This window comes from Oncorhynchus mykiss, chromosome 15 (genome assembly GCF_057628025.1).
Source record: "Oncorhynchus mykiss isolate SJ-2025 chromosome 15, ASM5762802v1, whole genome shotgun sequence".
Classification (NCBI taxonomy): Eukaryota; Metazoa; Chordata; class Actinopteri; order Salmoniformes; family Salmonidae; genus Oncorhynchus; species Oncorhynchus mykiss.
This window is the reverse complement of record NC_143036.1, coordinates 82608866-82680954: the sequence shown is the minus strand read 5'-3', so window position 1 is coordinate 82680954 and position 72089 is coordinate 82608866. Positions and strand designations below refer to the sequence as shown.

Sequence of the window (72089 nt, the reverse complement as noted above, 5' to 3'; positions counted from 1 at the left end):
ACTCAGAACATCCCTGGAACCAGAGTAAGACGTTCTCAGAACCCCAGAACCTCCCTGGAACCATAGTAAGACATTCTCAGAACCTCTCTGGAACCATAGTTAGACGTTCTGAGAACCTCCCTGGAACCATAGTTAGATGTTCTGCGAACCTCCCTGGAACCATAGTAAGATGTTCTCAAGAACCTCCCTGGAACCATAGTAAGATGTACTCAGAACATCCCTGGAACCAGAGTAAGATGTTCTCAGAACCTTCCTGGAACCAGTTAGACGTTCTCAGAACCTCCCTGGAACCACAGTTAGACAATCTCAGAATCTCCCTGGAACCATAGTTAGACGTTCTCAGAACCTCCCTGGAACCATAGTTAGACGTTCTCAGAACCTCCCTGGAACCATAGTAAGACATTCTCAGAACCTCCCTGGAACCATAGTTAGACGTTCTCAGAACCTCCCTGGAACCATAGTTAGACATTCTCAGAACCTCCCTGGAACCATATTAAGACGTTCTCAGAACCTCCCTGGAACCATAGTAAGATGTTCTCAGAACCTCCCTGGAACCAGTTAGATGTTCTCAGAACCTCCCTGGAACCATAGTTAGACGTTCTCAGAATCTCCCTGGAACCATAGTTAGACGTTCTCAGAACCTTCCTGGAACCATAGTTAGACGTTCTCAGAACCTCCCTGGAACCATAGTAAGACATTCTCAGAACCTCCCTAGAACCATAGTTAGATGTTCTCAGAACCTCCCTGGATCCATAGTTAGACGTTCTCAGAACCTCCCTGGAACCATAGTTAGACGTTCTCAGAACCTCCCTGGAACCATAGTTAGACGTTCTCAGAACCTCCCTGGAACCATAGTAAGACATTCTCAGAACCTCCCTGGAACCATAGTTAGACGTTCTCAGAACCTCCCTGGAACCATAGTTAGACGTTCTCAGAACCTCCCTGGAACCATAGTTAGACGTTCTCAGAACCTCCCTGGAACCGTAGTAAGACGTTCTCAGAACCTCCCTGGAACCATAGTAAGATGTTCTCAGAACCTCCCTGGAAACAGTTAGACGTTCTCAGAACCTCCCTGGAACCACAGTTAGACGTTCTCAGAATCTCCCTGGAACCACAGTTAGACGTTCTCAGAACCTCCCTGGAACCATAGTTAGACGTTCTCAGAACCTCCCTGGAACCGTAGTAAGACGTTCTCAGAACCTCCCTGGAACCATAGTAAGATGTTCTCAGAACCTCCCTGGAACCAGTTAGATGTTCTCAGAACCTCCCTGGAACCATAGTTAGACGTTCTCAGAATCTCCCTGGAACCATAGTTAGACGTTCTCAGAACCTTCCTGGAACCATAGTTAGACGTTCTCAGAACCTCCCTGGAACCATAGTAAGACATTCTCAGAACCTCCCTGGAACCATAGTTCGACGTTCTCAGAACCTCCCTGGATCCATAGTTAGACGTTCTCAGAACCTCCCTGGAACCATAGTAATACGTTCTCAGAACCTCCCTGGAACCATAGTAAGACATTCTCAGAACCTCCCTGGAACCATAGTTAGACGTTCTCAGAACCTCCCTGGAACCATAGTTAGACGTTCTCAGAACCTCCCTGCAACCTAAAACTTAACGTTCCCAGAACAGGCTTACTCTTCACTTCCGTTTTCAGAACGTTTAAAAAAGACTCAGTTTTATCAGGCAGTAAAGTTATTGTTTCCTCCCAAGAACCAATGGAAAACCAAAAATGTATGTTCCCACAACTTTCAATAAACCATATGCGCTAGTTGCGATTACACTTCTTGTACTCCATGTCATGTCAAATTATGTTGACAAGGAGTAGAATGTTATCACAATATAGACTGGTGCCTAGGCTAAGAAGATCCCGTAGGGCTCAGAGCCAGTTTTGAGAGGGAGACCTGGCAAGACTTGATTAGCGGGACCAGGCTAACTGTAGAATTAGATATCAGGACAAGGCTAACTGTAGAATTAGATAGCAGGACCAGGCTAATTGTAAACTTGATTAGCAGGACCAGGCTAACTGTAAACTTGATTAGCAGGACCAGGCTAACTGTAAACTTGATTAGCAGGACCAGGCTAACTGTAAACTTGATTAGCAGGACCAGGCTAACTGTAAACTTGATTAGCAGGACCAGGCTAACTGTAAACAAAGATAGCAGGACCATGCTAACAGCATTCGTAAGTTAGGCTAACTGTAGACCTAAGTCAGGCTAACTGTAGAGCTAAGTCAGGCTAACTGTAGACCTAAGTCAGACTAACTGTAGACCTAAGTCAGACTAACTGTAGACCTAAGTCAGGCTAACCGCACCTGGTGGTGAAGAGAGCCTTCTCGTTGATCATCTGGACTCTGAAGATGTTGACAGCCTTGTAGAAGTCTATCACATCCTGGTACTTCTCCAGTAGATGCCTGGAGAGAGAGACAGGATAGAAAAGAGTCACTCCACAATATCACCACATTTGACAAGATTAAAACACAACAATGTGGAGTTCAGACACTATAAACTTCCATTGGCAATCAATGTCATCAATATCAACCAGCATACCTCATATCATCAATATCAATCAGCATACCTCATATCTTCAATATCAATCAGCATACCTCATATCATCAATATCAATCAGCATACCTCATATCATCAATATCAATCAGCATACCTCATATCATCAATATCAACCAGCATATATTATATCATCAATATCAATCAGCATACCTCATATCATCAATATCAATCAGCACATCTCATATCATCAATATAAATCAGCATACATTATATTGTATCAGTTGTATTACATTATAATATCCTTAATATACCTGTAATATGTCCCAGACTCATCCTTCTGGTTCCTCTGGTCTGGCTTCATGTCCTCTCTCCCCCACTGGTAGCAGGGGCAGGGGAAGAGGTTTAGCCAGGGGTAGAGGCAGGGGCTGGGGCCTGGTCTGGTCCTCTCTCCCAGGGGCAGGTTCTGTGCCAGGTAAGGTCTGAGCAGGGCTCTGGGCAGCAGAGACACCAGCCAGTAGATGGGCTCCTCATTCACAATGTCATGGAAGCTCTGGAGGTACTGACGCACAGCTGCAGAGGGCTGGATGGAGGACAGGTTCTGTAGGCAGGAAGAGGAAGAGAAAGAGATGGAGGAAGTGAGATAAAGAGTTTACTATGTGGTTGTGGCTAAGCTTAGCCGAATACATTTCAACTCAGTTTCACAGTTCCTGACATTTAATAAAAAGTTAAAATTCCATGTCTTAGGATCACCACTTTATTTTAAGAATGTGAAGTGTCAGCATAATAGTAGAGAGAATGATTTATTTCAGCTTTTATTTATTTCATCACATTCCCAGTGAGTCAGAAGTGTACATACACTCAATTAGTATTTGGTAGCATTGCCTATAAATTGTTTAACTTGGGTCAAACATTTCGGTTAGCCTTCCACAAGCTTCCCACAAGTAGGTGGGTAAATTTTGGTCCAGTCCTCCTGACAGAGCTGGTGTGACTGAGTCAGGTTTGTAGGCCTCATTGCTCGCACATGCTTTTTCAGTTCTGCCCACATATTTTCTATAGGATTGTGGTCAGCGCTTTGTGATGGCCACTCCAATACCTTGACTTTGTTGTCCTTTAGTCATTTTGCCACAACTTTGGAAGTATTATTGGGGTCATTGTCCATTTGGAAGACCCATTTGCAACCAAGCTTCAGCTTCCTGACTGATGTCTTGAGATATTGCTTCAATATATCCACATAATTGTCCTGACTCATGATGGCATCTATTTTGTGAAGTGCACCAGTCCCTCCTGCATGTCATGAATAAATACGTCACTCAAGCTAACATCAGGTCCAGACTCCACAGACCAGAGGTTCGGTTGGTGCAAAGCACCCCCACAACATGACGATGCCACCCCCATGCTTCAAGGTTGGGATGGTGTCCTTCGGCTTGCAAGCCTCCCCCTTTTTCCTCCATGGTCATTATGGCCAAACAGTTCTATTTTTGTTGCATCATACCAGAGGACATTTCTCCAAGAAGTACAATCTTTGTCCCCATGTGCAGTTGAAAACCGTAGTCTGGCATTTTTTAAAATGTTTTGGAGCAGTGGCTTCTGCCTTATATCCACTCGTTTCACTGTGGATATAGATACTTTTGTACCTGTTTCCTCCAGCATCTCCACAGGGTCCTTTGCTGTTGTTCTGGGGTTGATTTGCACTTTTCTCACCAAAGTACGTTCATCTGAATGGATCTGAATGCATATGGGTTTCTCAAGTATCCTGTAAATTAAAACATTCCCTGTCATGTTGTCCTGCACCAGGTTGGATCTGAATGTATATGGGTTTCTCAAATATCCGGTAAATTAAAACATTCCCTGTCATGTTGTCCTGCACCAGGTTGGATCTGAATGTATATGGGTTTCTCAAATATCCTGTAAATTAAAACCTTCCCTGTCATGTTGTCCTGCACCAGGTTGGATCTGAATGTATATGGGTTTCTCAAATATCCTGTAAATTAAAACCTTCCCTGTCATGTTGTCAGGCACCAAATGTTCTTAAAGGAAACTCTGAAGTGGCTTACTGATTATATGAAGATGTTTTAATATTCCCAGATGACTGGAAACCAGCTATAAACTGTAATGCTAAAAGACCTTGAACTGAATGGAGTCAAAAAGGGAAAAGATAGAAGATATGATTGGTTTACGTTTTGGGGGTGTGTCTAAATACACCAAAACCTGGGTAACCGAAATTGAACTAGAAATTAACCAAAACAAAAAAAGTTAAATATGAGTATTTGAAAATGTTTATGGAAGGTTTTTGGAATTGATAAATCACCTACTACGTTCTAGTTGAATTTTCTTGCTATAAATCCTCTTAAATTATATATTAATATAAATTATCTTAAATTGTATAAATATATATATTATCTTAAATTGTATAACATATATTATCTTAAATTGTATAAGATATATTATCTTAAATTGTATAAGATATATTATCTTAAATTGTATAAATAGATATATTATCTTAAATTGCATATTAAGATATATCTTAAATTGTATATTACGGGTGATTGTTATAACAGCTTCCTACCAGGTGTGGTGGAGTTTGGATCTGGGCCTCCTTCATAGACTCCTGGTAGCGTTGATGTGTTCTCCAGAGAAACATCATGATGTCTGGAGGACCCTGGACTGTTCTGATCAGCACCTGGCCCACACACACATTTACACTGTTATACAGAGCAACTTATCTTAAGATAGCTAGGGACGACAATCACGTATCACAGTCATAATAAGTAAATCTTTATGGTATTGGTTTTATGTAATGTATTTTCTTTTCACCTGCAGCATGGTGGTGACTTTGTCCAGGTATAGCACCTCCTGGTGGCAGAAGTCAGCATAGCAGCGGGCAGGCAGACGTCTGGAATACATCCCCCTGAGGAAGGCTGTGTCGAGGATCTCATCTGCTACTCTCTCACTGGTCTCCCACAGGACGTCATAAATACTCACCTCTTCAACCAGCTCTGGGGGAGGGAGGGGCAGTGTTCACAACTACTACTGTGGTACAGTTTAGCAATGATTAGTACAAAACCCAAAACAGATCATAAAAAAAACCCAGTTGTTTCAACACTCTGAGCACATTGAGCACATTTTGTGGAATTTCTTTCCTTCTTAATGCATTTGAGCCAATCAGTTGTGTTGTGACAAGGTAGGGTGGTATACAGAAGACAACCCTATTTGGTAAAAGACCAAGTCCATATTATGGCAAGAACAGCTCAAATAAGCAAAGAGAAACGACAGTCCATCATTATTTTAACTTTTTAGGGATAGGGGGCAGTATTTGGAAGTTTGGATGACTGTGGTGCCCAAAGTAAACTGCCTTTTACTCAGGCTATTCTAGAAATCCTCTTCCTCTTTAACGGGATATCTTCAACATTCTAAATCTCCCTTTATTTAAATCTCCCATTTTAAATCTGACTTCCAACATTCTATTCACTCTAAACAATCTGACATTTTGAAGAGGACAGCTGATGATGTTGGTACTTGCGAATGCCCTTTCAAGCTTTCAAACATGTTGAACCGATCTGGAATTAAGCTTTTTATGCTCCTAGAAAACCTCATCCTCTTTAATAAGGATCCGCCTCTTTTTTTTTCAATTTCGCCTGTAATGACACACATACATCTAACTGCCTGTAGCTCAGGCCTTGAATCAATGTCCAACTCATCCCAAATCATCCAAATTGGGTTGAGGTCGGGTGATTGTGGAGGCCAGGTCATCTGATGCAGCACTCCATCACTCTCCTTCTTGGTCAAATAGCCCTTACACAGCCCGGAGTTGTGTTGGGTCTTTATAGTCCCACTAAGTGAAAACCAGGGATGGCGTATCACTGCAGAATGATGTGGTAGCCATGCTGGTTGAATGTGCCTTGAATTCAAACTGAATCACTGACAGTGTCACCAGCAAAGCACCATCACACCTCCTCCTCCTTGCTTCACGGTGGGAACCACACATGCAGAGATCATCCATTCACCTACTCTGCGTCTCACAGATACACGGCGGTTGGAACCAATAATCTAAAATCTAATCTAATCTAAAATCGAATGTCAATTGCTCGTGTTTCTTGGCCCAAGCAAGTCTCTTCTTGTTATTGTTGTCCTTTAGTAGTGGTTTCTGGCCCAAGCAAGTCTCTTCTTGTTATTGTTGTCCTTTAGTAGTGGTTTCTTTGCAGCAATTTGACCATGAAGGCCTGATTCCCACAGTCTCTTCTGAACAGTGGATGTTGAGATGTGTCTGTTACTTGAACTCTGTGAAACATTTATTTGGGCTGCAATTTCTGAGGATGGTAACTCGAATGAACTTATCTTCTGCAGCAGAGGTAACTCTGGGTCTTCCATTCCTGTAGCGGTCCTCATGAGAGCCAGTTTCATTATAGCGCTTGATGGTTTTTGCGACTGCACTTGAAGAAACTTTCAGTTCTTGAAATTTTCCACATTGACTTGCTTAATTTCTTAAAAACATTTTCCAAAAAAGCAGATGAATCGATTACCTTTGAAGATCTTCATCTTTTTGCAATCCCAAATGTCCCAGTTACACAAAGTCCTTCTTTATACCCCCCTCCAAAAATATATATTTTTTATTTGGCGCGTTTGATTCAGAAATACACCAGTTTGAACTCACCCAACATGCCTACAAAGGAATGTAAAAAGTAACTTGGTCCAAACATTTCAAACAACGTTTCTAAACCTCAGGTACCCTAATATGTAAATAATCGATCAATTTAAGACGGAATAAACTGTTTTCAATAGTGGAGAAAAACAACGAGTCATTCACGCTCACCAAAATAGTAGAGTCCTTCTGAGTGACACTTAGATAAGAAAACGATCACTTCTTAATTTTTCCCATAAAAAAACATTGAACAATTTCTAAAGACTGTCGGCATCTAGTGGAAACCAGAGGAACTGCAATCCTAATAATTTGGCTTTCCCATAGAAAAGCATTTTGACCTCAAAAAAACAAATTTCCTAGATAGTTTTGCCTACCAAATCAGTTATGTTATACTCAGAGACATTATTTTAACAGCTTTAGAAACTCTCAGAGTGTTTTCTATCAAATACTACCATGCATATGCATATCCTAGCTTCCTAGCTTAGTCTATCCGAGGCAATGGGCCAAGACATTCCTACCTCTCTCGTGTTTTTTCTTCTGACTTGGCAATGATGCTAAACCAGATCTAAAAGAAAATGAAATAAAAAAGACATGAATGTAATTGAGTTTTAATATGGTGCCTGTATAAAACATGTCCAGATACAAGACAGTGTTAGACCTGCTACCTTGTCTCCATAGAACACACATAGAACCTCAGCTCTGCACAGGACACGTCATTCCAGCCCTGCCCACCTGTTGTCAAGACAAATCTCACTTCAGTTATTTCAATGTGCTCAGAGAGTGTGTGTGTGTGTGTGTGTGTGTGTTTGTGTGTACCTCCAGTGTGTAGCTCCATACAGTTCTCCCCCTGTCCAGAGTTACTGGGCTCATCCTCCTCCCAGTAGAAACTGTCAACAGCTGAGCCGTCACTCCACAGCCACATCCCCTCCTTATCACAGAAACACATTGATTGATGGATTGAAACCACTTCATTGTTTTTAAACAGAAAGTACGTTGACCTTTTGCCTCTGTAAACTGTAGACATTTGACAGACTGACTGACTGACTGATTAATTATTGACCCAGTGTACCTGAGCTGCATCGTAGCCTCCTATCCAGACCGGCTGGTCTGTGTGTCTCCTGACCAGATCCTGGACAAACACCTGTTGACCCGGGCTGTGAACCGACACCAGGTTCCCTCTGTGCTGGGAGCAGTACAACTAGAGAGACAGTCAGAGAACACTGTGTTAGCCCGCTGAGCTAAAGCCCTGGCAGTACCTCAGGGAGCGAAGCAATGCAGGCTAGAAATGGAAATTTCCTGAATTAAATGTGTGCTAGTCTTGAAGTATCAATGGTTGTGAAATAGTATTAGTTGTAGGAGTGACAGCAATAGAAGTGGTAGTATTGGTGACAGAAGTAGTACTACTAGTAGTAGTAGTAGTTTTTAATTTAACTAGATTTTAAAGTATACAATTTTATGTGAAAAACGGATTTTAGCTTCATTCTTTTACCATGGAATTGCCCTAAATCAATTCCTAACCAACTCTACTACAGCAACAGAACAAGGTGACCTTTAGTTTCTCAGTCTCTCCCAATTACAAGAGTTACCTCTGCAGTGGCCCAGGTGGCCCAGACGGGGTAGAAGGAGAAGCAGCGATGCTCATTCTGATGCCACCCGGCTGGGCATGGTGACTGGGAGTCCACCCCTTCCACCTCCTCCTCTGTAGTGTTCACCACCCCCGGGGCAGCATCCAGCCCTGGAACAACAACACACACCGACAGTATGTACTGTTCAAGAGCTGTGCTTGACTTAGTTTACCTGGTACATTGGAAGCAATTAATGGAATAATCCCAAAAGTGCAAACTAAGCTAGTTTAAGTTGCACCTCAAATACTTTATAGCATCTAGAGTTGGGTTTGACTAGATACAATGCTATTTTACTGTTAACAAATTGACAACAGACTTTCAGCACGCTTCAACATGCATGATGCTTACACAGATGGTTGATGATTGGCCGAGTGAAATTCATGATCAAAAGATTGTGGGGGCTGTTTTGTTAGACATCAGTGTGGCCTTTGACGTTATCATTCATAGTCTGATGCTGGAAAAACGTAAGTTTTATGGCTTTGTACCTCCTCCTATATTGTGGAAAAAGAGTTACCTGTTTAAATAAATAACAATTTGTATATAAGAATTTGTTCTTAATTACAGACCTGCCTAGTTAAATAAAGGTTAAGAATTTGTTCTTAATTACAGACCTGCCTAGTTAAATAAAGTTTAAGAATTTGTTCTTAATTACAGACCTGCCTATTTATATAAAGGTTAAATAAAAAAGTGTTTTAACAGAACACAGAGGGTGTTTTCTATCAATCATTTTAACTGTTTACACACACCGTCTGTTTTTCAAGTTTCATATTCACCTGTTGAGAGGTGCAGAGCCGTCACTATACAACAAAGCAGCAGAGACATTCTGCCAACCGACCTACAGAGGAAACAATGATATTACTTTACATAACAACTCTACATTTAACAACCTCTAATAGTGTTACAGGGATCCTGGATACCATTTTAATGTCTCCGTGTGCATTAGGAAGGAAGGTAGTGGTTGTTTCACGAGCAAATGCTATTTAGCATTAGCACAATGACTGGAAGTCTACAGGTATGGTAGCATTGCTAATACACCTGTAGACTTCCAGTCATTGAACTAGAATCCTACATTATGCATTTAACATAACTCATTTTAAAATGATATCGCATAACATGACAAAACAAAACACAAATTAACTTTTAAGTGACATCAGTTAACATGACATAACAGAGCAGCTCCATCTGTAACGTAGCACATTACCTGGACATGAATCAGAGAATGTTGACAGTAACACAGTGACAGTAGTAGTAGTAGATTGGTCTTGGTAGAGTAGCTCAGAATCAGAGAATGTTGAGAGTACCTGAGCTGGCTAGTAACACAGTGACAGTAGTAGTAGTAGCTTGGTCTTGGTAGGATAGCTCAGAATCAGAGAATGTTGAGAGTAACACAGTGACAGTAGTAGTAGTAGTTGGGCTTGGTAGAATAGCTCAGAATCAGAGAATGTTGAGAGTACCTGAGCTGGCTAGTAACACAGTGACAGTAGTAGTAGTAGCTTGGTCTTGGTAGTATAGCTCAGAATCAGAGAATGTTGAGAGTACCTGAGCTGGCTAGTAACACAGTGACAGTAGTAGTAGTAGCTTGGTCTTGGTAGTGTAGCTCAGAATCAGAGAATGTTGAGAGTACCTGAGCTGGCTAATGCTTCTGGCTTGGATTAGTCACTGTTGAGGAGGAGGAGTGAAATGAGGTGATGTAAGGAGAAGAGATGAGGAAATAATAAGGTACTGCAGAACAGCAACCAGACCATATCCTCCTCTCTACACTAGTGGGTGTGTCCTAAAAGCCTCAGCCCTGCCCACTCTCATTATCAGTCAGACTAGAATCACATCAACAACCTGCTAGTTCCAACAACACATCTCCTGTTCTGACAGACTAGAATCACATCAATATCCTGCTAGTTCCAACAACACATCTCCTGTTCTGACAGACTAGAATCACATCAATATCCTGCTAGTTCAAACAACACATCTCCTGTTCTGACAGACTAGAATCACATCAATATCCTGCTAGTTCAAACAACACATCTCCTGTTCTGACAGACTGGAATCACATCAATATCCTGCTAGTTCTAACAACACATCTCCTGTTCTGACAGACTAGAATCACATCAACATCCTGCTAGTTCTAACAACACATCTCCTGCTCTGACAGAAGACACAGAGAAAACCGCTCAGACACACACTAACCTTAAGTAAGGTCACTCTCTCTCTCTCTGTTTTACACATAAAAATTATAGTGCATGTAAATGAAGGAAGAAAATTGTTTGCAAAAAAAAAAACGCCCTAAAAGAGCCTTTTCATTTCTCTATTTGGTCGGGGTTGTGATTTGGGTGGGAATTCTAGTTTTCCTATTTCTTTGTTTGGCCTGGTATGATTCCCAATCAGAGGCAGCTGTCTATTGTTGTCTCTGATTGGGGATCATACTTAGGCAGCCTTTTTTCCCACCTTAGTTTGTGGGATGTTGTTTTTGGTACTGTGCTGTTTAGTAGATGTTACATTTCTTTTTTTTCTTCTTTTTCCGGTGTTCATTTAATAAATTAAAATGTACGCCTACCAAGCTGCACCTTGGTCTCATTCCAACAACGGACGTAACAATATTGCAGGAGCAACACTTTTATCTTACAAAAGTGGACCACATTTTACATTCAGAAACCACGTCAATGGCCGTTTTAAAACTACTCGCGCGTTGAGGTTGTTAACCTCTCTGCGCACGGAACCCGGCAGCAGGCTGAAATTCTACAACATATGGTGATCGCTACATAAATAGTCATATTACACATTAATGAAAATAGAAGTGTCTCACATGTTTCGAAAGCCTAGAATCTTGCTAATCCAACTGCGTTGTCAGGTTTAAAAAAGGATTTACTGCGAAAGAATACGATGGGATTATCTGAGGATAGAGCCCCATAAAAAACAATTATTTCAACAAGCACAGGCTAACAAAATCACAAACTGCAATGAAATAAATTGTTTACCTTTGACGATCTTCCTCTGTTTGCAATCCCAATGCTCATTGTTACACAATTAATGTTTTTTTGTTTGATAAAATCAATTTTTATAGCCTAACACAAAACATTTTGTGAACCACTTGTGTCGCGAATTCCGTCTCATTCCATTTTCGACGACATATTCTAGATAAATACACACACAAAACGGGACTTTTCCAGTCATGTTTGGTTTCACTGCAATCAACTGGTTTGTTTTCTAACACAACCAAACCTGATGGGTCATTTCGCGGGACGTATTGACTGAAAGAAACCGATTTGAAGACAACAAGTAATGACATCATTGTGCACCAATGATTTGCTCCGCTGTTTCGTTGATTGACTGTATTTTTTAATTAAGGGGACCTCTATTTTTGAAAACTCATTATGAACGATGTTGACTAAATGTGTTATGAAGATTGTTATGAATGATACTGCAGCCAATTAGGTAACGTGACTGAACAAAGTGTAAACAAATGGTTAAAAAGATCTAAGTTTAGCATTTTCACAGTAGCCAACCCTCTGAGACACTACTTACATAAAAGGCATTCACATTCACAGAGATAGCAGATAGTGACTATGTGCGTTGAGTTTTGTATGTTCCCCTTTTCTGACAACAGTCCTTTGAATTATCATTAATAATCATATTGAATTAAACTTTTTATTTGCTAGTATCCAAGAAAAGGCGAATCAGACAGAGCACCTATCCTAGAGTGAGTTCTTAGGGCATCAATCGTAAATGTTAGGCCAACAGTGTGTTCTCTGCCAAGAAAACATGTGTTCTTAGGGTAGTCTGGACCCAGTTAACATAGTGGGGAAAATATGTGTTCTTAGGGTAGTCTGGACCCAGTTAACATAGTGGGGAAAATATGTGTTCTTAGGGTAGTCTGGACCCAGTTAACATAGTGGGGAAAAGATGTGTTCTTAGGGTAGTCTGGACCCAGTTAACATAGTGGGGAAAAGATGTGTTCTTAGGGTAGTCTAGACCCAGTTAACATAGTGGGGAAAATATGTGTTCTTAGGGTAGTCTGGACCCAGTTAACATAGTGGGGAAAAGATGTGTTCTTAGGGTAGTCTGGACCCAGTTAACATAGTGGGGAAAAGATGTGTTCTTAGGGTAGTCTGGACCCAGTTAACATAGTGGGGAAAAGATGTGTTCTTAGGGTAGTCTGGACCCAGTTAACATAGTGGGGAAAAGATGTGTTCTTAGGGTAGTCTGGACCCAGTTAACATAGTGGGGAAAAGATGTGTTCTTAGGGTAGTCTGGACCCAGTTAACATAGTGGGGAAAAGATGTGTTCTTAGGGTAGTCTGGACCCAGTTAACATAGTGGGGAAAAGATGTGTTCTTAGGGTAGTCTGGACCCAGTTAACATAGTGGGGAAAAGATGTGTTCTTAGGGTAGTCTGGACCCAGTTAACATAGTGGGGAAAAGATGTGTTCTTAGGGTAGTCTGGACCCAGTTAACATAGTGGGGCAAAGATTGTACAACTGACTAGGTATCCCTCTTTTCCTTCTAAATGACTATTGCACCGTAGAACTTACATTTGTATCCATGAACTGGTTTGAAAGGCTGGTCATGGCTCATATCAACACCATCATCCCAGACACCCTGGACCCACTCCAATTCACATACCACCCCAACAGATCCATGGAAGATGCAATCTCTATTGTACTCCACACTGCCCTTTCCCACCTGGACAGAAGGAACACCTACTTGAGAATGCTGTTCAATGACTACAACTAAGTGTTCAACAGCATAGTGCCCTCCAAGCTCCTCACATACCTAAGGACCCTGGGATTAAACACCTTCCTCTGCAATCGGATACTGTTTAAAGGTCTTACTCACATCGGCTGCGGAGAGCTTGATCACACAGTCATCCAGAACAGCTGATGCTCTCATCAATGCTTCAGTGTTACTTGCCTCGAAGTGAGAATAGAAGTTATTTTGCTCATCTGGTAGGTTTGTGTCACTGTAATAGTTTGCAAGCCGTGCCATATCCGACGAGCGTTGGAGCCGGTGTAGTACGATTCGATCTTAGTCCTGTATTGACACTTTCCCTGTTTGATGGTTCGTCAGAGGGCATAAGCTTCCGGGTTAGAGTCCCGCTTCTTGAAAGTGGCAGCTCTACCCTTTAGCTCAGTGCAAATGTTCCCTGTAATCCATGGCTTCTGGTTGGGGAATGTACGTACATTCAATGTGGGGATGACGTCCTCGATGCCCTTAATGATAAAGCCAGTTACTGATGTAGTGTACTTCTCAATGACATCGGAAGAATTCCGGAACATATTCCAGTCTGTGCTAACAAAACAGTCCTGTAGTTTAGCATCTGCTTCATCTGACCACTTTTTTATAGACCAAGTATCTGGTGTTTCCTGCTTAAAATTGTGCATGTAAGCAGGAATCAGGAGGTTGGAGTTATGGTCAGATTTGCCAAACGGAGGGCGAGGGAGAGCTTTTTGCACATCTCTGTGTGTGGAGTAAAAGGTTGTCTAGAACTTTTGCACATTTGACTGAAAGAAATGAGGTAAAACTGATTTAAGTTTCTCTGCATTAAAGTCAATGGCCAATTGGCATATTTATTACTCAAACAAAATGTCCACTTGGGCGAGGATATTGGAAATGGAATCAAAGCCTCTTGGATTGAAACTTGATTTCAACCTGTTCGGGCATGGGACACCTGCCGACAACATCCGGGGAAATTGGGATTGGAATTCAAATAAAAAATTGTAATATTAAACATTCATGAAAATAGAAGTGTTATACATCATTCAAAAGCTTAGATTCCTTTTAATCGATTTACAAAAGGCTTTACGGCAAAAGCATAGCATGCGATTGTCTGAGGACATCGCCACACATCAACATATTTTTCAACCAGCACAGGCATCACAAAAACACAAGTATCGATAAAATAAATCACTTACTTTTGAAGATTTTCCTCTGTTTGCAATCCCAAGGGTCCCAGCTACACAATGAATGGTTGTTTTGTTTGACGCCATTGATTTCAGTAATCCACTCGTTCAACATGCAGACAAAGGAATCCAAAAAGTTATCGGTAAAGTTCGTCCAAACAAGTCAAACGACGTTTCTAATTAATCCTCAGGTACTCTAATATCTAAATAAACGATAATATTTCACATGGGAAAGTAGTATGTTCAATAGGAAAGAAAAGAACGAACTATACAACTTACTTTTTCTAGCTTAACAGCTGTTTGAATGTTTTTGGGTCATTTAGAAAAGTCCTTGTTTTTGAAAGAAACTCACATTTTTATTACCATTAAAATAACATCTAATTGATCAGAAATACAGTGAAGACATTGTTAATGTTGTAAATGACTATTGTAGCTGGAAACGACAGATTTTTTGTGGAATATCTACATAGGCGTACAGAGGCCCATTATCAGCAACCATCACTCCTGTGTTACAATGGCATGTTGTGTTAGCTAATCCAAGTTTATCATTTTAAAAGGCTAATTGATCAATAGAAAACCCTTTTGCAGTTATGTTAGTGAAGGGTTAAAGTTGAAATTGGGGGTCTTCTCAAGGGTCTTTTAGCTGCACATGAAGGGTTTTGACATAGGAGATGGCACCATGAGGTGTGACCTCGGGTATATAAGATCCTGTCTTTCTTTTGTTCGGGGCAGAACTCAGGAGAGACATAAGTTGTATGTTTTGACTTCTGCCTACAACTGTTTTCTAATTAAAATATCTAAATGTTAAATATGCACATTTAGTGTATTCATTATGTGTTAAGTAAATAACGGAGCCCAGAAAAGTGGGACCAACATTAGCACAGCTGAAAACTGTTGTTCTGATTAAAGAAGCATTAAAAATGTATTTCTTTAGACTAGCTGAGTATCTGGAGCATCAGCATTTGTGGGTTCGATTACAGGCTCAAAATGGCCAGAAACAAAGCCCTTTCTTCTGAAACTAGTCAGTCTATTCTTCTTCTGAGAAATGAAGGCTGTTTCATCCAAGAAACTGAAGATCTCATACAACTCCCTTCACAGAACAGCGCAAACTGGCTCTAACCAGAATAGAATGAGGAGTGGGAGGCCCCGGTGCACAACTGAGCAAGAGGACAAGTACATGAGAGTGTCTAGTTGAGAAACAGTCCTCAACTGACAGCTTCATTAAATAGTAACCGCAAAACACCAGTCTCAACGTCAACAGTGAAGAGACGACTCTGGGATGCTGGCCTTCTAGGCAGAGTTGCAAAGAAAACGTTGTATCTCACACTGGCCAATAAAAATAACTAACACAGAGAATTAACTCACAGAACTAACACATAGAATTAACTCACAGAACAAACACAAACAACTAACAAAAAACATAACACTGTAGCTGACACCACCATTGATTTTACAATTATACAATTATTCTCCCCCTAACATACCATTAAAAAGTCCCCGCGAAACACCAGTCTCAACGTCGGTAGTGAAGAGGCGACTCCGGGATGCTGGCCTTCTAGGCAGAGTTCCTCTGTCCAGTCTCAACGTCAACAGTGAAGAGGCGACTCCGGGATGCTGGCCTTCTAGGCAGAGTTCCTCTGTCCAGTCTCAACGTCGGTAGTGAAAAGGGGACTCCGGGATGCTGGCCTTCTAGGCAGAGTTGCAAAGAAAACGTTGTATCTCAGACTGGCCAATAAAAAGAAAAGATGGGCAAAAGAACACAGGCACTGGACAGAGGAACTCTGCCTCGAAAGCATCCCAGAGTTTTCAGTAAGGATCTCTCTGTACCTTGCTGCGTTCATCTTCTCCTCGATGCTGACTAGTCTCCCAGTCTCTTCCTCTGTAAAATATCCCCACAACATGATGCTGCCACCACCATGCTTCACCGTAGGGATGGTGCCAGGTTTCCTCCAGACGTTACGCTTGTCATTCAGGCCAAAGAGTTTAATCTTGGTTTCATCAGAACAGAGAATCTTGTTTCTCATGGTCAGAGTCCTTTAGGTGCCTTGTGGAAATCTCCAAGTGGGCTGTCATGTGCATTTTACTGAGTAGTTGCTTCCGTCTGGCCACTCAACCATAAAGGCCTGATTGGTGGAGTGCTGCAGAGATGGTTGTCCTTCTGAAAGATTCTGCCAACTCCACAGAGGAACTCTGGAGCTCTTTCAGAGTGACCATTGGGTTCTTGGTCACGTCCCTGACCAAGGCCCTTCACCCTTGAATGCTCAGTTTGGCCGGGCGGCCAGCTCTTCAAAGAGTCTTGGTGGTTCCAAATTTCTTCCATTTAAGACTGATGGAGGCCACTGTGTTCTTGCAGAATCTTTGTTGGTGCCCTTCCCCACATCTGTTCCTCGACACAATCCTGTCTCGAAGCTCTACGGACAATTCCTTCCAACTCATGGCTTGGTTTTTGCTCTGACATGCCCTGTCAACTGTGGGACCTTTTCAAGACAGGTGTGTGCCTTTGCAACATTCCAACCTTCCAACTTTCTATGACTTGTTTTAAAAATAGTGATATTTATATATAATAACTGAAAGTGAGAGGTTGTAATCTATATAAAGGGAAAAAGGCCATTCTTGAACATGGGGTGAGACATTCTTACTAATCTGCGAGAGAACCAGTTTGGATTTAAGTATAACTTTGGTGTGACTGAAGCTTTTGTGAGAGGTCTAATGCTTTAATATTTAATAATATCTGCCCTCCGAATTCATATTCGCCCTCTGAATTCATCTCCAAAATATAAATAGGCCCGTTTAATTTTGACTAGCTTGCCGTTCCAAATGAAATGGAAAACACGTTGGTAGGTGTAGGCCATAAGGACATAGGTCAACTGTAGTAGGACAAAAGAGTTAATTAGGGTGCTTTTTCCACAAAGTGTCATGGTAGCAAGCTCTTATTTACAGTGTGTTTGGAAAGTATTCAGACCTTTTTCCACATTTTGTTACATTACAGCCTTATTTTAAAATGGATTGAGTCATTTTTGTCTCATCAATCTACACACAATACCCCATAATCCCATCACAATACCCCATAATGCCATCACAATACCCCATAATGACATCACAATACCCCATAATGACATCACAATACCCCATAATGACATCACAATACGCCATAATGACAAAGGGAAAACCAACATCAATCAGCGACAACCTCTAACTTAGTCTTAAATAACATACCTAAAGCCCACAGCCACTGGAGGACACACCCCTACATAATTACCCACGCCCCCAAATCAATTCTCCACAAACCTCATGTTTACATCCATGGGTGAAACCACGTGGAAAAAAAACACATGGTAATTCCACAAATGTTATTACTCCAACCCAACTTACCCTCATACATTTTTTTTAAAGCAACCTAGATTGACTACAATCCTATTCTTCCACTCTCCACATTGTTTTCCTGCTAGAACAGTCCGCAGCTTAATTTTTTTTATATATAAAGGATGATCCAAAGTGCCAATATGAAAAAGGTTCTCCACAGCCTAAAAAAGGTTCTCCACAGCCTAAAAAAGGTTCTCCACAGCCTAAAAAAGGTTCTCCACAGCCTAAAAAAGGTTTCCCCTGCAGTGAAAAAGTTAAAAACCCTTTTTGGTACTAGCACCTTGTTTTTGAGAGAGCAATAACAACATCAGCCCATATCTTCATTAACTAATGAATTACGTTTTGTTCTCCCAGGCTATTGTACAAGCAGCCCAGTGTCTTGGCGGGGTGAGTAGTGTTGTTACGTTTTGTTAGTTTCCTCTCATTGTTATCTTACACATTAGCGTGTAGCTTAGTATACCACAAGTCTTTTCATGGGACTTTAACTGCAAAAACATTGAGCAGAGAATCAGAGAATCAGAACAACACAGTCCGGCTTGATCTGTATATCTGTAAACATTGAGATCATAATCAGTACAACACAGTCCAGCTTGATCTGTATATCTGTAAACATTGAGATCATAATCAGTACAACACAGTCAGGCTTGATCTTGTTTTGTTTCTTTAGTCGTACTGATGTGGTGGCAGTCACCCCGTGGTTGGCACCCATCGTCTGGGAAGGAACCTTTGACCCTGACCTCGTCGACACAATCTACAAGTCCATGAACATCACCATAGCAACCACAGTGTTTGCCGTTGGAAAGTGAGTAGCCTACAACCTTTCCCAAATATTCAAAAAGGGAAATTAAACTAGCAATATTTTTAAAAACACTGAAACTACACTGAGTGTACAAACATTATGACCACCTGCTTTCTCCATAACAGACTGACCAGGTGAATCCAGGTGAAAGCTATGATCCCTTATTGATGTCACTTGTTAAATCCACTTCAATCAGTGTAGATGAAGAGGAGGAGACGGGTTAAAGAAGGATTGTTAAGCCTCAACACATTTAAGACATGGATTGTGTGCCATTCAGATGGTGAATGGGCAAGACAACAACAACACTGTGTATGAGGCCATCACCAGCTATGGGAAGCATTGGAGTCAACATGGGCCAGAATCCCTATGGAAAGCTTTCAACACCTAGTAGAGTGTATGAGGCCATCACCAGCTATGGGAAGCATTGGAGTCAACATGGGCCAGAATCCCTATGGAAAGCTTTCAACACCTAGTAGAGTGTATGAGGCCATCACCAGCTATGGGAAGCATTGGAGTCAACATGGGCCAGAATCCCTGTGGAAAGCTTTCAGCACCTAGTAGAGTGTATGAGGACATGACCAGCTATGGGAAGCAATGGAGTCAACATGGGCCAGAATCCCTGTGGAACGCTTTCGGTGGTGCAACTCAATATTAAGGTGTTGCTAATGTTTTGTACACTCAGTGTATGAGGACATAACTAGCTCATGTCACATGGCAGGTAATACGATATCATAATTGTCATGATTCACAGTTTGGCTAAGATTTGAATAATTGTACTACTTTGTTTATTTTCTGGTAGACTGTAATTTCTGGTCGGAAACGGTTTAGAATGTCCTATACAGTCCTATGAGAATGACCATACAACAAATAGAACAACTAGAATATTCCATATTTGTGGTACAACAAAGGTCAACTATTCTAGTTCTGGGTCCATGTGTCCATGTTCTGGTTCTCTGGGTCCATGTTCTGGTTATCTGGGTCCATGTTCTGGGTCCCTGGGTCCATGTTCTGGGTCTCTGTGTCTCTGGGTCCATGTTCTGGGTCTCTGGGTCCATGTTCTGGGTCTCTGTGTCTCTGGGTCCAAGTTATGGGTCCATGTTCTACAGAGTGTTTCTGGCATCAGAATCGCAGGTGTCTGATACTGCCGTTGTGCCATTGAGCAAGGCACCTTCAACCCTTATGTTATGTACAGGTAACTGACAAAATAATGGAAAACACTAGTAAATGAGGGATACAAAGTATATTGAATGCAGGTGCTTCCACACAGGTGTGGTTTCTGAGTTCATTAAGCAATTAACATCCCATCATGCTCACTGTCATGTATAAAAAGGCTGGGCTGACCATTATTTCAGTCACTCTTTTTGCTACCATGGCTAATCACCCAGAACAACAATGCCCCCATTTACAGGGCACAAGTGGTCACTAAATGGTTTGATGAGCATGAAAACGATGTAAACCATATGCCAGTCACCAGATCTCAATCCAAATGAGGCCGTACCTGAGATAGAGTTTTCCACGACTATCAACAAAACACCAAATTATCCCTCCGATAGAGTTTCAGACACTCGTAGAATCTTTGCCAAGGTGCATTAGAGCTGTTCTGGTGGCTGGTGGTAGCCCAAGGTTGGTGGTGGTGGCCCAAGGTTGCTGGTGGTGGCTGGTGGTGCCCCAAGGTGGCTGGTGGTGCCCCAAGGTGGCTGGTGGAGGCCCAAGGTGGCTGGTGGAGGCCCAAGGTGGCTGGTGGAGGCCCAAGGTGGCTGGTGGAGAACCAAGGTGGCTGGTGGTGGCCCAAGGTGGCTGGTGGTGGACCAAGGTGGCTGGTGGTGGCCCAAGGTTGCTGGTGGTGGCCCAAGGTTGCTGGTGGTGGCCCAAGGTGGCTGGTGGTGGACCAAGGTGGCTGGTGGAGGACCAAAGGTGGCTGGTGGAGGACCAAAGGTGGCTGGTGGAGGACCAAAGGTGGCTGGTGGAGGCCCAAGGTTGCTGGTGGTGGCCCAAGGTTGCTGGTGGTGGCCCAAGGTGGCTGGTGGTGGACCAAGGTGGCTGGTGGAGGACCAAAGGTGGCTGGTGGAGGACCAAAGGTGGCTGGTGGAGGCCCAACTCTCTATTAAGACACTTTATGTTGATGTTTCCTATATTTTGACAGTTACCCCTTGTGTCTTTAAATTCTGACAGATACGTCCGCTTTCTCAGAGATTTCCTGGCGACAGCAGAGAAGCACTTCCTGGTCGACTTCAACGTGCGCTACTACGTTTTCACAGATCGTCCTGACGATGTTCCGTCAGTGAACCTGTCTCAGGGGAGACATTTGAGTGTGATCCAGGTGCCAGGTTCAAACCGCTGGCAGGAGATATCAGCCCGGAGGATGGAGATCATCCAGACAGCCATCGAACGTCAGATCAGCAGGGAGGCCGACTACATCTTCTGTCTGGACGTGGACAGCAAGTTCCACGCTCGCTGGGGAGCCGAGTCTCTGGGCAGGCTGGTTGCTGTGATTCACCCATGGTTCTACCAGGTGACCCGTGACCACTTCACATACGAACGGCGTCCAGCCTCGACAGCTTACATCCCCATGGATGAGGGAGATTACTACTATGCCGGGGCCGTGTTCGGTGGGTTGTTGGAGGAAGTGTACACACTAACAAAGGTATGTCGGAACCAGCTTGAAGAGGATGCGAGGAATTCCATCGAGGCTGCCTGGCGGAGAGGAGGAGAGTCACCTCAACAGGTACCTGCTTTACAACAAGCCCAGCAAGCTGTTGTCTCCAGAGTACCAGTGGGATGACAAGAAGACCAAAACCAAAGAGGTCAAAGTAATTCGCTTCTCTTCTGTCGTTAAAAACTATGCTGAAATTCGTCCCAATGTATAGGACTAGGAATTGGATATTCGACCGACAGAAGAAAAACTTAATAGATTATGGTTAATGTTAGGTTAAGTTCAGGTATAGCTTCACTGAGGTTAGGGTTAAGGTTAGGTTAGGTTAAGTTCAGGTATAGCTTCACTGAGGTTTGGGTTAATGTTAGGTTAAGTTCAGGTATAGCTTCACTGAGGTTTGGGTTAAGGTTAGGTTAGGTTAAGTTCAGGTATAGCTTCACTGAGGTTTGGGTTAATGTTAGGTTAAGTACAGGTATAGCTTCACTGATGTTTGGGTTAAGGTTAGGTTAAGTTCAGGTATAGCTTCACTGAGGTTTGGGTTAATGTTAGGTTAAGTTCAGGTATAGCTTCACTGAGGTTTGGGTTAAGGTTAGGTTAAGTTCAGGTATAGCTTCACTGAGGTTTGGGTTAAGGTTAGGTTAAGTTCAGGTATAGCTTCACTGAGGTTTGGGTTAAGTTCAGGGAAAGGTATAAAATGTCACATTGGATATACAGCTGTCCGGCCCCATTCATTTTCTGTTGGTGAAATATAGACACTGACATAAAACTACTATTTTAAATATACTGTATATCAGTCACTGTTGTAGTTTATGGATAATAACGTTCTTCATTTATAGGAAATTAAATATTTTGTATTACCTTATTCATCCTGTATTCTGTAGCCTATCTACTGTATGTTGATTACTGGTAAAAACATCAATAAATATAATGTTTAAAAACATATTACGATTATGTGTATTTTTCTTGAAATAAATATTTAACCACTCTCAGAATGTTTGTGTTATTTCACTACTTGTTATATTTTCCACAGCCAAACTAAAAACAACATCTCCCCTGTGACAACGATATGCGGTGTATGAGTAACAAACCAGCGGTTTAGCGGAGAGATGGAGAAATAGGGAATGTTGCATGGATTCCACCTATAGATGTGTCGATCAGACAAGACACCGTGCTGGACTGAATTTACATTAAGGAAAACATTAGCATAATGTCAAAGTGGAGCTGGCATTCCTTTCCAGAAACAACCCCTAACAACTAGACATGTCCTGTAAACTGTATGAAAACAAACACGAAAACAAAGGATAATACCCCTTTAAAATGGTCATATGGAGGATTCACTTCCTTGTGTAAAAACATCCTGCCAATGACAAGGCAAAAGGGGAAATCCTTCAATTCAGATTGTACCATCTAATCCATGTTATGTAAGGGATAATCAACGAGGGGCTCAATGGAAAATAATGACATGGAAGGTGTGTTCTATGACCCGCTAGGGGATTAGATTTGACCATTTAAAACCACAATACAACCACATGTTTATATAATCCATTTAAAAGGATTGAGGATGACAAGTTCAAATTGAAAAAACTTGAAAACGAATTATATACACAAGATTATAATATGAAAAACAAATAGTTATAACTACACTGAACAAACAATATCAACTCAACATGCAACAATTTAAATAGATTTTACTGAGTTACAGTTCTTAAAAGGAAACCAGTCAATGTAAACTCACCAGATACTAATCTGTTGATTTCACATGACTGGAAATACAGATATGTATCTGTTAGTCAAAGATGACTTTAAAAAAGGTATGGGCATGGATCAGACAACTGGTGTATCTGGTGTGACCATTTGCCACAAACATCTCCTTCCCTTCACCTAGAGTTGATCAGGCTGTTGATTGTGGCATGTGGAATGCTGTTTTTCTTCATTTCCCCCCCCCATTTAACCAGGAAACAAGTTCTCATTTACAACTGCCACCTGGCCAAGTTAAAGCAAAGCAGTGCGACAAAAACAAGACAGTTACACATGGGATAAACAAAAGTACTGTCAATAACACAATAGAAAAATCTATATACAAATGGAGTAAGGAGGCAAAACAATAAATAGGCCATAGTAGCAAAGTAATTACAATTGAGCAAATAAACACGAGTGATAGATGTGCAGATGTAAAAGTAGAAATACTGGTGTGCAAAAAAGTAAATCAAAACAATATGGGGATGAGGTAGGTAGGTAGTTAGATGGGCTATGTACAGCTGCAGTGATCGGTAAGCTGATCAGATAGCTGCTGATTAAGGTTAGTGAGGGAGATATAAGTCTCCAACATTTTTTTGGGTGCAATTTGTTCCAGTCATTGGCAGCAGAGAACTGGAAGGAAAGGAGGTCAAAGGAGGTGTTGGCATTGGGGATGACCAATGAGATATACCTGCTGGAGCGCGTGCTACGGGTGGGTGTTATGGTGACCAGTGAGCTGAGATAAGGCAGAGCTTTGCCTAGCAAAGACTACTAGATGACCTGGAGCTAGTGGGTCTGGCAACGAATATGTAGCGAGGGCCAGCCAATGTGAGCATACAGGTCGCAGTTGTGGGTGGAATATGGAACTTTGGTGACAAAACGGGCGGCAATGTGATAGACTGCATCCAGTTTGCTGAGTAGAGTGTTGGAGGCTATTTTGTAAATGACATCGCCAAAGTCGAGGATCGGTAGGATCGTCAGTTTTACGAGGGTATGTTTGACAGCGTGAGTGAAGGAGGCTTTATTGCGAAATAGGAAGCCGGTTCTAGATTTAATTTTGGATTGGAGATGCTTAATATGAGTCTGGAAGAAGAGTTTACAGTGTAACCAGACACCTAGGTATGTATTGTTGTCCACATATTCTAAGTCAGAACCATCCAGAGTAGTGATGCTAGTCGGGTGGGCGGGTGCAGGCAGCGATTGGTTGCTGAGGCCATGGAAGGAGTGTAAGTATGGCATTGAAGCTCATTTGGATATTTGTTAACACAGTGCCCAAAGAAGGGCCAGATGTATACAGAATGGTGTCGTCTGCGTAGAGGTGGATCAAGGAATCACCCACAGCAAGAGCGAGCGACATCATTTATATATATACAGAGAAAAGAGTCGGCCCGAGAATTTAACCCTGTGGTACCCCCATTGAGTCTGCCAGAGGTCCGGACATTAGGCCCTCCGATTTGACACACTGAACTCTATCTAAGAAGTAGTTGGTGAACCATCGAGGCAGTCATTTGAGAAGCTAAGGCTGTTGAGTCTGCCAATAAGAATACGGTGATTGACAGAGTCAAAAGCTTTGGCCAGGTTGATGAAGACGGCTGCAAAGTACTGTCTTTTATCGATGGCGGTTATGATATCGTTTAGTACTTTGAGCGTGGCTGAGCTACACCGGTGACCAGCTCGGAAACCTGACTGCACAGCAGAGAAGGTACGGTGGGATTCGAAATGGTCAGTGATCTGTTTGTTAACTTGGCTTTCGAAGACTTTAGAAAGGCAGGGCAGGGTGGATATAGGCCTGTAACAGTTTGGGTCTAGAGTGTCACCCCCTTTGAAGAGGGGGATGACCACAGCAGCTTTCCAGTCTTTAGGTGACGTTGAACAGATTAGTAATAGGGGTTGCAACAATGGCGACGGATAATTTTAGAAAAGAGAGGGTTCAGATTGTCTAGCCCAGCTGATTTGTACGGGTCCAGGGTGCGAAGTTATTGGCCTAGGTTGGGGTAGCCAGGAGGAAAGCCGTAGAGAAATGCTAATTGAAATTCTCGATTATCGTGGATTTATTGGTGGGGACAACGTTTTCTAGCCTCAGTGCAGTGGGCAGCTGGGAGGAGGTGCTTTTATTCTCCCTGGACTTTACAGTGTCCCAGAGCTTTCTGGAGTTAGAGCTTCAGGATGCAAATTTTTGTTTGAAAAAGCTAGCCTTTGCTTTCCTAACTGAATGTGTGTATTGGTTCCTGACTTCCCTGAAAAGTTGCATATCGCTGGGAGTTTTCGATGCTAGAGCAGTACGCCACAGGATGTTGTGCTGGTCGAGGGCAGTCAGGTCTGGAGTGAACCAAGGGCTATATCTGTTCTTAGTTCTGCATTTTTTGAAAGGGGCATGCATATTTAAAATGCTGAGGAAATTACTTTCAAAGAACAACCAGGCATCCTCTACTCACGTGATGAGGTCAATATCCTTCCAGGATACCCAGGCCTGCTCGCAGAAGTGTTTTAGGGAGCGTTTGACAGTGATGAGTGGAGGTCGTTTGACCGCGGATCCATAATGGATGCAGGCAATGAGTTAGTGATCGCTGAGATCCTGATTGAAAACAGGAAAGGTGAATTCGGAAGGCAAGTTGGTGAGGATAATATCTATGAGGGTGCCCAGGTGCCCATGTTTACGGATTTAGGGTTGTACCTGGTGGGTTCCTTGATAATTTGTGTGAGATTGAGGGCATCAAGCTTAGATTATAGGACGGCCGGGGTGTTAAGCATATCCCGGGTTAAGGTCACCTAACAGAACGAACTGTGAAGATAGATGGGCAATTAATTCACATATGGTGTCCAGGGTACAGCTGGGAGCTCAGGGGAAACTATTACCGGCAGCAACAGTGAGAGACTCATTTCTGGAGAGATTCATTTTTAAAATTAGAAGCTCGGACTGTTTGGGCATAGACCTGGAAAGTATGACAGAACTTTGCAGGCTATCTCTGCAGTAGATTGGGATGGTTGGGATGGTGTTCTTCAGCTTGCAAGTCTCCCCATTTTTCCTCCAAACATAACGATGGTCAATATGGCCTAACAGTCCTATTTTTGTTTCATCAGACTAGAGGACATTTCTCCAAAAAGAACGAACTTTGTCCCCATGTGCATTTGCAAACTATAGTCTGGCTTTTTTATGGCGGTTTTTGGAGCAGTGGCTTCTTCCTTGCTGTGCGGCCTTTCCGGTTATGTCAATACAGGACTCGTTTTAATGTCGATATAGATACTTTTGTTTCTGTTTCCTCCAGTATTTTCACACGGTCCTTTGATGTTGTTCTGGCATTGATTTGCACCAAATTACGTTCATCTCTAGGAGACAGAACGCGTCTCCTTCCTGAGCGGTATGACGGCTGCGTAGTCCCATGGTGTTTATACATGCGTACTATCGTTTGTACAGATGAACGTGGTACCTTCAGGCATTTGGAAATTGCTCCCAAGGATGAACAAGACTTATGGAGGTCTACAATTTTTGTATGGGTCCTGGCTGATTTCTTTTGATTTTCTCATGATGTCAAGCAAAGAGGCACTGAGTTTGAAGGTAGGCCTTGAAATACATCCACAGTTAAACCCCCAATTGACTCATATTATGTCAATTAGCCTATCAGAAGCTTCTAAAGCCATGACATCATTTTCGGGAATTTTCCAAGCTGTTTAAAGGCACAGTCAACATAGTGTATGTAAACTTCTGACCCACTGGAATTGTGATACAGTGAATTATAAGTGAAATAATCTGTCTGTAAACAATTGTTGGAAAATTACTTGTATCATGCACAAAGTCGATGTCCTAACCGACTTACCAAAACTATTGTTTGTTAACAAGAAATTTGTGGAGTGGTTGAAAAACGAGTTTTAATGACTTCAACCTAAGTGTATGTAAACTTCCGACTTCAATTGTATACACTAGAGATAAAAAACTACTATTTTAAATGCACTATTTATCAGTCACTGTTGTAGTTTGGGGATAATAACGTTCTTCACTTCTAAGAAAATATATATTTTTATTACCTTATTCATCCTGTATTCTGTAGAACAATGTCAATGAATATAATGTTTAAAAAAATATTGAAGTCGGAAGTTTACATACACTTAGGTTGGAGTCATTAAAACTCATTTTTCAACCACTCAACCACCGCCATAAAAAAAGCTAGACTACTGTTTGCAACTGTGAAGGTAGGCCTTGACTGGGCCCGGACTGGACCTCAGCATAGAGGAAGGCCCCGGACATGGAGCTGGGTTGAACGCCGCACCCGGACTGGGCACCGGCACCGAGGAAGGCTCCGGCCATGGAGCTGGACTGGACACCGTACCCGGACTGGGTAATGGCGCAGAGGGAGGCTCCTGCCTTGGAGCGGGACTCGACGCCGTGCTTGGACTGGACATCGGCGCCGAAAAAGGCTCCGGTTTTGGAGCTGGACTGGACGCCGTGCCTGGACTGGGCACCGGTGCAGAAGAAGGCTCTGGTTTTGGAGCGGGCCTGGACGCCGTGCCTGGACTGGGCACCGGTGCAGAAGAAGGCTCTGGCCATGGAGCGGGCCTGGACACCGTGCCTGGACTGGGCACCGGCGCAGAAGAAGGCGCCTGCCCTGGAGAAGGACTGGACGCCTTGCCTGGAAGCTCCGGACCCGTTGACCCTCGCTGGAGGTTCCGGACTGTGACAGTCGCCGGGAGCTCCGGACTGTGAACCTTCACCGGAAGCTCAGGACTGTGAACCGTCACCGGAAATTCTGGACTGTGAACCGTCACCGGAAGCTCTGGACTGGGAACTGTCGCCGGAAGCTATGGACTGGGAACTGTCCCCGGAAGCTCTGGACTGGGAACTGTCGCCGGAAGCTCTGGACTGTGAACCGTCACCGGAAGCTCTGGACTGGGAACTGTCGCCGGAAGCTCTGGACTGGGAACTGTCCCCGGAAGCTCTGGACTGGGAACTGTCGCCGGAAGCTCTGGACTGGGGACTGTCGCCGGAAGCTCTGGACTGGGGACTGTCGCCGGAAGCTCTGGACTGGGGACTGTCGCCGGAAGCTCTGGACTGGGGACTGTCGCCGGAAGCTCTGGACTGGGGACTGTCGCCGGAAGCTCTGGACTGGGGACTGTCGCCGGAAGCCATTGGTGCACAATGATGTCATTACACTTCAGCGCGAGTGCGGGAACCTGGCACAGAATGTATTGGGCTGTGGAGGCGCACTGGAGACCTGGTGCGTAGGGCCGGCACAAATTCTACCGGAACGGTGACACACACTTCAGGGCGAGTACGTGGAGGAAACACAGGACGTACTGGACTTGGGAGGCGCACTGAAGGCCAGATGCTTGAAACCGGTGCAGATGACCCCGGACTGGTGTCATGCTCCTCAGCATGCCTACGCTGCAGCACTCTCATCGCCACCACCTCTCTCCGGAATCTTTCATTAGGTTCCTCCTTTGACTCCCTGACGGTCTCTGGCTCATTCCTCGGCTCCGCCGACCACCCTGTGTGCCCCCACCCCAAAAAAGTTTTTTAGGCTGTCTTTTGGGCTTACTCTGTGGCCGTGAACCCCTCCGTCATCAATGTCCTCCCTTCTCTCCTTTGTCTCCCGCCAGGGAAGGCAATCCTGTCCTGCCAGGATCTCCTCCCAAGTCCAGGATACTTTCTCCATCTGGGCACGCTGCTTGGTCCTGTTGTGGTGGGATCTTCTGTCACGATCGTCGTAATGAGCGGACCAAGGCGCAGCGAGAATGGAGTTCAAATCAAATCAAATGTATTTATATAGCCCTTCGTACATCAGCTGATATCTCAAAGTGCTGTACAGAAACCCAGCCTAAAACCCCAAACAGCAAGCAATGCAGGTGTAGAAGCACGGTGGCTAGGAAAAACTCCCTAGAAAGGCCAAAACCTAGGAAGAAACCTAGAGAGGAACCAGGCTATATGGGGTGGCCAGTCCTCTTCTGGCTGTGCCGGGTGGAGATTATAACAAAACATGGTCAAGATGTTTAAATGTTCATAAATTACCAGCATGGTCGAATAATAATAAGGCAGAATAGTTGAAACTGGAGCAGCAGCACAGTCAGGTGGACTGGGGACAGCAAGGAGTCATCATGTCAGGTATTCCTGGGGCATTGTCCTAGGGCTCAGGTCAGTTGAAACTGGAGCAGCAGCACAGCAGCACAGTTAACTTCCACATCTTTATAATGTGAAACCTAAAACAAAAACAAGAAACAAACAGCGAACCATGACTTCAGAGGTGCTACATGCACTAACTCAAAATAAGATCCCACAAAACACAGTGGGGAAATGGCTGCCTAAATATGATCCCCAATCAGAGGCAACGATAAACAGCTGCCTCTGATTAGGGAACCATACAAGGCCAACATAGATATAAACACACTAGATCACCCACCCTAGTCACACCACGACCTAACCAAAATAGAGATTAAAAGCCTTTCTATGGTCAGGGCGTGATAGCTCTGCACCAACCAGAGATCAAATGGAAGCCAGTTCAGTTCCCTGAAATGATTATGATCAGATGATTCTGGGTCGTTGCTGAGTTACCTGTTTAGCCTGTTTTCCATTGTCACTCTAAGAAGTGTATTCCAGTTTGTGGATTTTAAACATGGTTGCCATGTTATTCAAACAATGGCGGCCTCTTGGAAAAACGTAATCCATCTCATTTGGTTCCAGACAGTAATGAAGTGGAGGGTAAATGTACGTTTTTTTTTAACTTTTCATAATTTTGACTTTGCGTTTCCCCACCTTTTTCGAAAAATGAAGTTAAAGTAGAGTCAGCTTTACTTTAGTTGCGAATGGCGATCAGCCTTTCCCCACTATGTTAACTGGGTCCAGACTACCCTAAGAACACATCTTTTCCCCACTATGTTAACTGGGTCCAGACTACCCTAAGAACACATCTTTTCCCCACTATGTTAACTGGGTCCAGACTACCCTAAGAACACATCTTTTCCCCACTATGTTAACTGGGTCCAGACTACCCTAAGAACACATATTTTCCCCACTATGTTAACTGGGTCCAGACTACCCTAAGAACACATCTTTTCCCCACTATGTTAACTGGGTCCAGACTACCCTAAGAACACATATTTTCCCCACTATGTTAACTGGGTCCAGACTACCCTAAGAACACATCTTTTCCCCACTATGTTAACTGGGTCCAGACTACCCTAAGAACACATCTTTTCCCCACTATGTTAACTGGGTCCAGACTACCCTAAGAACACATCTTTTCCCCACTATGTTAACTGGGTCCAGACTACCCTAAGAACACATATTTTCCCCACTATGTTAACTGGGTCCAGACTACCCTAAGAACACATGTTTTCTTGGCAGAGAACACACTGTTGGCCTAACATTTACGATTGATGCCCTAAGAACTCACTCTAGGATAGGTGCTCTGTCTGATTCGCCTTTTCTTGGATACTAGCAAATAAAAAGTTTAATTCAATATGATTATTAATGATAATTCAAAGGACTGTTGTCAGAAAAGGGGAACATACAAAACTCAACGCACATAGTCACTATCTGCTATCTCTGTGAATGTGAATGCCTTTTATGTAAGTAGTGTCTCAGAGCTACTGTGAAAATGCTAAACTTAGATCTTTTTAACCATTTGTTTACACTTTCTTCAGTCACGTTACCTAATTGGCTAGCTGCAGTATCATTCATAACAATATTCATAACACATTTAGGCAACATCTTTCATAATGAGTTTTCAAAAAATAGAGGTCCCCTTAATTAAAAAATACAGTCAATCAACGAAACAGCGGAGCAAATCATTGGTGCACAATGATGTCATTACTTTTTGTCTTCAAATCGGTTTCTTTCAGTCAATACGTCCCGCGAAAATGACCCATCATGTTTGGTTGTGTTACAAACAAACCAGTTGATTGCAGTGAAACCAAACATGACTGGAAAAGTCACGTTTTGTGTGTGTATTTACCTAGAATATGTCGTCGAAAATGGAATGAGACGGAATTTGTGACACAAGTGGTTCACAAAATGTTTTGTGTTAGGCTATAAAATGTATTTTATCAAACAAAAAAACATTAATTGTGTAACAATGAGCATTGGGATTGCAAACAGAGGAAGATCGTCAAAGGTAAACAATTTATTTAATTGCAGTTTGTGATTTTGTTAGCCTGTGCTTGTTGAAATAATTGTTTTTTATGGGGCTCTATCCTCAGATAATCCCATGGTATTATTTCGCAGTAAATCCTTTTTTAAGTCTGACAACGCAGTTGGATTAGCAAGATTCTAGGCTTTCGAAACATGTGAGACACTTCTATTTTCATTAATGTGTAATATGACTATTTATGTAGCGATCACCATATGTTGTAGAATTTCAGCCCGCTACCGGGTTCCGTGCACAGAGAGGTTAACAACCTCAACGCGCGAGTAGTTTTAAAACGGCCATTGACGTGGTTTCTGAATGTAAAATGTGGTCCACTTGTTGCTCCTGCAATATTGTTACGTCCGTTGTTGGAATGAGACCAAGGTGCAGCTTGGTAGGCGTACATTTTAATTTATTAAATGAACACCGAAAAAGAAGAAAAAAAAGAAATGTAACATCTACTAAACAGCACATTACCAAAAACAACATCCCACAAACTAAGGTGGGAAAAAAGGCTGCCTAAGCATGATCCCCAATCAGAGACAACAATAGACAGCTGCCTCTGATTGGGAATCATACCAGGCCAAACAAAGAAATAGGAAAACTAGAATTCCCACCCAAATCACAACCCCGACCAAATAGAGAAATGAAAAGGCTCTTTTAGGGCGTTTTTTTTTTTGCAAACAATTTTCTTCCTTCATTTACATGCACTATAATTTTTACGTGTAAAACAGAGAGAGAGAGAGAGAGAGTGACCTTACTTAAGGTTAGTGTGTGTCTGAGCGGTTTTCTCTGTGTCTTCTGTCAGAGCAGGAGATGTGTTGTTAGAACTAGCAGGTTGTTGATGTGATTCTAGTCTGTCAGAACAGGAGATGTGTTGTTAGAACTAGCAGGTTGTTGATGTGATTCTAGTCTGTCAGAGCAGGAGATGTGTTGTTAGAACTAGCAGGTTGTTGATGTGATTCTAGTCTGTCAGAGCAGGAGATGTGTTGTTAGAACTAGCAGGTTGTTGATGTGATTCTAGTCTGTCAGAGCAGGAGATGTGTTGTTAGAACTAGCAGGTTGTTGATGTAATTCTAGTCTGTCAGAACAGGAGATGTGTTGTTTGAACTAGCAGGTTGTTGATGTGATTCTAGTCTGTCAGAACAGGAGATGTGTTGTTAGAACTAGCAGGTTGTTGATGTGATTCTAGTCTGACTGATAATGAGAGTGGGCAGGGCTGAGGCTTTTAGGACACACCCACTAGTGTAGAGAGGAGGACATGGGCTGGTTGCTGTTCTGCAGTACCTCATCATTTCCTCATCTCTTCTCCTCACATCAACTCATTTCACTCCTCCTCCTTAACAGTGACTAATCCAAGCCAGAAGCAAGAGCAGATGCTCTGAGCTTCACTACCAAGACCAAGCTACTACTACTACTGTCACTGTGTTTCTAGCCAGCTCAGGTACTCTCAACATTCTCTGATTCTGAGCTTCACTACCAAGACCAAGCTACTACTACTACTGTCACTGTGTTTCTAGCCAGCTCAGGTACTCTCAACATTCTCTGATTCTGAGCTTCACTACCAAGACCAAGCTACTACTACTACTGTCACTGTGTTTCTAGCCAGCTCAGGTACTCTCAACATTCTCTGATTCTGAGCTTCACTACCAAGACCAAGCTACTACTACTACTGTCACTGTGTTTCTAGCCAGCTCAGGTACTCTCAACATTCTCTGATTCTGAGCTTCACTACCAAGACCAAGCTACTACTACTACTGTCACTGTGTTTCTAGCCAGCTCAGGTAATCTCAACATTCTCTGATTCTGAGCTATCCTACCAAGACCAAGCTACTACTACTACTGTCACTGTGTTACTCTCAACATTCTCTGATTCTGAGCTACACTACCAAGACCAAGCTACTACTACTACTGTCACTGTGTTACTCTCAACATTCTCTGATTCATGTACAGGTAATGTGCTACGTTACAGATGGAGCTGCTCTGTTATGTCATGTTAACTGATGTCACTTAAAAGTTAATTTGTGTTTTGTTTTGTCATGTTATGCGATATCATTTTAAAATGAGTTATGTTAAATGCATAATGTAGGATTCTAGTTCAATGACTGGAAGTCTACAGGTGTATTAGCAATGCTACCGTACCTGTAGACTTCCAGTCATTGTGCTACTGCTAGATAGCATTTGCTCGTGAAACAACCACTACCTTCCTTCCTAATGCACACGGAGACATTAAAATGGTATCCAGGATCCCTGTAACACTATTAGAGGTTGTTAAATGTAGAGTTGTTATGTAAAGTAATATCATTGTTTCCTCTGTAGGTCGGTTGGCAGAATGTCTCTGTTGCTTTGTTGTATAGTGATGGCTCTGCACCTCGCAACAGGTGAATATGAAACTTGAAAAACAGACGGTGTGTGTAAACAGTTAAAATGATTGATAGAAAACACCCTCTGTGTTCTGTTAAAACACTTTTTTATTTAACCTTTAGTTAACTAGGCAGGTCAGATAAGAACAAATTCTTAACCTTTAGTTAACTAGGCAGGTCAGTTAAGAACAAATTCTTAACCTTTAGTTAACTAGGCAGGTCAGTTAAGAACAAATTCTTAACCTTTAGTTAACTAGGCAGGTCAGTTAAGAACAAATTCTTAACCTTTAGTTAACTAGGCAGGTCAGTTAAGAACAAATTCTTAACCTTTAGTTAACTAGGCAGGTCAGTTAAGAACAAATTCTTAACCTTTAGTTAACTAGGCAGGTCAGTTAAGAACAAATTCTTAACCTTTAGTTAACTAGGCAGGTCAGTTAAGAACAAATTAGTATTCTTTAGTTAACTAGGCAGGTCTGTAATTAAGAACAAATTCTTATATACAAATTGTTATTTATTTAAACAGGTAACTCTTTTTCCACAATATAGGAGGAGGTACAAAGCCATAAAACTTAAGTTTTTCCAGCATCAGACTATGAATGATAACGTCAAAGGCCACACTGATGTCTAACAAAACAGCCCCCAAAATCTTTTTATCATGAATTTCAGTCGGCCAATCATCAACCATCTGTGTAAGCATCGTGCATGTTGAAGCGTGCTGAAAGTCTGTTGTCAATTTGTTAACAGTAAAATAGCATTGTATCTAGTCAAACCCAACTCTAGATGCTATAAAGTATTTGAGGTGCAACTTGATCTAGCTTAGTTTGCACTTTTGGGATTATTCCATTAATTGCTTCCAATGTACCAGGTAAACTAAGTCAAGCACAGCTCTTGAACAGTACATACTGTCGGTGTGTGTTGTTGTTCCAGGGCTGGATGCTGCCCCGGGGGTGGCGAACACTACAGAGGAGGAGGTGGAAGGGGTGGACTCCCAGTCACCATGCCCAGCCGGGTGGCATCAGAATGAGCATCGCTGCTTCTCCTTCTACCCCGTCTGGGCCACCTGGGCCACTGCAGAGGTAACTCTTGTAATTGGGAGAGACTGAGAATCTAAAGGTCAACTTGTTCTGTTGCTGTAGTAGAGTTGGTTAGGCATTGATTTAGGGCAATTCCATGGTAAAAGAATGACGCTAAAATCTGATTTTTCACATAAAATGTTATACTTTAAAATCTAGTTAAATTAAAAACTACTACTACTACTAGTACTACTTCTGTCACCAATACTACCACTTCTACTGCTGTCACTACTACAACTATTACTATTTCACAACCATTGATACTTCAAGACAAACAGACATTTAATTCAGGAAATTTCCATTTCTAGCCTGCATTGATATTTGCTCCCTGAGGTACTGCCAGGGCTTTAGCTCAGTGGGCTAACACAGTGTTCTCTGACTGTCCCTCTAGTTGTACTGCTCCCAGCACAGAGGGAACCTGGTGTCTGTTCACAGCCCGGGTCAACAGGTGTTTGTCCAGGATCTGGTAAGGAGACACACAGACCAGCCGGTCTGGATGGGAGGCTACGATGCAGCTCAGGTACACTGGGTCAATAATTAATCTGTCAGTCTGTCAACCAGTCTGTCAAATGTCTACAGTTTACAGAGGCAAAAGCTCAATGTACTTTCTGTTTAAAAACAATGAAGTGGTTTCAATCCATCAATCAATGTGTTTCTGTGATAAGGAGGGGATGTGGCTGTGGAGTGACGGCTCAGCTGTTGACAGTTTCTACTGGGAGGAGGATGAGCCCAGTAACTCTGGACAGGGGGAGAACTGTATGGAGCTACACACTGGAGGTACACACAAACACACACACACACACACACACACACTCTCTGAGCACATTGAAATAACTGAAGTGAGATTTGTCTTGACAACAGGTGGGCAGGGCTGGAATGACGTGTCCTGTGCAGAGCTGAGGTTCTATGTGTGTTCTATGGAGACAAGGTAGCAGGTCTAACAGTCTTGTATCTGGACATGTTTTATACAGGCACCATATTAAAACTCAATTACATTCATGTCTTTTTTATTTCATTTTCTTTTAGATCTGGTTTAGCATCATTGCCAAGTCAGAAGAAAAAACACGAGAGAGGTAGGAATGTCTTGGCCCATTGCCTCGGATAGACTAAGCTAGGAAGCTAGGATATGCATATGCATGGTAGTATTTGATAGAAAACACTCTGAGAGTTTCTAAAGCTGTTAAAATAATGTCTCTGAGTATAACAGAACTGATTTGGTAGGCAAAACTATCTAGGAAATTTGTTTTTTTGAGGTCAAAATGCTTTTCTATGGGAAAGCCAAATGATTAGGATTGCAGTTCCTATGGTTTCCACTAGATGCCGACAGTCTTTAGAAATTGTTCAATGTTTTTTTTATGGGAAAAATTAAGAAGTGATCGTTTTCTTATCTAAGTGTCACTCAGAAGGACTCTACAATTTTGGTGAGCGTGAATGACTCGTTGTTTTTCTCCAGTATTGAAAACAGTTTATTCCGTCTTAAATTCATCGATTATTTACATATTAGGGTACCTGAGGTTGGATTAGAAACGTTGTCTGAAATGTTTGGACCAAGTTACTTTTTACATTCCTTTGTAGGCATGTTGGGTGAGTTCAAACTGGTGTATTTCTGAATCAAACGCGCCAAATAAAAAATATATATTTTTGGAGGGGGGTATAAAGAAGGACTTTGTGTAACTGGGACATTTGGGATTGCAAAAAGATGAAGATCTTCAAAGGTAATCGATTCATCTGCTTTTTTGGAAAATGTTTTTAAGAAATTAAGCAAGTCAATGTGGAAAATTTCAAGAACTTTGAAAGTTTCTTCAAGTGCAGTCGCAAAAACCATCAAGCGCTATGATGAAACTAGCTCTCATGAGGACCGCAACAGGAATGGAAGACCCAGAGTTACCTCTGCTGCAGAAGATAAGTTCATTCGAGTTACCATCCTCAGAAATTGCAGCCCAAATAAATGTTTCACAGAGTTCAAGTAACAGACACATCTCAACATCCACTGTTCAGAAGAGACTGTGGGAATCAGGCCTTCATGGTCAAATTGCTGCAAAGAAACCACTACTAAAGGACAACAATAACAAGAAGAGACTTGCTTGGGCCAGAAACCACTACTAAAGGACAACAATAACAAGAAGAGACTTGCTTGGGCCAAGAAACACGAGCAATTGACATTCGATTTTAGATTAGATTAGATTTTAGATTATTGGTTCCAACCGCCGTGTATCTGTGAGACGCAGAGTAGGTGAATGGATGATCTCTGCATGTGTGGTTCCCACCGTGAAGCAAGGAGGAGGAGGTGTAATGGTGCTTTGCTGTTGACACTGTCAGTGATTTATTTTGAATTCAAGGCACATTCAACCGGCATGGCTACCACATCATTCTGCAGTGATACGCCATCCCTGGTTTTCACTTAGTGGGACTATAAAGACCCAACACAACTCCGGGCTGTGTAAAGGGCGATTTGACCAAGAAGGAGAATGATGGAGTGCTGCATCGGATGACCTGGCCTCTACAATCACCCTACCTCAAACCAATTTGGATGATTTGGGATGAGTTGGACATTGCTCAAGGCCTGAGCTACAGGCAGTTAGATGTGTGTATGTCATTACAGGCGAAATTGAAAAAAAACAGGTGGATCCTTATTAAAGAGGATGAGGTTTTCTAGGAGGATAAAAAGCTTAATTCCAGATCGGTTCAACATGTTTGAAAGTTTGTAAGGGCATAGCATTCGCAAGTACCAACATCATCAGCTGTCCTCTTCAAAATGTCAGATTGTTTAGAGTGAATAGAATGTTGGAAGTCAGATTTAAAATGGGAGATTTAAATCAAGGGAGATTTAGAATGTTGAAGATATCCCGTTAAAGAGGAAGAGGATTTCTAGAATAGCCTGAGTAAAAGGCAGTTTACTTTGGGCACCACAGTCATCCAAACTTCCAAATACTGCCCCCTATCCCTAAAAAGTTAAAGTAATGAGTGACGGCCATTTCTCTTTGCTTATTTGAGCTGTTCTTGCCATAATATGAACTTGATCTTTTACCAAACAGGGTTATCTTCTGTATACCACCCCCTACCTTGTCACAACACAACTGATTGGCTCAAATGCATTAAGAAGGAAAGAAATTCCACAAAATGTGCTCAAAATGTGCTCAGAGTGTTGAAACAACAGGGTTTTTTTATGATCTGTTTTGGGTTTTGTACTAATCATTGCTAAACTGTACCACAGTAGTGGTTGTGAACACTTCCCCTCCCTCCCTTCCCCAGAGTTGGTTGAAGAGGTGAGTATTTATGACGTCCTGTGGGAGACCAGTGAGAGAGTAGCAGATGAGATCCTCTACTCAGCCTTCCTCAGAGGGATGTATTCCAGACGTCTGCCTGCCCGCTGCTATGCTGACTTCTGCCACCAGGAGGTGCTATACCTGGACAGAGTCATCCCCATGCTGCGGGTGAAAAGAAAATACATCAAATTAAACCAATACCGCAAAGATTTACTTACTATGACTGTGATACGTGGTTGTTGTTCCCAGCCATCTTAAGATAAGTTGCTCTGTATAACAGTGTAAATGTGTGTATGAGCCAGGTGCTGATCAGAACAGTCCAGGGTCCTCCAGACATCATGCTGTTTCTCCAGAGAACACATCAACGCTACCAGGAGTCTCTGAAGGAGGCCCAGAACCAAACTCCACCACACCTGGTAAGAAGCTCTTATAACAATCACCTTTTAAATGTATACTTTAATATACAATTTATTAGGAAAAACAACTAGAACGTAGTAGGTGATTTATCAATTCAGTAAACCTTCCATAAACGTGTTCAATGACCCCTATTTGACCTTTTTTTGTTTTGGTTAAATTCATGTTCAATTTCGGTTACCCAGGTAACCCAGGTTACCCAGGTTACCCAAGTTTTAGTGTATTTAGACACGCCCCCAAAACAGAAATCTCTTATTTCTTTTCTGACTTCCTTTAGTTCGTTCACTTCATAGTATTTTAGTATTACAATAATATTCCCTTTAGCTCAGAGTGACTTAGTAAGTACATATAATTTTCAGACTTCTTTTCATACTATTTCCCTGGGGGAATTGAACCCACAAGCCTGGCGGGTTTTTAGATAATTATATATATTTTGACCGTGTAGCTCAGTTGGTAGAGTGTGGCGCTTGCAACGCCAGGGTTGTGGGTTCGATTCCCACAGGGGGACCAGTCTGAAAACGTATGCGATTAAGTCACTCTAGATCAGAGCGCCTGAAAAAATATATAACGTTCTTCTTCTATATGATTGAGAAAAATGTGTTGGTAGGACAAGCCTATGTCTGTTTCTCCTGTTGGGAAGAGAATAGTTATGGATAAAAATCTGCCGGAAGGACAATTATGTCAGTGTTTAATACAAATGTGATGTGACTGAAAAGGGTATTTAGTTGCCTAAAAGGCGCCAACCTTTTTCGGCATTTTGACAATTCGTCTAATTCATTATTCGAATGACAATTTTTTTTTTCAATTTAAAGTTTTATTGTTTTTCAATCAACCAACAGAACACATCCACATTCACAGATGCGACAGGCTTTAAAAAAATAAAAAATAAAAAAATAATAATACTTTTGAAAAAATAAAAATACAATTAAAATGAATGATAAAGTCAAATAAAAGCATTTATTTTTCTTAATCTATATATTTTCCTTGGTACATACATTCATACACACATACGTACGTACATACATACGCACATATACATACACACACACACACCTACGCACACACAAAAACTAAATTAAAATAAAAACACACAAAAAAATAACAAAAAAAAACATATAACACTTGCAGGTTCTTATCAGCTATTTCAAGCATTCGCTGAGACGACGGGCCAATAATTCGTTTTTAGGTTTTAGAGTACCTTACACAACATGTATCTGCGCATTTCCCTAGTCACCCCGTTCACTCTGTCCAGTTTGAAATATAGTTGAATAGTGGAGACCAGAGTCTATCAAACTTGGGCTGTCTCTTGTGGAGGTCATAAGTGAGCTTTTCAAGAGGAAGAAAGTCAACAATCTGGTCGATCCACATTTTAAATGTAGGAGGGGTATTAGAGGCCCACAATAGAATAATACATTTCTTAGCAAAGTATGTAATAGTCATAAGCAAATTTTCTCTGTCAGGATCAAGAACAAAGTCCTGCTGGGCATTAAGAAGATAGATACACGGGGTCATATCAAACTGTACATCTAGTATTTTGTGTGCAGCAGTATGTACAGATCTCCCTACAGCTCCAAAATACATGCATATAGGTTCCACTTTCAGAGGTACATCTTTTACAGTTAGGAGACATATCTGTTTTCATTCTATGGAGTCTCAAAGGAGTATAATAAAATTTGTACAAAAATTTGTAATTAGATTCTTTCATTTTTACACTGGTAGAGGAGCAGTATACCCTGTCGCAAACCTCCGCCCATAACTCATCACTGATAGTCAGACCAAGGTCCTTTTCCCAGATTATTTTCAAAGGAGTAAAGGAGGAGCTTCCTTTCTCAGAAAGGAGTCTATAGATGTAAGATATTTTGCCTTTAATGGATTGTGCTGTGACAAGAAGGGTTTCAACTTCATTCAACTGAGTTCTAAACCTCCTCTTGGAGGTAAATGAGGAAATTACATGTCTAATTTGAAGATATTTAAAAAAATGGGATCTTGGCACATCGAATTCACTGCAGAGCTCTTGAAAGGATTTCAGTGTAGTGGTTTTCTGATGAAATAGGTCTGAAAAGGTCCTGATTCCTAGAGTATGCCAAAGATTAAAGTTGGCATCCCTCAGGGCTTTTGGCAAGTCTGGGTTGCCTACTATAGGCGAGTGAGAACATATTTGGGAGGAAATGCCCAGGTATTTCTTACAGTCCCTCCACGCTAGTAGGGTGCTGTAAATCGCAAAGGTTTTGGCTATGTTGCCCACTTCACTAAAGTTATTAATGAATATAATTGAGCTTAAGGGCAATGAACCACAGGATTGGGCTTCTATCTGAATCCACGTTGACTCTTGTCTGTTTGTGATCCATGTTAGCATGTTGCGGATTTGGGCAGACCAGTAGTACAGTTGAAGGGATTCTCTGCCTCTAACCCTATTACAGGGGCTGAGTCACTGGCTTTACTGGGGCTCTCTCATGCCGTCCCTGGAGGAGGTGCGTCACCTGAGTGGGTTGAGTCACTGATGTGGTCATCCTGTCTGGGTTGGCGCCCCCCCCCCCCCCTTAAGTTGTGCCGTGGCGGAGGTCTTTGTGGGCTATACTCAGCCTTGTCTCAGGATGGTAAGTTGGTGGTTGAAGATATCCCTCTAGTGGTGTGGGGGCTGTGCTTTGGCAAAGTGGGTGGGGTTATATCCTTCCTGTTTGGCCCTGTCCGGGGGTGTCCTCGGAGTGGGCCACAGTGTCTCCTGACCCCTCCTGTCTCAGCCTCCAGTATTTATGCTGCAGTAGTTTATGTGTCGGGGGGCTAGGGTCAGTTTGTTATATCTGGAGTACTTCTCCTGTCCTATTCGGTGTCCTGTGTGAATCTAAGTGTGCGTTCTCTAATTCTCTCCTTCTCTCTTTCTCTCTCTCGGAGGACCTGAGCCCTAGGACCATGCCCCAGGACTACCTGACATGATGACTCCTTGCTGTCCCCAGTCCACCTGGCTGTGCTGCTGCTCCAGTTTCAACTGTTCTGCCTTATTATTATTCGACCATGCTGATCATTTATGAACATTTGAACATCTTGGCCATGTTCTGTTATAATCTCCACCCGGCACAGCCAGAAGAGGACTGGCCATCCCACATATGCTCTCTCTAATTCTCTCTTTCTTTCTCTCTCTCGGAGGACCTGAGCCCTAGGACCATGCCCCAGGAATACCTGACATGATGACTCCTTGCTGTCCCCAGTCCACCTGACTGTGCTGCTGCTCCAGTTTCAACTATTCTGCCTTATTATTATTCGACCATGCTGGTCATTTATGAACATTTGAACATCTTGACCATGTTTTGTTATAATCTCCACCCGGCACAGCCAGAAGAGGACTGGCCACCCCACATAGCCTGGTTCCTCTCTAGGTTTCTTCCTAGGTTTTGGCCTTTCTAGGGAGTTTTTCCTAGCCACCGTGCTTCTTCACCTGCATTGCTTGCTGTTTGGGGTTTTAGGCTGGGTTTCTGTACAGCACTTTGAGATATCAGCTGATGTACGAAGGGCTATATAAAATAAATTTGATTGAAGGGCAAGACCACCTTTAGATTCAGGTTTTGATAAAGTGGAAAACTTGATCCTAGGTTTTTTATTGCCCCATATAAATTTGGTGATGCTTTGGTTAGTTGTTTTGAAGAAGGAAACTGGGAGATAGCATGGGAGCATCTGAAATAAGTAGTTTAGTCTAGGGAGGACGTTCATACGGATTACATTAATTCTTCCTACTAAGCTAATTGGGAGGGAGATCCAGGTTTGGAGATCGTTCTTGATTCGATCCAGGAGTGGAAGATAATTTTCCTTAAAAAGGCTATTCAGATCTGGTGTTATGAAGATCCCGAGGTATTGAAACCCGTGTGTTTTCCATTGGAAAGGACAAAGTGTCTTCATAGAGCTGGTGAGTGTAATATTGAGAGGGCAGACAGTGGATTTGTTAAAATTAATCTTATAACCTGAAAACTTGCCATACTGAGCAATTGTGTCTAAAATGAGAGGGAGGGATTTCTCAGGGTTGGATATGTAGAGCAAGACATCATCCGCGTAAAGCGAAATCTTGTGCTGCAGGCCACCTGCAGAAACACCCATAATACTTGGATTGCTCCTTATCAGCTCTGCCAGAGGCTCCGCCCCCAACAAGTAGAGCAGCGGGGACAGCGAGCACCCTTGTCTTGTGCCCCGTTCCAGAGGGAATCTGTCAGAGTTCAGTCCATTAGTAGTCACCATGGCATTTGGATGAGAGTATAGTGATTTGATCCATTTGATAAAATTTGGGCCCATATTGAACTTTTCTAAGACTGAAAACAGAAAGCTCCACTCCATCCTGTCAAACGCCTTCTCAGCATCCAGTGAAGCCAGCAGGACAGGGGTCTTTTGTGCGTTTACTTGATCAATAATATCAAAAAGACGGCGAATGTTATCAGAAGAGTATCTGTCTCTAATAAATCCAGTTTGGTCCGCTTTTATTATTTTGGGAAGAAGAGTGTTTAGTCTTTTGGCGAGCAATTTGGTAATTATTTTATAGTCAAAATCCAACAAGCTTATGGGCCGGAAGGACGAGCAGGATAGGGGGTCCTTGTCCTTTTTTAGCAACACTGTAATGCGAGCTGTGTGCATTGAGTCTGGGAGAACTCAGTTTTTGCAAAAATCCTCCAGCATTGGCATGAAGATAGGGCTGAGCTGGGGCCAAAAAGCTTTGTAGAACTCTCTGGGGAATCCATCTGGGCCTGGGGACTTGATCCTAGGTGGCATGGAGGTAATTGCCTCCAGGATCTCCTCAGGAGTGAAGGGGGAGTTGAGATCTTCCTGGTCGGTCTCTGATAGTTTAGGTAGCGAGATTCCCTCTAGGAAAGAGTGGAGTTCTGCCTCTGTGTGTTTTCTCTCAGAGGTATATAGTTTGCAGTAAAAATCATGAAAAGTTAAATTGATATTTTTTGGGTCATATGTGACCTCGTCCTCTGCTGTTCGGATAGCCATGATTGTACGCTCTGACTGCTCCTTTTTTAATTGGTAAGCAAGCAATCTACTGGGCCTATTGCTATACTCATGGTATTTCTGTTTAGTAAAGAAAACTTTTTTTTTTATCTCCCGAGTGTAGTCCAAATTCAGTTTGGCTTTGGCTGCTTTAAGATGACTCCAGGAGGTGCTGTCTAGGGATTGTTTATGTATTTTTTCACAGCATTCCAGCTCCCTCTCAAGATCTAGCCTGTGTGCTTCCATTGCTTTTTTCTTAGAGGAAGCATATGCAATTAGATGACCTCTTAGTGTGGCTTTAGCAGCGTCCCACATTGTGGCCGGAGAAACAGGAGAGTCTTTATTGTCTTGTGTGTAGTTGTCTATCCATGTAGTTACCAATGTATGGAACTCGTCATTTGATAGCATGGAGGTGTTGAATTTCCAGCTCTTTGACCTCGGGATGTTTTTGCAGAGGTCCAAGCGGAGGTGGACAAAGGCGTGATCTGAAAGTGCTATGGGTCCGATTGTACATGTGGCTGAATTTATGAAACTCTTTGGGATAAAAATGTAATCTATACGGGAGTAGGTGTTATGGACATTAGAGTAGTATGTATAGTCCATAGATGAGCTATTATTCTCTCTACAGATATCTATCAGTCCCATCTCTTTAGTAAGAGAGTTCAACATCTTTGCAGATCTAGGATTTGTGGTGGGGACTTGAGATGATTTGTCTAGGGTTGGGTTAAGGGTACAATTAAAATCTCCGGCCACCACGCCAAAGGAGACACAATGCTCATTGAACAGGGTTATAATTTTTGACATGAAGGCAGGAGTATCTGTGTTAGGGGCGTATATGTTTAATATAGTAATTGGTTGACCATATAGTGACCCAGTTATCAAAATAAATCTCCCCTCCGGATCAGATATGTTTTTGTCAATTATGAATGGAACATTTTTATGGATAAGTATGGCTGTGCCTCTACTGTTTGATTTGAAAGATGAGAAATACACCTGTCCCACCCAAGCTCTGCAGAGTTTGGCATGTTCAGCATCACAGAGGTGTGTGTGTCTCTTGTAATAGCGCAATGTCTGCTTTTTCCTTTTTTAGAGCACATAGTATATTTTTTCGTTTTATTGCATGTCCTAGACCATGGCAGTTCCATGTCAATAGATTTAAGGTACTAGTCATCGTCATCGAGCAGTAATCGAACTTTAGTGCAAGTCATCGCTGGGTAAAAGTGGATAGTAATTACAACTGCGTTCACATAAAAGGAAAATAAATGGTGTACATGAAATAATAATCTCTGAACACCCCAGCCGAGTTCCCAAACAACTCGACACATCCCGTTGGATCTATTACCAGGATTTCCAGGATTGTCACCTTGCCCCCTATCGCACTGAGCTGAGAATTAATGGCATCTAATTTAGTGTTTAGTTCTGTACGTTGGGATCTCAACTCAGAAAGGATGTCTTCGACAGAGTGCGAGGTTGGCATTCGTTGTGCCTCGTGGGGGAGCGGGTTCTCTTGCTCCTGGCTAATGGCGCTAGTTTTTTCTGAAGCTAGCTTCTTCTTGGAGGCTTTTTCCGTCGCTAATACTCGAGTCCGGGTAAAAATGTCACCTGTAGTGTCGCCTTTAGTAGCCGCCATGACTTTTTCTTACTAAAGCTAAATGAGTGTGAACTTGGAGTGGAGGTAAGATTAGGAATTGGAAACTACTTGTGCGGAGCTCTTAGTTCATGCGGCCATCTCGTTCAAGGGTCACCTTATGCCTAGTCACTTTACCCTGCCTTCATGAACATACTGTATCAACCTCAAATACATTATTATTATCTATCCTTATGCCCAGTCACTTTACCCTGCCTTCATGAACATACTGTATCAACCTCAAATGCCTGGTACCTCTGAACATTGATCTGGTACTGTTACTCCCTGTATATAGCTCCACATTCATCTGGTACTGATACTCCCTGTATATAGATCCAGATTGATCTGGTACTGTCACTCCTGGTATATAGATAAACATTGATCTGGTACTGGTACTCCCTGTATATAGCTCCACATTGATCTGGTACTGTTACTCCCTGTATATAGCTCCACATTGATCGGGTACTGGCACTCCCTGTATATAGCTCCACATTGATCTGGAACTGTGTCGTGGAAATTTCCTTAATTACCAAATGATGAGAGAGCAAACCACACACCAGTCAGAGTTATGCTTAATCTTCACCTTGAATAATAATTAAGCTTTTGCAATAGCATTTTGACTTTCAGCAGTTCAGTATCTCTAATGAAAAGAGTACCATTGATCTGGTACTGGTACTCCCTGTGTATTAGCTCCACATTGATCTGTTACTGGTACTTTCTGTATATAGCTCCACATTGATCTGGTACTGGTACTTCCTGTATATAGCTCCACATTGATCTGTTACTGGTACTTCCTGTATATAGCTCCACATTGATCTGGTACTCCCTGTATATAGCTCCACATTGATCTGGTACTGGTACTTCCTGTATATAGCTCCACATTTATCTGGTACTCCCTGTACCTAGCTCCACATTGATCTGGTACTGGTACTTCCTGTATATAGCTCCACATTGATCTGGTACTGGTACTCCCTGTATATTAGCTCCACGTTGATCTGGTACTGTTACTGCCTGTATATTAGCTCCACATTGATCTGGTACTGGTACTCCATGTATATAGCTTCACCTTGGTCTCCCTGTCTCTCTTCCTCCTCCTCTTCATCCTCCTCCTCATGCCTACAGAACCTGTCCTCCATCCAGCCCTCTGCAGCTGTGCGTCAGTACCTCCAGAGCTTCCATGACATTGTGAATGAGGAGCCCATCTACTGGCTGGTGTCTCTGCTGCCCAGAGCCCTGCTCAGACCTTACCTGGCACAGAACCTGCCCCTGGGAGAGAGGACCAGACCAGGCCCCAGCCCCTGCCTCTACCCCTGGCTAAGCCTCTTCCCCTGCCCCTGCTACCAGTGGGGGGGTGAGGACATGAAGCCAGACCAGAGGAACCAGAAGGACAAGTCAGGGACATATTACAGGTATCTTGAGGTTTATAGTGTCTCAACTCCACATTGTTGTGTTTAATCTTGTCAAGTGTGGTGATATTGTGGAGTGACTCTTTTCTATCCTGTCTCTCTCTCCAGGCATCTACTGGAGAAGTACCAGGATGTGATCGACGTCTACAAGGCTGTCAACATCTTCAGAGTCCAGATGATCAACGAGAAGGCTCTCTTCACCTCCAGGTGCAGTTAGCCTAACTTAGGTCTACAGTTAGCCTAACTTAGGTCTACAGTTAGCCTAACTTACGAATGCTGTTAGCCAGGTCCTGCTATCTAAGTCTACAGTTGCCTGGTCCTGCTATCTAATTCTACAGTTAGCCTGGTCCTGCTATCTAATTATACAGTCAGCCTTGTCCTGCTATCTAATTCTACAGTTAGCCTGGTCCTGCTATCTAATTCTACAGTTAGCCTGGTCTTGCTATCTAATTATATAGTTAGCCTGGTCCTGCTATCTAATTATACAGTTAGCCTGGTCCTGCTATCTAATTCTACAGTTAGCCTGGTCCTGCTATCTAATTATACAATTAGCCTGGTCCTGCTAACTAAGTCGTCAGTTAGCCTGGTACTGCTAACTAAGTGTACAGTTAGCCTGGTCCTGCTATCTAATTCTACAGTTAGCCTGGTCCTGCTATCTAATTATACAATTAGCCTGGTCCTGCTAACTAAGTCGACAGTTAGCCTGGTACTGCTAACTAAGTGTACAGTTAGCCTGGTCCTGCTAACTAAGTCTACAGTTAGCCTGGTCCAGTTATCTAATTCTACAGTTAGCCTGGTCCTGCTAACTAAGTCTTCAGTTAGCCTGGTCATGCTAACTAAGTCTACAGTTAGCTAGGTCCTGCTAAACAAGTCTTGCCAGGTCTCCCTCGCAAAACAGGCTCTCAACCCTACGGATCTCCATAGCCTGGTGTCATGACGTTGCCCTCTTTGGGTACAGCAAGCCCCATCCCCCTTTCCCTGTCTTCTACACACAGGCTGCTGTGGTCAGAGAGAGGTCGTAAATTCTTGGAGGAGATTATTTCCTCATGGCCACAGTATAGAGACAGAGTGAATTTTCATTCATTTCATTTTCATAGAGAACAAAGGAATTTCTTCAACCTCACAGAAGTTGAGGTCCCAACAACATTTATGTTCTGAAGAAGGTATAAAAGATCGGTGAAGAATTCAGCTACGAACTGGTCCGTTTGGTACAATTTGGTGAAACTCATGGGAGCCAATACGACCACATTACCATAATACTGTTTATATAATAGCCTCAGATATGAGGTTTACATCTAATTGTTGTATAAGATGAATGAATGAGGATGATACTGTTTGAAATTAGTGTAATGTGATTTTGGACAGTTTAATGAAGGAAACTCCAATTCTCTTTTGAGTTTAACTAAATCAGAGGACCGTCCATGAGCTCAGTAGGGTCGGGCATCCTGGGACAGGCCCTTTTCTGCAACTCCCGAATAAAACCCCCAATTTGAGAATTTCTCAACAGACCATGTTTCTCTCAATCACGAGAGGACAAAGGTTGCAGACCAGCTTACCTCGATAATGAGAGGGCCAAGGTTTGAGTAGATGGCTGAATCTTTTAACCATACCACGTGGTTAAAATCTTAGACTATCGATACTGACAGAATAAGAACAAGTCTTTAATATGAATTACTAGTCTGCAGCTAGGAATTTGGTATCATTGAACGCGAAGACCGACAACTGCCGAAACATCTATTCTATAACCACATGAATGAATGTCACTCTGAACTATCCATTCTAACTACGAGACAGAGAGCGAGAGAGGACAGACACTCTCCAACAGAAACAAACTTTTCAACAGAGACCCCGACAACACACTGAGCGTAAATATACATATTTATTGCAATGGTTAACGAATGAGTGAGCGTTCATGTGCAAAGGATTAGCATTTCAATTGTTATAATTATCAACTGTGTGTTGTCTTATCTCAGTCGACCACCACTTACTTCCCTTTTGTGCACCAAGCCGCGATGCCGGTTTATCCCACTTGGGAAACTCCGTTATCATTTCCTTGTAACTATCTGCTGTTTGTTTAAGCTTCCTAGTTAATTACAGTTAGATGATTAATCAGTTTAATCGCGTAATAATAATTACAGAGAGTCATTTGATAAAGATGAATCTTCAGTTTAATGATAGTAAAGACACAACACTGGGTACCAGTCTATTTTGTGGTAACATTCTACTCCTTGTCAACATAACTTGGCATATGACATGGAGTATAAGAAGTGGAATCCCAACTAGCAAATTTTATTTGCTGAACGTTGTAGGAACATACATTTTTGGTTTACCATTGGTTCTGGGGAGGAAGCCATGACTTTACTGACTGGTAAAACGGAGCGTTTTTTAAACGTTCTGAAAATGGAAGTGAAAACTTAGCCTGTTCTGGGAACGTTTTACTATGGTTCCAGGGAGGTTCTGAGAACGTCTAACTATTGTTCCAGGGAGGTTCTGAGAACGTCTAACTATGGTTCCAGGGAGGTTCTGAGAACGTCTTACTATGGTTCCAGGGAGGTTCTGAGGTTCTGAGAACGTCTAACTATGGTTCCAGTGAGGTTCTGAGAACGTCTAACTATGGTTCCAGGGAGGTTCTGAGAACGTCTTACTATGGTTCCAGGGAGGTTCTGAGAACGTCTAACTATGGTTCCAGGGAGGTTCTGAGAACATCTTACCATGGTTCCAGGTAGGTTCTGAGAACGTCTTACTATGGTTTCAGGGAGGTTCTGAGAAGGCCTAACTATGGTTTCGAGGAGGTTCTGAGAACATCTTACTATGGATTCAGGGAGGTTCTGAGAACGTCTTACTATGGTTCCAGGGAGGTTCTGAGAACATCTAACTATGGTTCCAGGGAGGTTCTGAGGTTCAGAGAACGTCTTACTACGGTTCCAGGAAGGTTCTGAGAACGTCTTACTATGGTTCCAGGGAGGTTCTGAGAATGTCTTACTATGGTTCCAGGGAGGTTCTGAGAACGTCTAACTATGGTTCCAGGGAGGTTCTGAGGTTCTCAGAATGTCTTACTATGGTTCCAGGGAGGTTCTGAGAACGTCTAACTATGGTTCCAGGGAGGTTCTGAGAACGTCTAACTATGGTTCCAGGGAGGTTCTGAGGTTCTGAGAACGTCTTACTATGGTTCCAGTGAGGTTCTGAGAACGTCTTACTATGGTTCCAGGGAGGTTCTGAGAACGTCTAACTATGGTTCCAGGGAGGTTCTGAGGTTCTGAGAACGTCTTACTATGGTTCCAGGGAGGTTCTGAGAACGTCTAACTATGGTTCCAGGGAGGTTCTGAGAACATCTAACTATGGTTCCAGGGAGGTTCTGAGAACATCTTACTATGGTTCCAGGGAGGTTTCTGAGGTTCTGAGAACGTCTTACTATGGTTCCCTGAACATTTTCCTGGGAGGTTTTATTAACACTCAGAGAACAGAAATTACAGGTTATTTTGAGTTTTTTTTTTTTACTTCCTGAAAATGTTCAATGAATATTTCAATAATAGTTTTAATAACAGTGTTAACACATTCTGGGTTAACTTTTTGAAAGTCCAAGCACAAATATGACCAGAGGAGCAACTTTATGTGCTAGAATGGTCTGCATTTCAGGCTCACTACAGTAGAACACATGCATCATCTCATCTTTATGGGATGTTAACACAAAACAGGTCTGGATTTCAGGCTCTCAGTGAAACACTACAGTAGAACACATATATCACATTAACCAGGTAATGTCTGTATTAATGTTAAACGTCTCTGTGATGTTCATCTCTGTATTAATGTCTCTGTGATGTTCATCTCTGTATTACTAGTTGACAGAGTAATATAACTGAGGTCATATATAATGTTGTCTCTGTGATGTTCATCTCTGTATTAATGTTTAATGTCTCTGTGATGTTCATCTCTGTATTAATGTTTAATGTCTCTGTGATGTTCATCTCTGTGTTAATGTTCATCTCTGAGTTAATGTTTAATGTCTCTGTGATGTTCATCTCTGTATTAATGTTTAATGTCTCTGTGATGTTCATCTCTGTGTTAATGTTTAATGTCTCTGTGATGTTTATCTCTGTGTTAATGTCTCTGTGATGTTCATCTCTGTGTTAATGTTTAATGTCTCTGTGATGTTCATCTTTGAATTAATGTTTAATGTCTCTGTGATGTTCATCTCTGTATTAATGTTTAATGTCTCTGTGATGTTCATCTCTGTATTAATGTTTAATGTCTCTGTGATGTTCATCTCTGTGTTAATGTTTAATGTCTCTGTGATGTTCATCTCTGTGTTAATGTTTAATGTCTCTGTGATGTTCATCTCTGTATTAATGTTTAATGTCTCTGTGATGTTCATCTCTGTATTACTAGTTGACAGAGTAATATAACAGAGGTCATATATAATGTTGTCTCTGTGATGTTCATCTCTGTATTAATTTCTCTATGATGTTCATCTCTGTATTACTAGTTGACAGAGTAATATAACTGAGGTCATATATAATGTTGTCTCTGTGATGTTCATCTCTGTATTAATGTCTCTGTGATGTTCATCTCTGTATTACTAGTTGACAGAGTAATATAACAGAGGTCATATATAATGTTGTCTCTGTGATGTTCATCTCTCTATTACTAGTTGACAGAGTAATATAACAGAGGTCATATATAATGTTGTCTCTGTGATGTTCATCTCTGTATTAAAGTCTCTATGATGTTCATCTCTCTATTACTAGTTGACAGAGTAATATAACAGAGGTCATATATAATGTTGTCTCTGTGATGTTCATCTCTCTATTACTAGTTGACAGAGTAATATAACAGAGGTCATATATAATGTTGTCTCTGTGATGTTCATCTCTCTATTACTAGTTGACAGAGTAATATAACTGAGGTTATATATAATGTTGTCTCCGGCTGGAGAGTCCCAATACTTGAAATATCAAATCAATAAATCAATGAATATCTGATGTAATCTAATCCGTCTGTGTAACATCATCCTAGCTGGTTTCCCACTGGTGACGAGGAGGAAGAGGAGGACCAACCCAACCTGTTGTCTGTGGAGTCTGGTCCTGACGTTAGGGTGAGTGATGTATTTATTTATGACATGTTTATCTTGTTTTGAAATAATTCGGGGATTGTGAACATTTTTTATATTTTATTTCACCTTTATTTAACAAGGTAGGCTAGTTGAGAACACCTTTAATTAACCAGGTAGGCTAGTTGAGAACACGTTCTCATTTACAACTGCGACCTGGCCAAGATAAAGCAAAGCAGTTCGACACAAACAACAACACAGAGTTACACATGTAATAAACAAACATACAGTCAATAATTCAGTACAAAAAGTCTATATACAGTCTGTGCAAATGAGGTAAGATAAGGGAGGTAAGGCAATAAATAGGCCATGGTGGCAAAGTAATTACAATATAGCAATTAAACAATGGAGTGATAGATGTGCAAAAGATGAATGTGGAAGTAGAGATACTGGGTGCAAAGGATCAAGATAAATAAATAAATACAGTATGGGGATGAGGTAGTTGGATGGGCTATTTACAGATGTGCTATGTACAGGTGCAGTGATCTGTGATGATTGATAATGTGACTGTTTTTCTTTTCAACATTTACATGTATTTTCTTACACACTACCCCCCCCCCCCCCCCCAAAACAGCTGTTCTTTGCAAACCCCCAATTTAGGCCAGCCCACTCTGCTTAAAGATGGACCGGCCCATCTGGCCCCAAAATTTCCCATGGCCAGTCCGTTTCTGGTTCATAGTGACTCTATTGGGACATTTATGTCAGGAGAGTCTTTCAGATAAGATGTGCTATCTGTCATTGGTCTTGTTTGTCCTGTCCCTTTAATCTGGTTGTTTCTGTCGCCCCCTCCAGGTGAAGCTGTAGCAGTGCAGCTGTAGAATACAGGGGGCTGTGTGTGTAAGGCTGTGTGTGTTGGCTTTCACACTGGGCAGGACTGTTCATCTTGTCAGACATATTCCAATATTCCACTTTTATGTTGGTAACTTCCCCCAAATAACTACTGTTCAGACTGTATTAATGCAATAACATAATGAATGTACACATCTAATAACACATTTAATTATTGTCAACAAAGGAGCTACAATAAAATAAATAACATTTAGGTAATAAAATCATAGAATGAAACTGTGTGAACTGTTCAACTGTATTTTCTTATGGGTATTGCAATGTCAATAATACACAGCCAATAACATTGCTGTGCTCGATCTCAATCAGAAGAATTGCTCTGGCTAGCCAATAAACAGATGGTATTGCTTCCAAGAATTGACCAATCAGAAAAGTTAAGGTTGCCCCACTAGCAGTGGGTAAATATTTGAAAGCTCCATTGTATAAACAATTGTATTTATCCTGTGTGCAAATTTTACATTCATGTTGGATCCACTGATTTCAAACAATTAGAGAATAGTTGTCTTTAATTCTGTCTTTAATTATTTCCTGGATTTACAATCAAAACAACTTGGATAACATTACGGTTGAGATGTTCTTAAATGAATAGATGAAACCCCTCTTTGGGACATGCCAAACATAACTCCTGTTACTTTAACACTTTCACCTTTCTGGGTGTAACGTTGTGAAGTTCCAATCCTGACGAGTGGATTGACAAAAATAGAGGGTTTGGATGACGATGACAGATTTACATGTTGAGGAGCAAGGATAGTTAGAAACCCGATGTTATCTCCTGTCAGATTTACATGTTGAGGATAGTTAGAAACCTGATGTTTTCTCCTGTCAGATTTACATGTTGAGGATAGTTAGAAACCAGATGTTCTCTACTCTCAGATTTACATGTTGAGGTGCGAGGATAGTTAGAAACCTGATGTTGTCTGCTCTCAGATTTACATGTTGAGGAGCGAGGATAGTTAGAAACCTTCCACAAGCTTCCCACAATAAGTTGGGTAAATTTTGGTCCATTCCTCCTGACAGAGCTGGTGTAACTGAGGCAGATTTGTATGCCTCCTTGCTCGCACACGCTTTTTCAGTTCTGCCCACAAATGTTGTATGGGATTGAGGTCAGGGCTTTGTGACGGCCACTCCAATACCTTGACTTTGTTGTCCTTAAGCCAATTTGCTACAATTTTGGAAGCATGCTTGGGGTCGTTGTCCATTTGAAAGACTCATTTACGACCAAGCTTTAACATCCTGACTGAAATCTTGAGATGTTGCTTCAATATATGCACATAATTTTCCTACCTCATGATGCCATCTATTTTGTGAAGTGCACCATTCCCTTTGTGAATTTATGTGGTGGAAAAATATTTATATGTGGGGCGCCATCCTCAAACAATCGCATGGTATGCTTTCGCTGTAAAGCCTATTGTAAATCTGACAGTGCAGTTAGATTAACAGGAAATTATGCTTTCGGACAGTGCAGTTAGATTAACAGGGATTTAAGCTTTTAACCAATATAAGACACTTGTATGTACCTAAATGTTTAATATCCATAGTTTTTATGATTATTCATTTGAATTGCGTGCCCTCAAGTTTCACCGGAAGTTGTCCTGCTAGCGGGACGCCTAGCCTTAACTTTTTATGGCTGCAAGGGCAGTATTGTGTAGCTTGGATGAAAAGGTGCCCATAGAAAACACTCTAAAGTTTCCAAAACTGTCAAAATATTGTCTGTGAGTATAACATAACTGATATTGCAGGCGAAACCCTGAGGAAAATCAAAACAGGAAGTGGCTTCTATTTTGAAAACTCCATGTTCCATAGCCTCCCTATGCTGGATTTAAAGGGATATGAAGCAGATTCCTTTTCCTATCGCTTCCTGTTAAGGATATGGCAGACATATGCCCCCTTTGGAGGGATTGGGTACCCCTAGTAAACTGAAAAAAAAATCTGTCAAAAATTGCTAATATATGCATATAATAATTATTAGATAGAAAACACTCTAAAGCTTCTAAAACCGTTGGAATTATGTCTGTAAGTATAGCAGAACTCACAGGGCAGGCATTCTTCCAAACTAGTTTTTGTGGTCATGAAAGTTGGAGCAACTATGACGTCATCGCCCCCACCCTTCCCAACCAGTTATGATTCTGGGGAGACTTTCTATGTCTTCCACTAGATGTCCTCATTCAGTAGAGCTTTAAATCGTTCAAATCCCGCGAGAATTGGCCCTATGGGAGTGAAATTAGTGCGTGCCATGAGAAAATATGTTGTGCGTTGTGGCGCGAATTGGTCCCAGCCATTCCTTTGTTCCAGCACTCAAGAGAAGGACAGACGATGACCGATTGAATTGAAGTTTGTTTTGTGTGTTTAAAACATCATAAAGCTTGCTTCTGCACTTAGTTTGACCTGTTTAGTCGACATATAATATGTAATTTTGAAGTTTTGATGCGCAACTTTTCCGGACCAGAGGACATTTTGGGTGCATTTCAGCTGATGTTATTAGCAGTAGCTAATACAAAGACGCAAGACTTGAAACCAAACGATGTATTGGGTAAGTATGAAGCCTTCCAGAACATTCTGAATGAAGACCATCGAAGGTAAGGGAATATTTATGCTGACATCTGTGTTTCTGTTGACTCCAACATTACGGAGAAATGTAGCTTGTATCTGAGCGCCGTCTCAGCATATTGAATAGTGTGCGATTTCTGTAACGTTAAAAATAAATCTAACAAAGCGGTTGCATAAAGAAGCAGTGTATCTTTCTAACTATATGTAGAACATGTATATTTAGTCAAAGTTCATGATGTCTATTTACGTTATCTTGCCGCGCTACCTATATTTCCTGCGGACATTTTTGAGTAATTTCTGAACGTGAACTCAATGTAAATGGACATTTATGGATATAAATGGCATATTATTGAAAAAAAAAATGTACTGTGTAACATGTCATATTACTGTCATCTGATGAAGATTTTCAAAAGGTTAGTGAACAATTTATTTTTTAATCCTGCGTTTGTTGATTGCATGTTTTGGCTATTCAAATGAGCTGTGTCTGGTGGTGGTTTGACATATATATGTGCTATGTTTTCGCCGTAAAACATTTTAGAAATCTGACTTGCTGGCTAGATGAACAAGGTGTTTATCTTTCATTTGAGCTATTGGACTTGTTAATGTGTGGAGGTTAAAAATATTTCTAAGAATATTTTTGCGTTCCATGCGCCACCGTTTCAGCTGAACGTGGGAGGATTGATTCCCAAATGGGAACCAATATCTTTAACAAGTTAAAAGGTGTCAACAGTCTTCAGACATAGTTTCAGGCTTTTATTTTGAAAAATGAGCCAGAACGATAACATCGCGTCAAGTTGTCACATGAGTTTTGCTCACGCAACAGAATTTGGACAGGTATTGCTTTTCCCTCTCCTACTGTGAAAGACATTTGCGGTTGATATATTATTGATTATATATTTTAAAAACAACCCGAGGATTGATTATAAAAAACGTTTGACATGTTTCTGTGGACATTATGGAAACTATTTGGAATTTTCGTCTGCGTTGTCGTGACCGCTCTTTCCTGTGGATTTCTGAACATAACGCGACAAACAAACGGAGGTATTTTGGATATAAAAATCATCTTTATGTAGCAAAAGGAACATTTGCTGTGTAACTGGGAGTCTCGTGAGTGAAAACATCCGAAGATCAAAAGTAAACGATTAATTTGATTGCTTTTCTGATTTTCGTGACCGAGCTACCTGATGCTTGGATTGCTTTCGCTATAAAGCATATTTTCAAAATCTGACACGACAGGTGGATTAACAAAAGGTTAAGCTGTGTTTTCCAATATTGCACTTGGGATTTCATGAATATAAATATTTGTAGTAATATTTATTGAATGTAGCGCTATGCTATTCAGCGGTTGTTGATGACACTTATCCCGATATCAGGATTGCAGCCATAACAAGTTAATTAGTTTTAATGGTCTCCGGTATTCTCCGTCTTAAAGTTTATAGTTTATTTACATATTAGGGTACTTGAGGGTTGATTAGGAACGTTGTTTAATATGTTTGGAAGAAGTTTATTGGTAATTTACGGGATTCATTTTTATGCATTTTGAACCGGTGGATTACTGAGTCTAGCGCGCCAATGAAACTGACTTTTTTGGGATATATATATATATATATAAGAACAAAAGGACCATTTGTTATGTAGCTGGGACCCTTGTGATTGCAACCAGATGAAGATCTTCAAGGTAAGTGATGCCTCTGTTTGGTTGGAAAATGTATGTAATGCTTTGTGTGCTGGGCGCTGTCCTCAGATAATCACATGGTGTGCTTTCGCTGTAAAGCCTTTTTGAAATCGAACAATGCGGCTGAATTAACAAGAATTTATGCTTTTAAATTATGTATGACACTTGTATTTTCATGAATGTTTAATATTACGATTTCTGTCATTTGAATTTCACCCTCTGCAATTTCACCGGATGTTGTCGAGGTGAGACGCTAGCGTCCCAGTGATCCGTAAGAAGTTAATGGACCCCAGGAAGAGTAGCTGCTGCATGTTCAGTAGGTAATGGACCCCAGGAAGAGTAGCTGCTGCATATTCAGTAGGTAATGGACCCCAGGAAGAGTGGCTGCTGCATGTTCAGTAGGTAATGGACCCCAGGAAGAGTAGCTGCTGCATATTCAGTAGGTAATTGACCCCAGGAAGAGTAGCTGCTGCATATTCAGTAGTTAATGGACCCTTGGAAGAGTTGCTGCTGCATTTTAAGTCGTTACTGTTTCAGTACACGGTCTAGTTTCCTGAATTTTCGCCTGTCTGACGTGCCCAAAGTAAACTGCCTGTTACTCAGGCCCAGAAGCTAGGATAAACATATAATTGGTATAATTGGGGGAAATCCATAATTGGGGGAAATCTGAAGCTATTGAAAACTATGACGTCCGCCTCCCAGATTGCAGTTCCTATGGCTTCCACTAGATGTCAACAGTCTTTATACATAGATTCCGGCTTGTTTTCTGAAAAACCAACGAGGAATAGTAGTTTATCCAAGGGGAGCACTAAGGCAAAAATAGTCTATGCGCGCGTGAATGAGGGCGAGCTCTTCGTTATTTTCCTTCCCTATTGAACATACTAGCCTCCGTATAAAAGATGATCATTTATTTAAATATTATACTACCTGAGGATGAATTAGAAATGTCGTTTGACTTGTTTGGACGAACTTTAGCGGGACCTTTGGGGACTTATTTTTATGCAACTGGTGGATTATTGAACTCAATGATGCCTACTAAACAGACTTTTGGGGATGCAAAGAAGGACTTTATCGAACAAAACGACCATTCATTGCGTAGCTGGAACCCTTGGGATTGCAAACAGAGGAAGATCTTCAAAGGTAAGTGATGTATTTTAGCGCCATTTATGATTTTGTGATGCCTGTGCTGGTTTGAAAACATATGTTGTTGTGGGACGTTGTCCTCAGATAATCGAATGCTATGCTTTCGCCGAAAGCCTATTGTAAATCGAGCAACGCGGTTCGATTACCAAGATTCTAAGCTAAAGAATCAAGTATGACACTTGTATTTTCATAAATGTTTAATATTACGAATTTGTATTTTGAATTTGGCGCGCTCCGATTTCACTGGAAAGCTAGCGGGATCCGTGCGCAAAGAGGTTTTAATGGGGATCCTAACAAACTAAATAATCCTATCAACATTTAATATTTTTTTATTTATTACACTGAATCAGTTTATGGGTTTATACTGTACATGGCAAATCCTCTCCGTATTAATTAACAAAACATTACTTTTTACAGTCAAAAGGACTGATTTTAAATACATGTAAAGGATAATGGATAATGGTAAAATCATTATCCATTAATAATGGATTGGGCAGATGTGACACCAGCATCTTCCTCCTGAATCCTCCTCACGATGGTTGCAGAAGCTGGGGTCCTTGGGATATGTTGCCTCCTGGATTTGAGGTCTTACCAATGCCTTTCCCAGCTCTTCGAGAAAGAGCCGTCTCCTCTGGAGCTTCCCTCTGTTCCAATCTGGGTTCAACGCCATCCAGGTGACAAACATGTTGTACACCGAGATGTCCAAGATGTTGAAGAATATCACCGGGTAGGGTTCAGCGTAGGGTTCTTCTGTTGCAGCTGTAGCCAGTCACCAACTTGTCTACATTTTCAATCCCTCCTTTTGTGGCCTTGTAATCCATTATGATTTCTGGTTTTAGATGTTCCTGGCCACAAAATCTGTCATTCTGCCCCTGCACAAGGCAGTTAACCAATTGTTCCCCGGTAGGCCAACATTTTAAATGAGAATTTGTTCTTAAATTAAGGTTGAAAACATTTTTTAAAATAAAATTCTCCATCCCTATGCAGCGTACTCACGAGTACCACATTTTTGCCTTTCTTTGGCACGTAGGACACTAGGGACGTGTCAGCTGTGAACACAAACTTAGAGGAATTGATAGGCCTGTTCCATTTATTCAACAGCTGAGGTGGGAGCTCTGGCTTTTTTTTCGTACTGTTCCTACCATCGTCAGCTTCCTCTTGAGGAGCTCCTGTCCCAGGTTTGCGAATAAAGAAGTTATTGCATGTGATGTGGTGGCCACTGTGTCCCTATGTCACGTCCAGGAGAACCTTCATCCCTTGGTTCTTCTCAGAGGCTCCTCCATCTGGCTTCCCCGTATACACTTATGAGTTCCACACATATGATGAAGCAGCATCACAGGCAGCCCAGATCTTGATTCCATATTTTGCGGATTTAGACTGTATGTAATGCCTGAAGGGGCAGCGGCCTCTAAATGGCATAAGCTGCTCATCAATAGTAACGTTGGGCCCAGGGTTGTAAAACAGGGGAAGGCGGTCCACCCACTTGTCCCACACTGACCTGATTGCAAATAGCTTGTCTCTCTGCAGCCGAGCTAGTCTGGTGTCTCGGGTATTGAAGCGGATAATCCTGGAAATAATGTGGAACTTTTCCAGAGACATTGTTGCACGGAAAAATTCTCTGTCAGTTTCTGCATCCCACATGGATTCTGTGATCCCCCATTGGACCTGAAAACACCAGCAAGGATAAGACCCCCAAAGTATGCATTTAAATGAGTTTGGTCCATCTCTTTCCATCTCTCTCCAAAAACATCGCCTTCCCTCCATATTCGTGCAGTCCAGAATGATTTTCTGGATGGTGTCTGGGATGAACAGCTCAAAAGAAGACTGTATGTCCTGTACATGAGTAACCTCCATCCACATCGGCCCTGGTTGCATCCTTATCACATTGGCAACCATGTTGGGTGGCTCATGCCTTGGCCAAGAACACCATTCAATTTCACAATTTGTTGACATTCATATTTCTCCTATGGCAGGTTGCTGTTGAGCTGATTGCTGACCGACTGGTCCTGGGGCTGGCTGCTGACGGACTGGTCCTGGGGCTCGCTGCTGACGGGCTGGCTGCTGACGGACTGGTCCTGGGGCTGGCTGCTGAAGGGCTGGTCCTGGGGCTGGTTGCTGACGGGCTAGTCCCGGGGCTGGCTGCTGACGGGCTGGTCCTGGGGCTGGCTGCTGACGGGCTGGTTGCTGATGGGCTGGTTGCTGACGGGCTGGTCCTGAGGCTGGCTGCTGAAGGGCTGGTCCTGGGGCTGGCTGCTGACGGGCTGGTCCTGGGGCTGGCTGCTGACCGGTATGGTCATGGGGCTGGCTGCTGAAGGACTGGTCCTGGGGCTGGCTGCTGACGGGCTGGTCCTGGGGCTGGCTGCTGACCGGTATGGTCATGGGGCTGGCTGCTGAAGGACTGGTCATGGGGCTGGCTGCTGAAGGGCTGGTCCTGGGGCTGGCTGCTGACGGGCTGGCTGCTGACGGGCTGGCTGCTGATGGGCTGGTCCTGGGGCTGGCTGCTGACAGGCTGGTCCTGGGGCTGGTTGCTGACGAGCTGGCTGCTGACGGCTGGTCCTGGGGCTGGCTGATGAAGGGCTGGTCCTGAGGCTTTCTGCTGCCGGGTTGGTCCTGGGGCTAGCTGAAGGTCAATCTCATCCTCTTCTTACAACTCACTGTCAGACTCCGAATAGACAGAGACATGACCATCGTATTCTTAAAATTCTTAATCTTGCAAAGTGGAAGACGCTCCTTCCACACTAGCATCTCTATCTGCAAAGATGATTTCTAAGGCCCTCTGAGCAGAGATTATTTCTGACATACTGATTGATTGTGGAAAGGAGCCACACATGCAAAGCTATTGATTTGTTGTGTTCCTCCTCCAATTTGCACCGGGCTGGGGTAGAGTGTTTTACAATGTATTGGAATAATGTATTGAAGTAATGTATTGTAATAACATCGAATAGGTTCCTGCAAGACATTGTGTAGTTTCTCACACTACAACGGGTAAAGAGTGTGAGAAAAACGGTAGACCAGCAGACAAGGCAGGGAGACAAACAGACAAGGCAGGGAGACAAACAGACAAGGCAGGGAGACAAACAGACAAGGCAGGGAGACAAACAGACAAGGCAGGGAGACAAACAGACAAGGCAGGGAGACAAACAGACAAGGCAGGGAGACAAACAGACAAGGCAGGGAGACAAACAGACAAGGCAGGGAAACAAACAGACAAGGCAGGGAAACAAACAGACAAGGCAGGGAGACAAACAGACAAGGCAGGGAGACAAACAGACAAGGCAGGGAAACAAACAGACAAGGCAGGGAGACATACAGACAAGGCAGGGAAACAAACAGACAAGGCAGGGAAACAAACAGGTTATTGGTGCTTTGTTGAAACAGCAGGCCCAGGGAAGAGGAAGACAGAGTGTCGGCACACTGCATACATTTGTTTCATTTTAACTTGTTTTCACCTACACACACACACACACACACACACACACACACACACACACACACACTTTTATTACCCTCTGGTCCAGTGGACCCAAACACCACATATGGAATATCAGAATATCAGAATGTTTTATTTAATTTAAAATGTTTTATTTCTCACAGAAAATGACAAAAATATATATAATTGTGTAATCTTTCTTCTGGTAAAAATTGAAAATGGGTCAGACAGACCCGAACACCACACAAGGGTTACGCATCCTCATCACCATCTCTACACACCCTGCTTTCATGCTAACTTTTACTGTGGTTTCAACCACATGGAATGCAGCCCAGCAGATGCTGTTAAAGGAGATCTACCTCTACATTGTTATTGTCAGAACATTAAAGTCTCTCCCTACTATTATAATTGAGATAGAAAGAACTGGGGGGGTTCAACTTGTCAAGAAGATACATGCCTGTGGGCAACACCCAATCATGCAACGCCATGCAAATATAACACTGGCTTACAAACTTCTACATGTCAACTTCAACCTGAAGAGGACCCGAAATCTACCGGGTTAGTTGACAAAGTCCTGGTACTTTAAACACAGGTTCCTATTATTCGTAATATCATGTTACAGCGATGACATTATATATTACAGAGATGTTACTAGTGGGCACCAATATTGATCCTTCTGTAACAGTGGGGACCAGAATTACTGGATCCCTTGATAAAGATGAACTAAAAAGACTGTTTAAAATAAATAATACCAATACTGCTCTATATTCTCTATGTTCTCTACGTTCTCTATATTCTCTATATTCTCTATGTTCTCTATATTCTCTATATTCTCTATATTCTCTATGTTCTCTACGTTCTCTATATTCTCTATGTTCTCTATGTTCTCCATATTCTCTATGTTCTCTATGTTCTCTATATTCTCAGCTCCAAGTGTATTTTTTATACATTTGCTTTGAGAAATATATTTTGTTCAACAAGAAATAAAGACCAATCGAATAAAGGTAGGGGTCATGATGATTGTTACCCCTTGATTTCAATAGTTTAGCACCCTCCCCTTGTGAGGATAACCCCACTGAGCCTTTTACTAAAATGATTGTTACCCCTTGTTTTCAATAGTCTAGCACCATCCCCTTGTGAGGATAACCCCACTGAGCCTTTTACTAAAATGATTGTTACCCCTTGTTTTCAATAGTCTAGCACCCTCCCCTTGTGAGGATAACCCCACTGAGCCTTTTACTAAAATGATTGTTACCCCTTGTTTTCAATAGTCTAGCACCCTCCCGTGTTATTGTCTTGCTTGAATATTCACTTGCGGCCAAGTTTCAGCCTCCTTTCAGAGGCAACCAGGTTTTGGTGTAAAACGTCTTGGTACTTTGGTAAAGATCATGGATGTCACGTTCTGACCTCTATTTCCTTTGTTTTGTATGTAGTTAGTATGGTCATGGCGTGAGTTGGGTGGGCAGTCTATGTTTGTTTTTCTATGATTTGGGTATTTCTATGTTTCGGCCTAGTATGGTTCTCAATCAGAGGCAGGTGTCATTAGTTGTCTCTGATTGAGAATCATACTTAGGTAGCCTGGGTTTCACTGTGTGTTTGTGGGTGATTGTTCCTGTCCCTGTGTTTGTTGTCACAGGATAGGCTGTATAGGTTTTCACGTTCCGTTTGTTGTTTTGTAGATTTAAGTTATTTCATGTATCGTTCATTTTCCATTAAAGAAACATGAGTAACAACCACGCTTCTTTTTGGTCCGCTTCTCCTTCTACAGACGAACGTCGTTACAGAATCACCCAACACAACAGGACCAAGCGGCGTGGTAACGGGCAACAGCGGCACAAGGAGGAATGGACTTGGGACGATGTGTTGGACGGCAAGGGTTGCTACACATGGGAGGAGATCCTGGCGGGAAAGGATCGCCTTCCATGGGAACAGGTGGAGGCAGCGAGGAGAGCAGAGGCAGCCGGAGAGAGGAGCCGGCGATATGAGGGAACACGGTTGGCAAGGAAGCCCAGGAGTCAGCCCCAAAAATTTATTGGGGGGGGGGGCTCACAGGGAGTATGGCTACGCCAGGTAGGAGACCTGAGCCAACTTCCTGTGGTTACCGGGGGGCTAGAGAGACCGGGCAGGCACCGTGTTATGCTGTGGAGCGCACGGTGTCCCCAGTGCAGGTGCACAGCCCGGTGCGGTACATTCCAGCTCCGTGTATCGGCCGGGCTAGAGTGGGCATCGAGCCAAGTGCCATGAAGCCGGCTCTACGCATCTGGTCTCCAGTGCGTCTCCTTGGGCCGGCTTACATGGCACCAGCCTTGCGCACGGTGTCCCCGGTTCGCCTGCATAGCCCAGTGCGGGCTATTCCACCTCGCCGCACTGGCAGGGCGACCGGGACCATTCAACCGGGTAGGTTGGGCAGGCTCGGTGCTCAAGAGCTCCAGTGCGCCTGCACGGCCCGGTCTATCCGTCACCACCTCCACGCACCAGCCCTCCGGTGGCAGCTCCCCGCACCAGGCTGTCTCTCCGGCCCATCCTTACAGGGGCTCCCTCCTCTCCAGCGCTGCCGGAGTCTCCCGCCTCTCCGGCGCTACCAGAGCCTTCCTCCTGTCCAGCGCTTCCGGAGTCTCCCGCCTGTTCGGCGCTACGAGAGCTACTCAGTCCGGCGCTTCCAGAGCCTTCCTCCTCTCCAGCGCCGCCAGTGCCGCCCGTCTGCCCAGCGCCGCCAGTGCCGCCCGTCTGCCCAGTGCCGCCCGTCTGCCCAGCGCCGCCAGTGCCGCCCGTCTGCCCAGCGCCGCCAGTGCTGCCCGTCTGCCCAGCGCCGCCAGTGCCGCCCGTCTGCCAGGAGCCGCCAGTGCCGCCCGTCTGCCAGGAGCCGCCAGTGCCGCCCGTCTGCCAGGTGCCGCCCGTCTGCCAGGAGCCGCCAGTGCCGCCAGTCAGCCAGGGGCCGCCAGTGCCGCCAGTCAGCCAGGGGCAGCCAGTGCCGCCAGTCAGCCAGGGGCTGCCAGTGCCGCCAGTCAGCCAGGGGCCGCCAGAGCCCCTCAGCCCAGAGGCGATTGTTCCTGTCCCTGTGTTTGTTGTCACAGGATAGGCTGTATAGGTTTTTCACGTTCCGTTTGTTGTTTTGTAGATTTAAGTTATTTCATGTATCGTTCATTTTCCATTAAAGAAACATGAGTAACAACCACGCTGCTTTTTGGTCCGCTTCTCCTTCTACAGACGAACGTCGTTACAATGGAGCCGCTGACCTTCACAAGGTCACCAGGACCAGCGGAGGCAAAACAGGCCCATTAGATCAAAGATCCACCATCATATTTTACAGTCGTTTTACAGGTCTATTTGCTGCGTATGAATCCGTCTTTTGAGGCCAAACCCACCACTGGTGTGTGTTGCCAAAGAGCTCTATTTTCCTCTCATCTGTCCATTGAACCTGGTTCCAATACAATGACGTTTATCGAACTCCTGGCCTTTACATGTGTTGGTTGATCTCAATGAAGGCTTTTTATCCCCACCTGGCAACCCTTCCAAATAACCTATTGGCACGGAGGTGGCGTCTAATTGGAGATTTGTAGACGCCACGATACAGCAAACCTTCCGTCCTCTTCCAGGCTAGTTTACCTCTGTTCCAGTGGGTTTAAACTGCTCTATTGTTGCCCTGATAATAGTGGTTAGTGTTTGATTCAGTAGTTTTTCTGTTCTCAGTCAACAGCCATTTGTTTCCTTCCATGTGTTCTTTGTCTTTCACATACAAAAGCTGAAGAACACATGCACATCCAGGTGCTTTCAGCAGGTGCTGGAGTTATAGGTGAACTCATGGAAAACAGAAAGGGGAACGCAGCACACTGCTGCTCGTGCTCCCAGGTGCTGGAGTTGTAGGTGAACTCATGGAAAACAGAAAGGAGAACGCAGCACACTGCTGCTCATGCTCCCAGGTGCTGGAGTTGTAGGTGAACTCATGGAAAACAGAAAGGAGAACGCAGCACACTGCTGCTCGTGCTCCCAGGTGCTGGAGTTGTAGGTGAACTCATGGACAACAGAAAGGAGAACGCAGCACGCTGCTGCTCGTGGTCCCAGGTGATATTTATTTACAACGTTTCGACCCTGTAGGTCTTCATCAGGCATCCATATCCCAGGTGGGGGTGGAAGGTCCTATACAGGAAGCCATGAAAGGCCACAATACAGTTCCTTCAACTGAGATTAAGAGTTGAATGTTAATCCAGATAACATTTTGTTGGATTTAATTTACATGAATTGTTAGGAGTGCCAATATTTTCAGATCTGACTGTAATTATTTAAGGTCCCAGCTAGCACATTTGGTTCCTTGTCAGTTGTGGGAACGTTTGTTTTTGGTTTTACATTGGTTGTGGGAACGAAGCCATACGTTTCCTGACTGGAAAAACAGAACGTTTTTAAACGTTCTGAGAACAGAAGTGAACACATCACCTGTTCTGGGAACGTTAATTTTTAGGTTGCAGGGAGGTTCTGAGAACATCTTACTATGGTTCCAGGGAGGTTCTGAGAACGTCCAACTATGGTTCCAGGGAGGTTCTGAGAACGTCTAACTATGGTTCCAGGGAGGTTCTGAGAACGTCTAACTATGGTTCCAGGGAGGTTCTGAGAACGTCTAACTATGGTTCCAGGGAGGTTCTGAGAACGTCTAACTATGGTTCCAGGGAGGTTCTGAGAACGTCTTAATATGGTTCCAGGGAGGTTCTGAGAACATCTTAATATGGTTCCCTGAAAGTTTTGATGGGAGGATTTATTAACGCTCAGAGAATACACATTTTTGATCATTTGAAGGTTTTTGAGTGTCCCCACAATAGCTATCTGTTCACTTGGCGACGACTGGTAGGACGATTTAGGAGGGCGGTTAGCAAGGCAGAGGTACTCGTCAAGCAGCGTGACGTCCTTAAGGGCTGAGACACAACGTTGTTGTTAGAATGCAGTGGGAGTTGACCATTCCCTTGTTATTCAACATCTGTTTCCTCATTTCATTTCTATTATTACTGAGGTAAAAGGCCTGGGGGGGTGCAACTTGTCAAGAAGATAAACATTATGGGACAGGCTGTGTCCCAAGTGGCACCCTATTACCTATGGACCCTGGTCAAAGGTAGTGGACTGCACTATGTAGGGAATAGGGTGCCATTTGGAACGCAGAGGAGTCCCCTGACTACCCTCTACCTGCTCTTTCTCTCAATCAGCATTTTTACCAGCTAGGAGAGAGTGTCTTTGAGGAGCTGAGGCAGGTAGTGCTGAATTAATGGAGGCTGACTTCTAATATCGACCAATCTTTATATTTGGCGCCCTCATGTGGTAGTCAAGGTGCATTTCAGGTATAACTATAAATTATGGACCTTCGTGATTTGGACAGTTCTAATATTACTGTCATCAAGTGTAGAGAAAAACACATATTATAACTTTAAATGGAGGGGATATCTTATATAACATACATTTTATTTATCTTCAATATCCTTGTTGTATGAAGTGCATGATATGGGAGTGAGAATAGTGCACAACAGCATTTTATGTACACCGTCATATAGTGCATTCAGAAACTAGGCTGTGTAAGGGCTATTCGACCAAGAAGAAGAGTGATGGAGTGCTGCCCCAGATGACCTGGCCTCCACAATCACCAAACCTCAACCCAATTGAGATTGTTTTGGATGAGTTGGACGGCAGAGAAGTAAAATCAACCAACAAGTTATCATCATATGGGAACTCCCTCAAGACTGTTGGAAAAGTGTAACAGGTGAAGCTGGTTGAGAGAATGCCAAGACTGTTGGAAAAGTGTAACAGGTGAAGCTGGTTGAGAGAATGCCAAAACTGATCAAAGCTGTCTTCAAGGCAGAGGGAGGCTACTTTGAAAAATCTCAAATATTAAATATATTTTGATTTGTTTAACACTTTTTTGGTTACTACATGATTCCATATGTGTTATTTCATAGTGTTGATGTCTTCACTATTATTCTACAATGTAGAAGATGTTACAAATAAAGAAATAACCCTTGAATGAGCAGAAACCTTTGACTGCTGTCTGTATGTAAGTACATATATATGTTTTATGTAAATTTGCAAAGACCTGTTTTCGATTTGTCATTATGGAGTCTGTGTGGTCATTTTGGGGGATAGTGATGTAATTTTGGGGGGTCTTGTGATGTCATTATGGGGTCATGTGATGTCATTATGGGGTGTTGTGATGTCATTATGGAGTCTGTGTGGTCATTTTGGGGTATAGTGATGTAATTTGGGGGTCTTGTGATGTCATTATGGGGCGTTGTGATGTCATTATGGGGTGTTGTGATGTCATTATGGAGTCTTGTGATGTCATTATGGGGTCTTGGGATGTCATTATGGGGTATTGTGATGTCATTACGGGGTATTGGGATGTCATTACGGGGTGTTGTGATGTCATTATGGGGTATTGCGATGTCATTATGGGGTATGGTCATGTCATTACGGGGTATTGTGATGTCATTACGGGGTATTGTGATGTCATTACGGGGTGTTGTGATGTCATTACGGGGTATTGTGATGTCATTATGGGGTATTGTGATGTCATTATGGAGTATTGTGATGTCATTACGGGGTATTGTGATGTCATTATGGGGTATTGTGATGTCTTTATGGGGTATTGTGATGTCATTATGGGGTATTGTGATGTCATTACGGGGTATTGTGATGTCATTATGGGGTATTGTGATGTCTTTATGGGGTATTGTGATGTCATTATGGGGTATTGTGATGTCATTATGGGGTATTGTGATGTCATTACGGGGTATTGTGATGTCATTATGGGGTATTGTGATGTCTTTATGGGGTATTGTGATGTCATTACGGGGTATTGTGATGTCATTATGGGGTATTGTGATGTCTTTATGGGGTATTGTGATGTCATTATGGGGTATTGTGATGTCATTATGGAGTATTGTGATGTCATTATGGAGTGTGGCTGTAATGTAACTTAATGTGGAAAACGTCAAGTGGTCTGAATACTTTCTGAATGCACTATATGACGGTGTACATAAAATGCTGTTGTGCACTATTCTCACTCCCATATCATGCACTTCATACAACAAAGATCAATAAAATGTATGTTATGTAATATATCCCCTCCATTTAAAGTTACAATATGTGTTTTTCTCTACACTTGATAACAGTAATATTAGAACTGTCCAAATCACGAAGATCCATAATTTATATGTATACCTGAAATGCACCTTGACTACCACACGAGGGCGCCAACTATAAAGATTGGTCGATAACAGCATTCGGACTGCATTAATTCACCCCTAACTGCCTCAGCTCCTCAAAGACACTCTCTAGCTGGCAAAAATGCTGATTGAGAGAAAGAGCAGGTAGTGGGTAGTCAGGGGACTCCTGCGTTCCAAATGGCTCAGATATGATGAGGGTTTACATCCACCCAGTGTCTATAGAGAACCAACGGCTAAACATATATGATGTAGGTTTACATCCACCCAGTGTCTATGGAGTACAACACCAAAGGCTAAAATAGATACGATGTAAGGTTACATCCACCCAGTGTCTATAGGGAACCAACGGCTAAATAAAATATGATGTAGGTTAAGATCCACCCAAACGATATGCATATTATACCGAAGGATCAATATTGGTGCCCACCACTAGTAACATATGGTACAGAAGGATCAATATTGGTGCCTACTAGTAACATCTCTGTAATATAATGTCATCGCTGTAACATGATATCATGGATGATAGGAAACAAGTGTTTAAAGTACCATGACTTTGTCAACTAACCTGGTGGTCCTCTGCTCCTCTTCAGGTAGAAGTTGACATGTAGAAGTTTGTAAGCCAGTGTTATATTTGCATGAATTTGCATGAGAGGGTGTGGCCCACAGGCATTTATCTTCTTATCCAGTTGCCCCCCCCACCCCCCAGGCCTTTTACCTCAGTAATAATAGAAATTAAATGAGGAAACAGATGTTGACTAGCAAGGGAATGGTCAACTCCCACTGCATTCTAACAACAATGTTGTGTCTCAGCCCTTCAGGACGTCACGCTGCTTGACGAGTACCTCTGCCTTGCTAATCGCCCTCCTAAAACATCCTACCAGTCGGCGCCATGTGAAAAGGTAGCTATTGTGGGGACACTCAAAGACCTCCAAATGATCAAAAATGTGTATTCTCTGAGCGTTAATAAATCCTCCCATCAAAACTTTCAGGGAACCATATTAAGAAGTTCTCAGAACCTCCATGGAACCATAGTTAGATGTTCTGCGAACCTCCCTGGAACCATAGTTAGATGTTCTCAAGAACCTCCCTGGAACCATAGTAAGATGTACTCAGAACATCCCTGGAACCAGAGTAAGACGTTCTCAGAACCCCAGAACCTCCCTGGAACCATAGTTAGACGTTCTCAGAACCTCCCTGGAACCATAGTTAGACGTTCTCAGAACCTCCCTGGAACCATAGTAAGACATTCTCAGAACCTCTCTGGAACCATAGTTAGACGTTCTGAGAACCTCCCTGGAACCATAGTTAGATGTTCTGCGAACCTCCCTGGAACCATAGTAAGATGTTCTCAAGAACTTCCCTGGAACCATAGTAAGATGTACTCAGAACATCCCTGGAACCAGAGTAAGATGTTCTCAGAACCTCCCTGGAACCAGTTAGACATTCTCAGAACCTCCCTGGAACCACAGTTAGACAATCTCAGAATCTCCCTGGAACCATAGTTAGACGTTCTCAGAACCTCCCTGGAACCATAGTTAGACGTTCTCAGAACCTCCCTGGAACCATAGTAAGACATTCTCAGAACCTCCCTGGAACCATAGTTAGACGTTCTCAGAACCTCCCTGGAACCATAGTTAGACATTCTCAGAACCTCCCTGGAACCATATTAAGACGTTCTCAGAACCTCCCTGGAACCATAGTAAGATGTTCTCAGAACCTCCCTGGAACCAGTTAGATGTTCTCAGAACCTCCCTGGAACCATAGTTAGACGTTCTCAGAATCTCCCTGGAACCATAGTTAGACATTCTCAGAACCTCCCTGGAACCATATTAAGACGTTCTCAGAACCTCCCTGGAACCATAGTAAGATGTTCTCAGAACCTCCCTGGAACCAGTTAGATGTTCTCAGAACCTCCCTGGAACCATAGTTAGACGTTCTCAGAATCTCCCTGGAACCATAGTTAGACGTTCTCAGAACCTTCCTGGAACCATAGTTAGACGTTCTCAGAACCTCCCTGGAACCATAGTAAGACATTCTCAGAACCTCCCTAGAACCATAGTTAGACGTTCTCAGAACCTCCCTGGAACCATAGTAAGACATTCTCAGAACCTCCCTAGAACCATAGTTAGATGTTCTCAGAACCTCCCTGGATCCATAGTTAGACGTTCTCAGAACCTCCCTGGAACCATAGTTAGACGTTCTCAGAACCTCCCTGGAACCATAGTTAGACGTTCTCAGAACCTCCCTGGAACCATAGTAAGACATTCTCAGAACCTCCCTGGAACCATAGTTAGACGTTCTCAGAACCTCCCTGGAACCATAGTTAGACGTTCTCAGAACCTCCCTGGAACCATAGTTAGACGTTCTCAGAACCTCCCTGGAACCGTAGTAAGACGTTCTCAGAACCTCCCTGGAACCATAGTAAGATGTTCTCAGAACCTCCCTGGAAACAGTTAGACGTTCTCAGAACCTCCCTGGAACCATAGTTAGACGTTCTCAGAATCTCCCTGGAACCATAGTTAGACGTTCTCAGAACCTCCCTGGAACCATAGTTAGACGTTCTCAGAACCTCCCTGGAACCGTAGTAAGACGTTCTCAGAACCTCCCTGGAACCATAGTAAGATGTTCTCAGTACCTCCCTGGAACCAGTTAGATGTTCTCAGAACCTCCCTGGAACCATAGTTAGACGTTCTCAGAATCTCCCTGGAACCATAGTTAGACGTTCTCAGAACCTTCCTGGAACCATAGTTAGACGTTCTCAGAACCTCCCTGGAACCATAGTAAGACATTCTCAGAACCTCCCTGGAACCATAGTTCGACGTTCTCAGAACCTCCCTGGATCCATAGTTAGACGTTCTCAGAACCTCCCTGGAACCATAGTAAAACGTTCTCAGAACCTCCCTGGAACCATAGTAAGACATTCTCAGAACCTCCCTGGAACCATAGTTAGACGTTCTCAGAACCTCCCTGGAACCATAGTTAGATGTTCTCAGAACCTCCCTGCAACCTAAAACTTAACGTTCCCAGAACAGGCTTACTCTTCACTTCCGTTTTCAGAACGTTTAAAAAAGACTCAGTTTTACCAGGCAGTAAAGTTATGGTTTCCTCCCAAGAACCAATGGAAAACCAAAAATGTATGTTCCCACAACTTTCAATAAACCATATGCGCTAGTTGCGATTACACTTCTTGTACTCCATGTCATGTCAAATTATGTTGACAAGGAGTAGAATGTTATCACAATATAGACTGGTGCCTAGGCTAAGAAGATCCCGTAGGGCTCAGAGCCAGTTTTGAGAGGGAGACCTGGCAAGACTTGATTAGCGGGACCAGGCTAACTGTAGAATTAGATATCAGGACAAGGCTAACTGTAGAATTAGATAGCAGGACCAGGCTAATTGTAAACTTGATTAGCAGGACCAGGCTAACTGTAAACTTGATTAGCAGGACCAGGCTAACTGTAAACTTGATTAGCAGGACCAGGCTAACTGTAAACTTGATTAGCAGGACCAGGCTAACTGTAAACTTGATTAGCAGGACCAGGCTAACTGTAAACAAAGATAGCAGGACCATGCTAACAGCATTCGTAAGTTAGGCTAACTGTAGACCTAAGTCAGGCTAACTGTAGAGCTAAGTCAGGCTAACTGTAGACCTAAGTCAGACTAACTGTAGACCTAAGTCAGACTAACTGTAGACC

General features: G+C 42.8%; 3 protein-coding genes and 1 pseudogene across 9 annotated transcripts in view; 2 read left to right on the top strand and 2 right to left on the bottom strand.

The window, feature by feature from the left end:
- Nucleotides 1-2287: 2287 nt before the first annotated feature.
- On the bottom strand, nt 2288-10480 carry LOC110510817 (uncharacterized). Of its 4 annotated transcripts, none has more exons than XM_090201400.1 (11): nt 10309-10480; nt 9543-9604; nt 8731-8879; nt 8214-8342; nt 7961-8072; nt 7810-7876; nt 7663-7709; nt 5320-5501; nt 5072-5185; nt 2817-3103; nt 2288-2411 (listed from the first exon to the last, which is right to left on the bottom strand). In XM_090201400.1, the coding sequence occupies exons 2-11, from the start codon at nt 9589-9591 to the stop codon at nt 2303-2305; spliced, it is 1245 nt and encodes a 414-aa protein (XP_090057526.1). In that variant the 5' UTR covers nt 9592-9604; nt 10309-10480; the 3' UTR covers nt 2288-2302. The 4 variants fall into 4 exon arrangements, with proteins under 4 accessions (XP_090057526.1, XP_090057527.1, XP_090057523.1 ...); XM_090201401.1 differs by having other exon boundaries at nt 10394-10477; XM_090201397.1 differs by having other exon boundaries at nt 9971-10475.
- A 4830-nt stretch (nt 10481-15310) lies between these two features.
- LOC118943004 (globoside alpha-1,3-N-acetylgalactosaminyltransferase 1-like) lies at nt 15311-22414 on the top strand (annotated as a pseudogene). Its single transcript, XR_016486433.1, has 4 exons — nt 15311-15345; nt 18379-18411; nt 18692-18826; nt 20996-22414. The product of XR_016486433.1 is annotated as a globoside alpha-1,3-N-acetylgalactosaminyltransferase 1-like (transcript).
- A 10287-nt stretch (nt 22415-32701) lies between these two features.
- LOC118938870 (uncharacterized) lies at nt 32702-52624 on the top strand. 2 transcript variants are annotated; one of them, XM_090201395.1, is made up of 13 exons: nt 32702-33280; nt 33647-33708; nt 34618-34766; nt 35155-35283; nt 35429-35540; nt 35625-35691; nt 35790-35836; nt 38016-38197; nt 38332-38445; nt 46164-46450; nt 46556-46654; nt 51461-51539; nt 52347-52624. In XM_090201395.1, exons 1-13 carry the CDS (start codon nt 33273-33275, stop codon nt 52356-52358), a joined length of 1347 nt encoding a protein of 448 aa, XP_090057521.1. In that variant the 5' UTR covers nt 32702-33272; the 3' UTR covers nt 52359-52624. The 2 variants fall into 2 exon arrangements, with proteins under 2 accessions (XP_090057521.1, XP_090057522.1); XM_090201396.1 differs by having other exon boundaries at nt 32888-33111.
- Nucleotides 52625-72083: 19459 nt separating this feature from the next.
- The window catches only part of LOC118936574 (uncharacterized), an 8170-nt gene continuing 8164 nt past the window's right edge, over nt 72084-72089 (bottom strand). For both annotated transcript variants that reach the window (XM_090201393.1, XM_090201394.1), the window contains exon 11: nt 72084-72089. This exon is cut by the window's right edge and continues 118 nt beyond it. The gene's annotated coding sequence lies outside the window, so the exon portion shown is untranslated.

Coding starts and splice junctions, on each gene's coding strand:
- LOC118938870 (XM_090201395.1), top strand. Junction 35,692..35,789: donor GTGTGTTCTATGGAGACAAG/GTAGCAGGTCTA, acceptor ATTTTCTTTTAG/ATCTGGTTTAGCATCATTGC. Junction 38,198..38,331: donor GAGTCATCCCCATGCTGCGG/GTGAAAAGAAAA, acceptor TGTATGAGCCAG/GTGCTGATCAGAACAGTCCA.
- LOC110510817 (XM_090201397.1), bottom strand. Junction 8,343..8,730: donor CCACCTGGGCCACTGCAGAG/GTAACTCTTGTA, acceptor CTGTCTCTCTAG/TTGTACTGCTCCCAGCACAG. Junction 2,412..2,816: donor GAGTCTGGGACATATTACAG/GTATATTAAGGA, acceptor CTCTCTCTCCAG/GCATCTACTGGAGAAGTACC.